The following is a 54,527-nucleotide window of genomic DNA, read 5'->3' as shown; positions in this document are numbered from 1 at the left end:
CACATATTACATATATTTCAAATATTTTTTTTTGAAGCCAAATATCGGACAAGAATCAATCAATATTGCAAATTATTTAAGTGCAAATTACGTCTTGACAACCTTAGGAATGTCTTATTTCTCTGTTGGCACGAAAGGACACACCTCCGACCAGTAACAACAACCGAGTAGATATAGCTATCTTCTCTTCTGGATGTTTTTAAAGATTATTAATAAATATCTTCCAAGAAATGATGGAAAAATAAGAAAAACTTTTTTAAATAAATATCTTGACCAAAGTCGCAGACTAAAGCTCTTACACTTTTTATTTGTGTAACAAAACTAATTTTAAATTTACATTTTTTTTAGCCTCGTTCCAATGCTTAAGTCGTAGGGAGTGTCAGATCCAGCTCCAAGTCCTGATTCGCTTCCACATCCAGTTGCAATTCCAGCCGCCACTGTCAAAGCGCTAAACTGGGCCTTAAACATGTCCGTAATGGCACGTTCCTGGAATGCGGCTACCGCCGCAACGGCTGAGGGTGAATCTTGAATGGGGGCCGCTGCGGCTGAGGCGGAGCCGGAGGCTGACGCGGTTGTCGATGATACCGAGGATGGGCACATTGGCATACTGGCAATAGCGACAACCTTATATGCGTCCCCGTTGAGTTCCTTGGCCGAGTACTCCGGCTGGCAGGTGCTGGCCGATGATGAGGATGTGGGAGTTTCGATGCGTCGCGCATATCTAGATTTTCGCCGGTGGTTATATTTACTCGTGCTCAAAGAATACGATGTGCAGCCAAGCGGGCCCGTAACTGTCCGAACAGCTGCTGTTGCTACTTGTTGGTGGTGTGGCTGGCGTGAGGGAACGGAATATCGGCCAAGTATAAGGGATCCGAAGTGGCCGACTCTCGATTAAACGGTGCTCTCTGCGGTCCCTGGTGATAGATTCAAGACCGAACAGTTCTCGCGATTTTGTTAGTACTTGAACCAGAGCCAGGCAGAGGCAAGCTGTTGCCACTGCCCATCAATGCATTAATTTTCGCCTGCACCGACGATAACGAAGTATATTCCAAAAGAATTTCGGCGGCAGTGCTGCAGGTGTCACCGTCATCGCTGGATGAACATTGTTCTTTGGATGCCAAATACAAGCGGGTGATGATGACTCTTTTTTCTTCGTCGCTATCACTGCTCCGCTGCACTTTCGCTGTGGCCATTCACGAAACCTGGGTCAGATTGTTTCTGTTGACTAGCAGCAGCGGCTGCTGCTTGCTGCAGTATAATATTTTCAATATCTTGCAGTGTACGCAGTTTCTCTGGCGATGAATGTACTTCGGGTTTACTGAGCAGTTGTTCTCTTGCCTATAGCAGTTTTTTGGGCTAACTTCGGCGGCATCAGTTTTTGTTTCTTAACCCTGAATCGCATTCGGCAGACAAGGGCAATCGCAGCAAGGGCCATAACATCATGAGTGGGAGAATCGGGCTTGCTGCCAGGAGTAAGGCCTAGTCTCTGCAAGCTCCGTAGATAAAGAGTTCAGCACTGCTCCACTGACGATAAAGACTTCTCACTTGGACCAACATGCCTTCGATTTTCAATCGATTGTTTTCCAATTCGCGTTGTACGGTAACTTCATAGGGTCGAGGTCGAGGTCGAGTGTTTTGTATTGTCATCATCAGGTCTGTCTGCCCTTTCATCTGGCCTACTTAGACTATCCTGAAATTGACTGCAAAGTAATGTCAAATTGCTCTAGGCCCTTTTTTATATCAAACAATACGTTCTTCTGCTCGCGCAAAAAGAAGCCCTTCGAGCTTGAAGCGCATTGAGCTATTGTGCGTTTGCTTAACTTGCATTTGTCTTTAGTCGATGAGTTCGGAATTCGAGTTGTGTGCATCTGTTCCATCTCTCCGGATGTGGTCGTGATCATATCGAACACTCTGTTCGATATCGCTTTGTGTTCGATTATTGTTGTTATCGTGTGATAAGCCAATTGATAGTGATGATGTTGACAATAATGGTGTTGCTTTTGGCTCATTGCTAACGGAAGATTTTCGCAAACCAGAAAACTCCAATATATGTAGCCTACGTTCTCGCTCCTGATCGACCTCCAATGACAAATGGGGCTGATGTAGAAACTGTGCATAAAGCAATTGTGTTGCTAAAAACTGTCTTTGCTGCTGCTGCTGCTGCTGTTGCTGCTGTTGCTGGCGTTGTGTGCTCTTGTGCTGGGAGAGCACTTTATTGTGTATATGCGCGCCAGTAATGCATCACGATTACAGCTTGTATCCAATTGCTCCCGATTCCATTTGCGCTGAGGGTCCTCCAGCTTTGGCCAGTGCTGGAGCATGTCGTGCTGCTGCCGCAATAGAATTTCCGACATTATTGTGGATGTTGTAGTCGGCACCACCGCATTGCTTGTGGGTGTATTAAATATGTGCTCCATCACATCCGAGTTGACCTTGGTAACTGCCTCATTCGTGGTCTGTTGATGATCAAAGAATTGTGCATTCGGGACAGTTGTTGTTGTCGATGATGATGATGACGATTGCGAGATCGTTTCCATTATATTGCCAACGGGAATGGAAAAGTCCTTCGGCTCCTTATTCTCTTCGGCGCTTTCATTTCCATTTAGGTGCATTTGTCTATAACTATTTGACTCTCTTCTAGGGGATAGCGCTTCTGAAGTATCATCTAATCTGCCGCTTTTACTGTTGCTCTTGGTATTCTTGCAATTTTATTATCCATAGCAATGCAGGTATTCGAATTATCCGGAGGTCATAGCCTTTCTCGCGCTGCTGTCGATGCCGTTAAATGATTTTAAATACGTTTTACATTCACTTCAGAGTTTAATAACTCCACCCATGGTCGAGACATTTAAATTTTGTTTGATACTCCACTCTATTTCAAATATATTTAATGTTTTTATTTCGATTAGAAGACAATCGGAAAAAGATGCTTTAAACAATATCAAAGTTTTATACGTTTCTAGAGTTCACAAACTAAACTTGTAAAAATAGTAAGCGTTTTGCCGTATTCTAATACCATTAAGCATTCAGTGCCCTAAAAATGGGTACATTGAAAGAGCTGGAAATGTTTTGAAAACTATACTGTATGTAGCTCAGTAAAATGTAATAATATATCCTAGCTGACCCGTTCACAACTCGAATCATAAATACAGAGTATGTGCTGCCATATTCTATTTTGATTCTTTGGGTTTTGGCACAACAAATAAAAATAAATCTATGGGAGAGCCAAATTTGTATTTGTATAGATTCCACTTTGACCTGCTATGATGAATTTTTATTCTTGACCTACACCACCCTCTGCCACAATTGAGATTTACTGAAGTAATTTCCTTGACTGAGTTGTTAGTAAATCTATATTCTTCTCGTGTGGATTTTTTTTTAAATAAAGCCCTCTCACGAGCACAGAAACATTAGCTTTTACTACACACTGTTTACAAGATTATAAAGAGTCGATAAGTTTTAGTGTACTCGTGTATTCGCAACTTAGGTAGTGTTTATATTTTGGTGGGATTATTTGACAGGCTTATACTGCACATTGTCAACAGGGTATGGCGCACTCGGTTGCCACTGACGGCAAGGCAACGTCGTTCTTAGACTCCGGCTCTCGTCATTGAGGCAACAGACAGGCGCACTAACCATAACAACGATAACCCTGTTGGCCTGCCTGTTGCAGATTTGAATAAGAGAATATGCACACATTTGATATGTGTATGTACACATGCGAGTATCTCCATCAAATTTAACAATTTATGTATTTCAATAGCATTTCATATTATGCCTGGTCCAAAATTTCACCGATTATCACACGCTTAACGGGTTTCTCTCTTGCTTTTGTTTTTATTTTCATATAGGTAGGCACATCCACAAATGCTCCAATTCGACTGAAATAAATTTAATTGTTTTGATTGGCATTATAATACAGACAGTTCTCTTGCCGCCGAGTGAGTGGGTTCGCAAGTATCCCCTTGTTGTCTGTTTGTATTGCTGAGTTGATTTATGGCTGATGCTTTTAACGCAATTTAGATGTATATAAGTATGGCATTTTATATAGATACATTTTCTCTTAATATGGCCGAGCATTATTTTCAAACTATTTTCACCAATATACAAAATGATACAGCTGTCCAAATTGAAAATTCAATTTGAATTTTGTATTATTAATGATTTTGGCACATTATCGCACTCCATTTTATATAGAAATTTTATTAATGGGATATACATCAAATGCAGGTTAAGCACAGTTATTTGTATGAATTGTAGTCGTAGTAGTCCCAAATATGAGTTGTGGAAGGGCACACTCCTTAACCATATACAAATTTCACAGATTTAAACGGAATAAAGCGAGTTTCGGACATCAGGTATATGAGTTTTCAGATTTCTTTGATTTCACTAAACTGTCTGCCCAGCAATTTGACGAATTACTTCCGACTTTGGGGGCTTTTAAGCTAACAATTTACAGTGGTATTCGACTCTATCGCGTTTTTCATCGTCTCTCTCTCCCCGAGAGAGGCCGGCGTGGGCCAATGCAGAGAACGATTGCGCGGTGAGAAAAAACCCATCAAATGTTCTCTTGGCAAAATTTCCAAATGCAACTTATTAGTTCGTTGGGACTAGTAAAACGCAATACGTCGGCTAGTTGAACAGTTGATTTTCTTAACAATAATATAATAATTCGGCTATAGACCCTATTATAAACGACATTAATTAACACTATATTTAAAAACAATCAACATACGGGTATGTATGCCGTCAATAAATTTTTTTTAACAATAAAGAATATTCTTGTCGTCACCCTGTATCCAACAAGATGTCAAATTTAAACGTCGGGTGGCCTTCTTGATCAAAAAGTATTTAAGATATAGGTCCTTCAAATGATGCTCTGGAACTAGCCCAAAAATCGATATTTATCGAGCATACATTCTAGTTCTTAATGTTTTGGAGATCATCGTCTAAATCATATATTACCTTAATAGGTTGACATGTCCTTTTTTATAAATTGGTTAATAATTGTACGATTTGTGTTTGCTCATTTGGAATGGACACAGAGTACGAAACTTGAAATAATTCACATTTTGAGCGGCTTCAGCATGAATAAGTAAACAGATGTTAGTATCAAATTGGGAGTTATTTGGCAAACTATCGCAATGAAGTATTATCGATAAGCTTCATCAGAGTACAAAATTGGTGTTCGCTACTGTGAGCTGTTGCGCAGCTGTTGCCAGTGGCGCCCTCTATTAAAAGGATTTTTTGTGCTTAAAGAAAAAAAATTTCCCACTAATATTATTAATTTTATATGTAAGTAAATATTTAAACATATTCATAACAAGAGTAGCGACTTTTTATACTAAAATTAAAACAATTAATTTTTTTTTTAGTTTAGCTTACAACAGGACGGACATGATTAGAATGATTTTGTTAGTTCTTATCAGGCATCTAATTACATATCCTATGCATACTCCAACATTATTAGCAAAAAGTTTTCCGATTTAAATAGGGAATAGGCTTACGAATTTGATGATGAATTAGAAGATGTGAATTTGACACAGAATTTAAATAAAATAGGATTAGGCCAATATAGTGGGGAAATTTTACAATCGCTTCGTTTTATTCCGACTTCTCTTTCAATATTAGTTGCAGGGCAAAGCCCCTTAGGGGATGGTTTCTAATGCGCAGACGCGTACTTTGAAGTGGGCCAATAGGAATGTGTACATTTCTGTGATATATATATATATATATATCTATATATATGTGTGTGTTGTATACGTTAGTATGTGTACCCAAGTGGGTTGTGGGTAAATTAAATATGGCGTCTTGAAAGGGCCCACCCAATGAAACATTGGTCTAGCGGTATAGAAGTCTTAATGAACAAGTGTGAAAACATTCGAAAGGAGATCACAAAATACAACAAAATAATATTGGTATACTTATCGTCAGTAAAAAAATCTAGCTAGAATAGGTCGGGCGATCAAATAGTATCGCTGTTGCTAAGCTCAAATAATGACTTATTGTTCTAGCTAAGATATATTCAGCATCAAACTATTTATATAAAAATTCAATTTTCGAACTAAAGTTTCTAAGTCAGTTGCATAAACATATATATTACATACACATAGTATTAGCTATTAAAAACGTTGAAGAACGTTTAAATATGATAATGCCTTAAAAAGGAGATTGAAAATCAAAGCTTATCCAACCAAAAATACCTGTTTACAGACAATTAAACAAGTTTTCTCTGAATTTGAAATGTCGGAATCGTCAAGGAAAGAGCGAAACTTTTCTATAATTTTTCTACGCATGTTACCTTGAATATCGATTGTTCGTTGTGGAATCCTGTACGCCGCAATCCTGTTTGGAATTAGACGTCACAATCGATGGATGGGAATTTAAAACGTGGTGAGATGTCGCATGTACGGAAGGCAACAGACTCGGTGAGAATCGAAATGGGAAGTCGCTGCAATTTAAATAAATAATGTATTAATTGTTGCAACCATTGCGTTTTTAGGCATTTCATAATCACCTCGGTAGCGTTGTATTAATTGGTAATGAGGAGGGATAGGGTGTTCTAAAACTAGATGCTGAGTAAACCGACGGCGTGTGCCTGAAAAGAATTAACGTTAAATATAACAATAATTATCAAATTCAAAACCAAGACAAAAACATATTAAAACAGCTGCACAGTTAGATTTGATAGGTTGTTGTTCAGAAGAAGAGACATTAAACTAAACAACTATAAATCTGCTTGAGGTCTGAAGCGTTTTTATCTAGTGGAGCTTCCAATCTTGGACTCAGGTTGATACCATGCATTACTCCCCCCAACTGCTCTGCCCCCATAGACAGCTGCAGCCAATTGCATTCATAACAAAAATATTTTAATGCCCTATTTTAAATGTTATGTGCAATATGCCAACTTAATGTAGTTTCTGTATCAAGAGAAAACGTCACAATTTGTTGGTTATTCCCTTAGGAACCGTTTTTAAACGTAATCTTTGTTTTCATGTGTTCAACCAATCGGAATCTACGTTGTTAGTTTGAATGCTGATCATCTCTATATATAAAACTGTTTTTCCTAACTTATTTACCGACAGATTGGCCCAAAACCGAAAGGAAGTTCTCCGTAGTTAACTCATGTGATGAAAGTGCATGCCAAGATTGGGTTTTGGAAATTTATACAAGTGTGGCAAAATCATGAAAAATTTATGTATACATCTTTTTTGCTTACCATACGATCCGCATGAAGCTCAGTTTAAATAATCTCGGCTTAAGTTCAAACTTTTGAAAAATCTATCCCTCCTTGGGGGAAGGAATGCAGAATTCAGGCTTCCGATTTGCTTAATTTCAATATTGTTCATAAGAACTTAAAGAACACGTGCTTCAGTGGTGTTTCTTTCACCAGCATGAGTGGTAAATTGGTGAAAAATGAAACTATGAAAGTTTTTTTGTTTTCCCCTGCTATCGCCTTTAAAACAATTTTCTGAGATCTTTAGGAAAATTTGTTTGATACGAAATTCACCGTTCCCTAATGGAAAATAATTGTCAAAGGTTTAATGAACGTAAATTCATTTGTCGGCCTCAAGATTCTCACCAGATTCTTGCAAGACCGGAGAACATATTTATTTATATTTAACTATAAATATAAACAATACCAGCTACCTAAAATCGAACTAGACACCCATCCCTACATAATTTCGGTCTCAACATACCTTACCATATTTGCAATACATTCGGTATAATGGGCAGTTGAAATTGTTTTTAATTGTTAATAACTAGCGTCGTTTCCGACAAAAAAAAAAAAAACAATATCAATCGATATCACGTTTTTGAGAAAGTCTCTACCGTTTGAAGATTGTATACATGCATCTTGACAATGTCTTCCTCAGGTTACATAAAAAAAACATTCGAATATTCTAAACGCAATAAGATCTAATTGGGAAAATTTTTTCAAGATCGGTTAAGAGATACAGAAGTTATTAGCGAAGGCGGCAATCCAGGCACAAAGGCTCAAGATTTTCTGTATATATACTCTTTATATATATGTATACTAATGTTTGTATATCGAAAAGTAAGGAGTTACTGCATCATCCATAGAAATTTCAGGGAAAGGAATTTAATTTAGTTTGCATTCAGTAATAAAATTTGAATAGTTTTAATTAATCAACTTACCATGAAGCTACTTGAGACATATCAGGACTTAGCATCGGATAAGGATATTGGGTGGCAGCAAATGGATATAAGGCAGGACGAGTAAGACCTAAAAAGAATATATACAAATACTATAATTAAAAGCATCATTTAAATATAAGAAGTGAGAACATTACAACCGAAATTCATACCACAAGTTTTTCAATTTGGCTGTTACGCAAGTGTTTGTATAAGAAAATAGAAAAAAAAAGATTTATATAAAATACAATTTTCGGCATGTTAGCTAAAACGTCTATAACAAACCCCATAGATTAAAGAAACAGAAGCAATTATATGTATATTTTATATATCTATATATTAAACTGTTTGTCCTGACTGACTGATTGGTGATCACACACAGCCCAATCCGCAAAAGCTAGGGAGCTAAAATGTTCACTGTAGTTAGCTTATGTGATGAAGGTGCACGTTAAATCCGGGTTTCGATAAATTCCACTCGCAAGTATGGAAAAATCGCGAAAAACTATAAGAGCTACAGACATGAAATTGATGTAGGTGCTCCTAGTTCCCGCGCAGATCGAGTTTGTTACCGATAATCGATAACTTACTTCGTTTCAAGCAATCGATAAACATCGATATCGACATCCTGTTTTTTTTTTAGCAAATTGGGTAAATAATAAGAGCTAGAGCCACCAAACATGATATTTTGGTTCTAGAATGTTATAGATATTTCAAGTATCTTTCATTTCATACCTATCGCCACCTCCCCGCTACCACCCAAGAACATAAAGATCGGTTAAAAAAAACCAAAGTTATATGTAACTGCGCAATTGAATGGGGCAGCAGCTTTAAGAATTTCTGCATACATGTACACACACACATTCATGCGCGTCTGCTTCGCATTCTAACAGCATGGTAATTGCATCTTTTTTTTGTAATGTTATTTAAGTTACTTTTTTTATCATAAGTACTTAATTGTTGGTGTGGCTGCTAAGTAGAGGCAAAGACAAGACAAACACTAAGATGAGTAACGCCATACAACAAAATGCTACTATGCAGCTTGATTTTTTGAAAATTGAGAACGAAATCGAAATCAATAGCATTGCGCTCTCACAGCCGAGAGAACGAAAAAGCTTAAAATAGAATTTGCTCTCACCTTCGGCTCTATGAGGGCCGTGCAAGCAATTATGTTTGTATGCGTGTGAATATACATACATAACAGCATATTTGAATGTGTTGTTATCCACTGCTTTGGCAAGTCTCTGGCTGGAAAAGAAACAATTTTCTTAGTTTTTTAAAGCAGATCACGACCTAGCCAAAATTTCTGTTGATATATGAATGCATTTTGTGTATTTTATTTTATTATTTTTGTTGTTCGAATTATAAAGAACAAAGTAACCAGGGAACACCGCGAGGAGACTATTATAATTATAATGGGGTCATAACTAAATATGACCTTCGGGTATTTTCTGCGGAGCCAACCTTAGTACACAAAATGCATTCATATATCGACACAAATTTGGGATAGGTCATGATCTGCGCTAGAAAACTAACAAAATTAATTTCGTGCCAGCTAAAGCCAGAGCAGTGAATAACAACACAAACATACATACTTTAAAGATCTTATGCATGTATAATTCACGCATACAACGAAAGGTGCACGCACGCTATTGGCTGAGACAAGAACTTTTCTCGAGCATACACTGTCCAAAAAGAAAAGTGAAATCAATCTATGTGTGCTATTTTCTTAACATAGTTATTGCGCAAGAAGCGCCTTGTGTAAAAATTATATAAGTTCTTAAACTTTCCTGTTAAATTAATCGTTAATATCTAGGGTAATAGATCATTTAAATAAAGCATGGATTTCATGGATAAATCACAAGCACTTCGCGTCGATCGTAAGTTCTAAACTTTTTCGCTCAATGTACTTCGAAAACGAAGCGACGCAAAGCAGCATCGACCAGCTTTGCTGAAGGCAGGCTGGCGACTAACTTCGTAGCTCGTGTCAGCATCAGCAAGCCACGACTTCGGCATTCGTTCGCCTGGTCTTTGGAGAACGAACAACCAGTCGGCAGGCATGCCATACGAAGCCTCAAAGGCCAGATGAAAGGCCAGGCCAGAAATTTTGCGTCGCATTCAAATGTATGGACGTTACTCATCTTAGTGTTTATATTGTCTTTGGTAGAGGCATAGCAGGTGGTGCGGTCTGTCGCGAGTTCGAGCCCTACCGGGGAAAGTATTATTATTTTTTTTTTTTTTGCTGGTGTGGCTGTTGAGTAGAGTCGACAGCAAGTAATGCGGTCAGTTGCCAGTTCGAGCCCTGCCAAGGGAACTTTTTTTATTAATTTATTTGGTGTTGGAATAAGAGGGTTCAGGGTATGCCCTAGTCGGGAGCTCCCGACTAGAACCTCTTACTTGTTTGAAAATCAATTCTTGTGAAGTTTCGCGCTCAAATTCTTTTTCGCAACATCAAAGATTGCTTGGGGAAAAGTGCGATTCTAATATTTTTTGATGAAGTTTTAAGTTTTTTCAGAATTGCTTCAAACTTATTTTCAAAGCTCTACATAAGAACTTAAAGAATATATTTTTCAGCGATTTGGGAAATTACAACCGCAATAGTGGTAAATTGGCGGAAAATGTTTATATAAAAGGTGTTTGTTGACCGTCTGATCAGTGTCAAATGTATTTTTAAAGCTTTTTGGGATATCTTATTTTATACGTGCCACGGGCAAGGCCGGGCTATACCCGCTAGTATGTATATAATATTTAGCAGCACACACCAGCTTTCTGTAACTAATCGATCAATGAAATGGTTTTAAATATTTAATTACTTTTGAAAAAACATATAAAATGGTTAAAAAGTATATTCACCACACAAAAAATATATATATTATTCATTGGGGGATTAACTAAAGAGCTGAATAAAGGCAATGTCTGCTTGAAAGTTTATATCCCAAGTCGAACTCGAGTTTGCGCTCTTGTGGGAATGTTTTCAATATGAGAGATATTGTGCAGCTGAGATGAGAGTTGGAATAGTAAGCCCCCGTGATGTACCCGGCTTTATTAAGCCGGGTTTTTTGTTTATGTACGAAATTCTAAAAAGAACTTACCGCAGTATTGAGCTTATTTTCTCGCACATAATAATGCCAGTTGGCATGACGATTACTGAGTATGTGTATTGGTATGGAGAAAAGAGAACCCTTAATATGAAGCTTACAAGGGCGAACAAGAATTAAACTGTCGTCAATACCTTCGTATTCTGGCTCAATTGGTTTTTATTTTCGAAAACGTGTTGTAAAGATTTCGATTTTAACGTTTAAAATTGAAATTTGAATTTGCTGAGAGGATCAGTGGGACCAAACAAAGTAATACATTTATATAAAAGCGAGAGACATACGTATATCGATAAAATTAGTTATTTAAGATATAACTAGACGGCCACACAGAATAACGAAGAAAAGAAAGGGAATGGTCGTGAAAAGGAGAGATGTGTCGATGATCGAGAAAAAACAAAATTTAAACCATTTAAAAGAATTACTTTAAAATTTAAACTGTACTTTGAAAATACTTTAGGAACACATAATCATTATACATATGTTACTTGTAAGAAGCTATCAGCTACCAATAAGCTTTGATTTCGCAAAGGAAATTATGCATTGCTGAATCAACCTATTTATGCAACCTATTGGTCTTTCTTATATGAATCGGTTGATATGAATTCTGTTATTAATTTTGTTTAATAACACAGGATGAATAACTCCCTCTTAGATATGTGACTTCACAAGTCAAATCCTTTGACTATTGCTTTAAAGCCACCCTGGTTCACTCCCAGATTTTTAAAGCTAAAAAATATAAAATCTAAATATTTTTAAAAGTTTAATAAGCCTGGTTCGAGTTCCGACCTGGCTAAATATTCCATAGCTAAGTCGAGCATCTGTCTTCTAAATTCTCCATGCTATGACAATTATTTAACTCGTCGCTAAGGGCAATTTGCCCAAAATCCGAGACAGTTTTACAATTTTGTAGACTTAAAGAGTAAGTCTTCGAGTTTGCCATATTTTTTTCTATCGGGATGGATGAAGCAATAACTCTGATTCTGATATGCTCTTTGCTTACTTTTTCCAATCAACATACTCTTCCATCTATACCAATAATAATTCTTACCCTTATGCAATTCCTCTCTCCTTTTAGCTATAAATTTTTTGAAATCTTCTGACTCTCCTGGGCTTGACATTATTCCGAGTTGTCTACTCAAGGAGTGTAATTCTTCCCTTCTTCGTGCATTGCTAAAGCTTTTTAATCTACCCCTTAAATCTTCTGTCTTTTCATCACATTGGAAAGAATCTTCTATCATTTCTCTCCACCGGAAAGGTGGAGAGTGTGATTTACAAAATTACAGGCACGTTGCAAAACTGTCCGCTATTACTAATTTAGATTAATTGAAAAAATAACCACTTCAAATTTTCAGCATTTCTGCAAATCAGTTGTCTCAACATTCTAAGTTATTGGCCTATTTTGCTAGCAAATCTTCTGCTAGCGTGTCAATAACCAAATTTAATTTCTCCACCCCTCGTAAAATATCATCATTCAAAATAAATGTTTCACATGATATGTTCCCAATCAATTGTGAACCCAAATTTTGGCCTCCACACATGATTGTTCACGAGTTCAAGCCTAAAAAGCGTTACCAGCCTATCACCCTTCCAGTCCCTAAAATATAGGATACCATTTCTGCCTCAAAAAACTAACCTTCTTCTGACCAAATCTTTATTCATTATCAGAATGTTAGAGATCTTATTTCAAAGATTAAAAATCTTTTCACGGCCAGCACTTCCGTCGATCCTCAACCATATCTGATTTTGAGGTTTTATCGAATAACATTATTTTGTATAGAAATGATCGGCCGACTCGAGGTGGTGGGGTGTTAATTGCCGTTAAAATCACTCTCCTGTCAGAATTCTTCTGTTTTAGTTCGCCTACTAATGCTGAGATTGTCTCAGTTAAGGTGTCTTTTCCTACACGGAATAACTATATAACATGCTCTAATGTCCCTCCTTCTTCTGATATTCAAGTTTATATGAATCATATTACTTGTATTAAAGAAGTTTCTTCACACGTGCGTGATAATGACCTATTAATGGTGTTGGGTGATTTTAATTTGCCGAACATCTCTTGGTCATTGTTCACTGCTGAAAATGCTTTCCTTCCGAAAATGCAAACTGGTCATTTACACTGACTTCAGTAAGGCGTTTGACTCTGTGCCTCATGACATTTTACTTTTTAAACTTGACCGAATAGGTTTCCCTGCGTCTCTTTTACATTGGATTGATTCTTATTTAAAAGGTAGGACCCAAAGAATAATGCTGAGACAGAGGTAGTCTGGTGTTCCTCAAGGTAGTCATCTTGGACCTTTACTCTTTACTCTTTTTATAAATGATCTCCCCTCTGTTATATCACATGCCCGTGTACTCATGTATGCGGACGATGTCAAACTTTTTCTATCATACACTAATCCCCTACATCATTCTCGTCTACAAGACGATTTGAACGCTATGCAACTTTGGTGTTCGGCCAATTAATTGCATCTAAATTGTTTTAAAGTGTATGTTTATGACATTTAATCGTACTACACCTTATCTTGTCGGTTATACAATCGACAATATCCCTTTGCAACGTATACTAACAGTTAAGGATCTAGGCGTTATTTTTGATTCTAAATTCTGTTTAAATCTTCACATAGATACCATCGTAAATGAGGCAAAAGGTGTACTTGGATTCATTAAACGATGGTCTAAAGAGTTTAACGATCCTTGTATAACAAAACTTCTGTACATCTCTCTTGTTTGCCCTATCCTTGAATACTGCTCTTGCATCTGGTCTCCGCAGTATAACAATAGCCACGATCGTATTGAATCTGTTCAGAAGCAATTTCTGCTTTTTGCGTCCTACTCCAGCAGGCTGCTTCTTGTCAACCTTCCGTCGTTAACCAACCTTAGGACAATTTTCGGTGTTATCCTTCTACATAATTATTGGCAACATAGATTCTTCTTTTCTGCTAGGGCGTCTTCAATTCTCTGTTCCGGCTAGACCAACCAGGAATTATCGCCCCTTATTTCTATCTACGTGCACAAGAATCTACGCTATGCACAATCTACCGAGCTTTCTCTACCTCTAATGAAATCGATGCTTTTTGCATACCTTCGGAAAGTCACTGACCATTCCCAGCTATCAGGCTGTACATTTTCCCCGGTGATTCCCATTACTATTTCCCATCACTTTTCTTTTTGTCCTATCTACTTAACACTCTGAATACTCTGTATATCTAGCATACATTTCTTTACTTTATTAACAACCTTCTAAATTTGTTTTTTTTTTAATATTAATTGTATTTTCTAAATTAATATAGCAAATCAAGATTATTTTTAATTTAGGATGTAGGCTCTAATAGCGTCACTGACAAAATTAGCTGTGAAAAGGGGCACAGCTGGACTGGCAAATAAAGCACCTCCATAGGTCGGTGATGCTATTAGAAAATTGTTTATTCCAACTAGACTTTCAGCATTTAATTTTCATTAGGTAGGTTAATCTATTTAATAATAAAGAAGAAGACACTAGTTTTGTTGACCATTAATTAAACAAATAAATAAATAAAAATAAAAAGTTCTTATAAATAGAAATAAGGCTTAGAGAAATGTTCCAAATGGTGTAAAATACATCGCAGATACATTTTCATAAGAGTCTTTGTGATCGGGTGTTACCCGTAACTTCGCCTATTCAACCTTTCAACTAGCTTTATTATCCAAAAACCGTGAATTTTGCGAACATTAACATAATTTTGAGCCAAGAGCAATTAATTGTATATGCATAATGTGTGAGCCCTGCTCAAAGTTGTACCAGTCGATATGGATAAGCTAGCAGGCAGACATTTTGCAAACAGCCCTCATCCTGTGGGTTGAGGTGAAAAATCATTCTACTTTACATGTGTTTAAAATATTTGTGAACATTTGTTTATCTCTGCAAATTTGTTGCATCAGTTTTATGAGATTCAATAGATGCCCACGATAATATGCAGGTTCACATGGTCGGGAAGAGCAGCACGCCCCTTTCGTTCTTTGAGAGACCGTGAAGTAGACGCGTAAATATGGGATTATTTAGTGATTTGTATTTCTATTCTTATGTTGTATTCATTTTAATTGAAAATTTGTTGTCGCATCTATTTCATGGACCGTTGAAGTTGTCTTTGTTGTTGTTGTTCCCCGTAACAATAAACTTCTCATCGTTGTTGTCATTTTCAAGTTTTATTGTACTAACCCAAGATGTATCAAAAAACGGGCACATAAGGAAAGGGTGTAGGGTGCGGTGAAGGGCTGTCATTGCCACAGCAATCACCCGCGGGCGAGTGCGTGTGCCGCATCAAACGCGAGGGGGAGAAGACAAGGGACACACGGTACGGATCTACCGAAAAGGGATGTCATTATTATGTGGTCGTGCAACATGTTTTTATTCATTAGGCGTTTTTTTATTTTAGATTTCAAGTTGAATGAGTCTGGCCGTATTAGTGATACCGATATCTTTTACTCACTGATGTCCAACCCTTAATTGATACACTTTACATTTGTGAGCAGCACCGAATATTCACGCCCATGAAACTATTTAAACCTCTTGCACAAAAACAATTATATTTAATTCAGGCTTCATTGTATTAACTCATACTTAACTGTATTTGTTTTCATATGGTATTTTTTTTATCAAATTAATAAACTAACAAGCACGTTAATAATAGACGTGATATAATAGTTCTGGCGCTTAATTAGAGACATTTTTCGGCTGCATTAAGAACATTGAATTGAAACTTTTAACGTTTACTTTACTTTAAACTTTTACAAAAAATAAAGAAAGGAAAATCAGTAAAGGGTATTTAATAGTCTGTAAGTAGAGATGTAACTTAATCCGCACCAATTCGCCAGCGTCACACTGTCAACCCCGTTTGTCACTGCAAATGTCGTATTAAAGCTTATTGCTTTAAAATGAGGAAACCCAGACCCATACCCGTTCCCGTTCCCATTCCCCTTACTCATTCTCGGTGCAGTTCCTTTTGTCAATGCGGCCATTTGTACTGTGAGTAATACTTAAGCTGCGCATATCATTACCGGGGCATCTAAAGAGACATGTGCCGATGACGATTCCGATTTCAATCCCGATCCCGATGAACGAAACGAGCTGTGGGCTCAGGGTCACCAGGGTTGATTACAACCCGCCACTATGCGCGTAGTCCTTTTTTTAGAGTGCCGTCCAGGCAGGGGCGGTCACAACATTCGAGTATTGAATAGAAAAAACGCCCCCTTTTCAACACACACTAATAGTCCAGCAATTAGGCGTTTATATTGTAACACAAAAAGATTATGTCAAAATACAGTTTACGCTATTTGTATTCCTTTTGAAATATAGTATGCAAGCTAACTTGTTACCGAATGCTGCCGTGCTTCCCCTATAAGAAGCCCATCATTAACTATTAAGTGAAATGAAAATGAAGAAGAAATGAAATGAAGTAATAGAAGATATCCCGGATAGACCCGTTGATCTAGCCGCCCGTCTGTCACTATAAATGCACACGACGGTCTCAATTATTGGAAAAACGAGTGCTTCCAAAGTTAAAATACAGTCTTGACCTATTGCAGATCAAGTATTTTTCACTCACTCGAAAGTTGGCTTTCGCAAACCCAAAATTTCGAAGGCAATTACAACGTAATTATTGTAGTGGTTCTTATCTTTACTCTTAACATCTCTATCCTTTCCATTCAGTGTGTAAGTACAGATTGATGCCGATCGGACAGAAGATAATAAAACTTCCCCTTAAGCTAGGGTCCCACTTTTCAAGCTAAGGAAGTGAATTTTGACAATAAGTTCGAAAGAGATCATTAATTTGTACACCCTGAACTCATTGAAAATGGGTAAAGGCTATAATGCTGTTTTGCAATAGTATGTAACCGGCAGAAGTAAGGTTCTTCGACCCCATAAAGTATATATATTACTGTTCATTATCAATAGCCGAGCGGATCTAGCCATGCGTGTATAAACGCGTCGATCGTAAAACCTATAAGACCTAGATACTTAAAATTGAATTGAGCGTAAGTACTCTCAGTACCCAGTAATCGATAGCTTTGCCTGGTTTCCAAGCAATCAATAACAACGATATCGAAATTCTGCTATTAGAGCAGATCTCTTAGGTTTTATGAACCACCAAGTTTGACATGTAGCTTATAGAATATTATATACAAATCAAGTATCTACACCCTCCAGCCGCAGCTTTAGTGCTGTTGGCTTCTTGAGAATACAAAAAATAGTATAGCTGTGATGCTAAAGCAAACATTAGCAGCTGTATTTAGTGTTGGTAGAGGAAGGCTCAGGGTATCTGCTAGTCGGGCACTCTCGACTAGAGCACTCTTACTTGTTATAAATGCATAATAACTAAAAATCAGATCTAAAGAAAACTTTTTTTTTTTGTACATTTGCCCCTCTGCTTATATTGATCAATTTTTCCATGTCCCGATAAGCATCCGTTGCCCAAATCAATGAATAGTCTGCTGTAGAGTATATATAGAAATATATCCCATCACTGGGACTATAATACCCAGAGATATCAAATTGGACAGGTATATGTACCTTAAAACTTAACTCACCTTACTCAGGTTGATTTGTTTTTCACAGAACGAACCAACCAATTGATTTCTATCCAGTTATTTTGCTTATATATCGTATTTCTAACCTTTTTCACCCTTGATTAGAGTATTGTAATTTATAGTACAAAAAACAAATAGAAAGTCCAAACATATTAAAAATTAAAGCTTTTGATTTTTTTAGATGTTATGCAGCTGCAAAAAATTAAGATCAGATTTGACTTATTTGTATAAGAAACCAATATGTGTAAACTAATTGCAATAAAAATTGTGCTTAAGAACTCGAAAATAAACATACAGATTATAAAAAAAAAAAAAATAATAAATTATTTATTTATTATTATTTATAGAAAGCGGTTTTCATTATTTGGTAGCTACCCCCTCAGAAATTGATCAGGACCGAGCGAGACTGTCAAGCAGGCAGGCAGCTAGCTGAGATTTCATTGTGTTATTCAATTATTAGTATGGCACCATTGTTAAGGATCATAATGCCATGTAATCCGCAAGCAGCTCTTAAGTGCATGCCTTTTATTTACGCTGTTGGTTCCCATTAGATCCGACCAGCCGACCATTACCATTAGCAGAGCCCTTAAACGGCCAACCACCGCGAAACCCTGTTCGAACACAGAAGCAAACATACAGAGGATGAAACGATAAGGGAAATTTGGCAGAAAGAATGGATGCTGTAATCGAGCATACATACGAAAAAATCGCATCATGTGCAATTATTATTTCATAATTTGTTTGAATTTCGCTTTTGAGGTGAAGGGTGAGAAAGTCAATAGCTTGCGGTTGGGTTACTCGGCTGTTGCTCGGTTGTTTGTTACCGGACCGTGCGCGCCCGAAAACTGTGATCCACTTATTGTTATACCCTTTGTTCAATGAAAGTTGATAGGCTAAGGGCATATTGAACTTATGCAAATTTATGTAACAGGTTGAAGGAGGGACCCAAAGCCCAAAAAAATTAAATAGATTCTAGAATAGGAGAAGAATTCAATTCGATAAATGACTGTAAGACGACCTTGGCTACAAAAGCCATCCAATTTTAATTTGGATTACATATATTCGTATATATAAATCCTTTCAATTATGAAAGCCTCCAAATACTCCTCAAAAAATAAAAAAAACACAAACTATTAGCGGAATACACTTAAGTTTTGATACATATTTACACATGGAAATGCCATCTTTACGGCAGTTAAGAATACTTAACAGGGTATTTTCTAGACAGCTTGGACGCTTTTGTATTTCTTGTTTACACATTTAGGGTGCTTATCGCATTCAACCATGACTGATATACATAATATAAATACATAACAATGAGTAACATGTTAGGACGTTACTTTCAACAGCAAAAAATGTTTAAGACAATTGGCTTGTCAATATACAGAGTGTTCTCCCAGAGAGTCGCATTCAAACTATGTTTTCAGGGGATTTCAATATGCTCGCTATTTGTGGTGTCAAAAATTATTACTTTCGATCTTTCATCAGTACTCGACTTACAAAGTCTTGTATAAGAGTTTATTTTCGCTAAACAAATTTAAGTTATGTCTATTTCGAAAATATATTTCTTAGTTCAAGTTTCTAGTTTAAAACATTAAAAGAAACTTTTTTAATCTTCTTCTGTTTTTATACCCTTGCAGAGAGTAATTTAATTTTGTCGTGAAATGTGTAACGCGTAGAAGGGGACATCTCCGACCCCATAAAGTATATATATTCTTGATCAACAGCCGAGTCCATACAGCCATGTCCGTCTGTCTGTTTCTATGCGCACTTGTCTTGATACTTGCAGTATTAAAACCAGCTCGATTGGACCACTATTATATCATATAACTGCCATAAGAACGATCAGTCGAAAATTGTATAAGAAAATAGTAATTTATCAAGATATCTTGACCAAACTCGGCATTTATTAGTTTTACTATGCTCCTCATATACATGAAAAATCCTTTTAAGATCGGACCACTATATCGTATAGCCGCCATATGAACGATTTTGTTATTCAAGATATTTTGATTAAGCACGGCATTTAAGGATTTCACTAAGTTCCCTTCAAATTTGCAAAATCTTATGTTAATCGGACTACTACAACATATATCTGCCATAGAAATGATCGGTCTAAAACTAGATTATTGATTAAAAACCTTATTTGTTTATCAAGATATTTTGACCAAACTCAGCATTAACCATTTTCCCTGTGATTCTTAGATACGGGCAAAGCACTATGAGCATTATGAAAAGGTTGGGTCTCTAAGGGAATTAGATGTTCGGCGTGGCGAAGATAAACTTTCTTTCTCGTTTTGCTTTACTTTGATTTGCTCTACACAATTGGAAATTATATTTAAAAATGTGTTCTTTTATCATTCGAAAACTTTTTGGTGGCTGAAGTAACGTGATATTAATATCCAAAGCTCTTTATGAAAACTGATTTGAGATGTGTTTCACACGCAGGATCCAAGCTTCTTCGATGAAAATGCAGTTCAATGATTTTTTTGAGCGAAGTTAAAAGTTTGGCCCGATTTCAAACTTATTTTAAAAGCCCTGCATAAGAACTTGATAAATAAGTATTTGGAAATTTCCCCCGCTACAGTGATAAGCAGGCGGAATAAGTTTAATTTAGGTTTTTTGTTAGCCATCCGGTCGCCTTCAAACTCATTCTCAAAGATCTTTGTGAATATTCATCTAAGACGTGTTTTCGTCAAATGTGCCCCTTGGATAAGAAATGCGGGTCAGAGATAGTCGGAGCAATGCCTTGTCCGATCGGCCTTAAACTTATTTTTACTATATAACCAGAAACAAGGACTATCTTCGGCACGCCGAAAATTAAATACCCTTGCAGACCCAACGTTTTCATAATGCTCATAGTGCTTTAAAATAGTTAATGCCGAGTATGTTTAAGATATTCTGAAGAACAAAAGGTTTTTCAGCTATTTGATATAGTTTTCCAAAGAAAATAAGATTTCGCATATATCGCAAGATATCTTGATAAAGAAAAACGTTTTTCATACAAGAACCTACTTTTCGACCGATCGTTCCTTCGCAGCTTTATGATACAGTGGTTCCGACATATGTACTGCGTGCAGCAGAAAGAAGGACTTCTGTAAAGTTTCATGACGATAGCTTTAAAAGTTACAGACTAGTTCGCATAGAATGAATGTCCGTCCGTCCGTATGATTGAACGCAAGGATCTCAGAACCTATAAGAACCTACTTACATGTGAGTGCTCCTAGTGCCTGCGTCGATCGAGTTTGTTTCCCAAAATCGATAACTTACTCCCTTTCCAAGCAATCGATAAATATCGATATCGAAATCCTGTTTATAGTCACCAAACATATGTTGTTTCTAGAATATTATATATACATATATCAAGTATCTTTCATTTTATACCTATCACCACCTCCCCGCTAACACCCTAGAGCTATAAATCAAGTTAATAACCCAACTTTTATTGCCAACCAATCTAAGCCACAATTTAAATGCAATTGACTTTTTCAGAATACACAAATATTCAATGGTACAATAAGATTTACTGTAGAAAATTTCATAAAGAGCGGTTAAACCAAAGTATGTAACTGTGCAATTGGATTGGACAGCTAGCGAATACTTCAAGAATTTCTGTATACATGTACACACATACATTCATGCGCGTTTGCTTCGCATTCTAACAGCATGGTTATCAAGGTTAAGGGTTCCTCTTCAAGGTAACCTCTTACTTGTTATACCCTGAACCCATTAAAAATGGGTTAAGAGTATATTGTATTTGTGCAAAATGCAAATGTATATAGCAGGCAGAAAAAAGCATATCGGACCCAATAAGGTATATATATTCTTGATCAGCATCAATAGCCGAGTCAATCTAGCCTTGACCGTCTGTCCGTGTGTATGAATGCAAAGATCTCAGAAATTTTAAGAATTTTTAGATGTAGGTCCTCCTAGTGCCTGCGTAGATCGAGTTTGTTTCCGATAATTGATAACTTACTCCGTTTCCAAGCAGTCGATAAAAATAGATATCAAAATCGTGTCTTTTTAGACAAATTGGGTAGATAATAAGAGCTAGAGTCCCCAAACTTAATATTATACATATTTGCATTTGGCGTTGGAAGAAGAGGGTTCAGGGTATCCCCTAGTCGGGACCCCCCGACTAGAACCTCTTACTTGTTTTATTCGTAAATTGCGGATCCATCCGTCTACAGCGGGACATGGCTAGATCAATCTCAGTGGTTTCAGGGTATTAAAACATGGTACACAAGTTGCACCTTTATTGCAATCAATTTGCGTCACAATTAAAAATGTCCTACACCTGACTGATGTTCTAACCACAGAAGAGGATTTTAATATGACCCTTGCAACAATTTATATTATATTTACCGCTTGTTGGATACTTTCCGCAATCCCCTCAAAATTAAAATTAAAACTCATTTAACTATTGATAGAAATGGCCCTACGACAGTGTACTAATAACATGTTTAAGTGTATTAATAACATGTTTAAGTCCTTAAATCTTCGTAAAAATCGAATACAATTATAAACAAAATAAATACATTTTTATATACCTATTTAAGAAAATACTTCAAACAATGATTGCAATTTTCCAGACAATTGCCAAATGATTATCATATTCATGTCATTTTGGGTTCATGACTTCGACTACATTTGCATTTTAATAGGCGAAAAGCGTTCAATTGGATTATTGGCAGAGACTTCAAACTTAAATGATTTTTCTCTTGAAAAGCAAGGATACTTTTAATACCCTGGACCCTTGAGCATAAACGAATCTCGATTCAGAATTTGAGCATTCTTAAATACTCTTTTTCCGCTGAATTAAAACCTGATCATAGTACTCTATCATATTACTTCTTTAGGAACAATCGTTTGGAAATAATGTTATCGTATACAAAATCACATTCATTTGTCGGGAAGAGTATTTAATCTCCTTGTTTTTTTGCTTAAGAATATCTTGTGTGTTTTTGTCCATAGAGGGCGAGTCCTCGTCACGAATATATTTATTTAATTCAATCTGAGGGACCATCTTGTGAGAAAGTAGCTGCTTACCTATTGCTTTAGGATCCAGCTGATAAGGAGGTATTCCACAATGTGCAGGCGGTGGCGTTGAAAGTGGGTCTCCGTTGTGACAGAAGAAAGGAGGTAGTCCAATTTTATTTGCCTGGAAATAAATAAAAATTTAATCAGATGATATTTCATGTATTCAAAGCGCTGTATAAATATTTATTCATCCAATGTTTTATATAAATTACAAATACAAAAAATACGAAGAACGAGAAGAACGTAAATACCGAATTATATAATCATCTAAGAACAAAATTTAATAATAGTGACCTGATGTTGATGCTGTTTCTGAGACTTGTGGGGGGTATATTTAGCAAAGGTATAGCATTAAAACTGAGGGACTAGTTGGCATAGAGTCAGACAGACGGCCATGACTTTATTAGCTCGGCTGTTGATCTAATCTAGAATATATATATATATATACCTTTTGGTATTGGACATGTTTCCCTTTATGAGTTGATCTAATCTAGAATATATATATATATATACCTTTTGGTATTGGACATATTTCCCTTTATGAGTTACATATTTTATTAAAAATTACAATAGCCTCTTCAAGAGTATATAAAGGCGCTAGACGGAATTTCCAGTTAGGATATAACCTTGATCCATTGCCAACAGCATTATGAACATTTCAGGACTTTAACACATCTAAATTTGGACGAAAAAAAAACCTTAGCGAAAAGCCAAATCTCTTAGGAAATAATCCGAATTTATACAATTTGAAAATCCATTGGTTATTTTCAAAGCACGTGGGTTTATAAAGGAGGATCGTACCACTTCTGTTATTATGGGAGCTGACTCAGATACAATAAACATTCCTCATCATATCAGAATCTCTAACAGGAACGATTCAGCTCGTACTCATACAGTTTTTGCATTGCAGATTTACTTTTTATCCAAAGACGAAAGGTCGTTGGACTTTCGATGGCCTTCGTGTGCCTAACCTCCCAACATGAGCAATGCTGCAGCAGCAAGCAAATAAAGACTGAGTGTGATTTCAACAAGGAGGCGGACAATTGGTAAACAGTCGGGTGCCCATTACATCACAACATCTACTCGGTTCCTCGGTTCTCGACAAAGTCAACTATCTCCAAAAAAAAAATACAACATATTTGTGTGCAACAACTGTCTGCTAACTTCACACAATTATTATTATTATTTTTGATGCAGGCATGAAAATGTACTCATAGCTTTTTGAATAAAACCAAAATCTAAACAAGTACAGGGTTCTAGTCGAAAGCTCCCGACTAGGGGATACCCTAAACCCTCTTCTTCTAACATCAAATGCATATATATATTCTATTTTATAAGCTATATGTCAAGTTTGGTGACTCTAGCTCTTATTAATTACCAAAATTGCCCAAGAAACAGGATATCGATATCGATTTTTATCGATTGCTTGGAAACGGAGTAAGTTATCGATATGTGCAGGCACAAGGAGCACCTACATCTAAGATTTCATGTCTCTAGTTCTTATAGGTTCTGAGATCCTTGCGTTCATACATACGGACGGACGGACAGACAGACAGACGGACATGGCTAGATCCACTCGGCTATTGATGCTGATCAATAATATATACACTTTATGGTGTCGGAGATGCTTCCTTCTGCCTGTTACATACATTTGGGTTTAGCACAAATACAATATACCCTTATACCCATTTTTAACGGGTTCAGGGAATAAAAAGAAAGAAAAGATATATTTTAATTTAAAAAGAGGACCTTTTCCTTCGAATTATATATTCCAATTGTTTTCTGGCACTTTATTTATTTAAACCATATTAGACAAGTTTAGTTTAGTACTCTTGTTGGGCATTCAAATGTGGCTATATGCCAAATCACACGGCTCTGGCCTTAAAATTTGTGTGTGTGAAGGGAATAAGCAGAGAAAGTGAAATATTTCTATATTTTATATTGTCGATATTTTATAGCTTTTCAGATATGCTTAAAAAATCAATTCACTAAAACAACTTTAATATATATTTGGCAAATGGCAAATCGTTACAAAAACTGATAAACTTGTTTTGCGTATGGAATGAGAGAATATATGTACATATGTTTTAAATTTCAAATTTCATTTTTCTGAGATCGACGAGCTCATCAATATATCAACATTTGGACAAATGCAGTCAGATTTAATATTTGAACGTTTTTAAAACAGTTAAGGAACCATATGAAGAGTTAAAAACTAATAGGTATTCTACTTTTCTGTCACACTCGACCATACATTGACAACGATCAAAAATGATTACTTATACATATATATACATAAGAAAACTAAATTATTTTATAGTCTGTAGCTTTGCGTTCTTAAAACGTTTTATATGTTATTCAATGCTCCATAATTATAAGACATATGCCAACACAAAAAACCATTGCTTCCCCCCGCACACTACCTCTGTGTACGTTAAACATACTCGTGTGTTCGTATACATACACACATAAATACATACCTATATACATGTATGCATGCATATTTGTAAGTTTGCTTCGTATTATCACTGATGTTGTTGTCGCCGTCGTACTTGTTGTTGCTTGATGAATAAAACTACAATAACATCATGCAAACAACAGCAACAACAACAACAACAACAACAACAATAATAATAATAACAAGCAGCAGCGGCTACAAAGCAAGCGAGTCAGCGAAACCGAAAATATGCCTTTGATGTAGCCGCCGCTAAACGAATATAAAAAGTGCCGCCAACGCCGCTTTTCCACTGTTTCAAGCGGTCCCCCCCTGCTCGACGGTACCTCCCTCCCTGTCCATTCCGCTCCCGCTGCTGCCCACCGTCACCGCCCATGGAGCTGCCGATAAACGCATGTGTGTGTTGATTCAACGACTGTTTGCCGTTTCTTTTTTTTTTTTTCATTTGCAATGTGGTTGTGTTGCCCTATAATCTGTATCCGTTAAAATTGGATAAAATAGGGTGTATTATTAGAGTGTGTACCCATCATATACTTAACTTTTTGGATATCTCCCGGCAAGCTAGAGCCTTTTACAGCTGCGCACATTTGAATATCATCCTTCAAACTTCTTGAGGATCAAATAACAACAACAAAAGTTATTCAACAATAAATTTAAGCACCTGCCAAACTATATTGCTGAGGATTTTGTAGTATGAATCAGAGTAATACCGTACGAAAACAAACATTCTATGTAGCGTATTTTTAACCGCCACAAACTCGCAGTTGATGTTGTTGTCAAAAACACCTTATTTTTAAATCGATATTTATTGATTTGAAATGAACTAGATCTGTGCGTCTAACTAGAGGATCCAAATAAGTTATATGTCTGCCAGATTAAAGCGACGGGCAGACAGACGGAAAACGTATCTTGTAATTAAGACGAGGTTTCGGCCCACGAGGTTTCCCACATTTTGCGGAAAAATGTCGAAAACCCGTTTGTATAAAACTTTTTTGTTTGGCATCCGATCGGTCTGAATTTGAGCGGTGCTTCGCACTTTTTGGAAAATCCATTCATCCTCGGTGGAAATGTGGGTCAAAGATTTGGTGGGCGACGTTTCGCGGCTTAATTCATTTTTAATTAACTACAGTATGTCAATAAAGTGTTTTGACTAACGAAAAAAAACTAATTTTTTGGGTTTAGTTGAAAATAAATGTACCTAAAAGTGAGAATTTTTTTTCAATTCTAATTTATTTCGATTCTATATTTTTCCTAGAACTTAATGGCAAAAAGAATTGTTAAATAACATTACCCAAACATTTTATAAAATTAAAAAACTAAAAACATTCAAATTTTATGCTGTCAATAAAGTGTTTTTACACGAAACTTTATTACTAAATAACAATGTTAAAAAAACAGGAATATTTTTTTTTAATACTTTGTGTGGCTGCCATTAGCGTCACATACAGCCTGCAATCGCCGTTTCATTGAAACAATAAGGTTTTGTATGTATGTTTCTGGAATCTTCTGCCATTCTTCCAGTACAGCAGCTTTTAAATCAGTTTTTGATTTTGGACTCCGCTTTGCGACTTTTTTTTTCAAATATGACCACACATTTTCTATTGGATTCATATCTGGACTTTGTGGTGGAGTGTCTAACACCTTTCCACAGTTGTACAACAGCCAAACTCTTACCATATGAGCTTTATGCTTCGGGTCATTGTCCTGGTAAAATTTAAAAATTGGCTTATTGTCCTCATAGAATCCAAATTTCTGTGCACTACTGACGAGATGTGTCTGTAAAATGCTCAGATATTGTCTAGCATCCATGGTATTCTCAATGAAGGTCAAATCTCCTACACCCTTGCTCGAAATACACCCCCACACCATCACTGATAGTTTTCCGAATTTAACGGTTGGAATAATATTGCGGTTTTCCAACGCTGTTAGTGGCTTTCTCCAGACTCTGGATGGCCCATCGTTGTAGAATAGCATCATCTTGCTTTCGTCACAGAATATGACGTTACTCCAAAAATCGTTCGAACTATTTACATGGACTTGAGCGAACGATAGCCGCTTCAAAATATTCGCCGCCGATAGTAGAGGTTTTTTCCTGGCAACTCGTGATGTGTAGTCATTGGAATTCAGTAATTTTCGGACAGTTTCATGTGACACATCAACACCACTTTCTTCCTTGAACTCCTGAGCAATATCCCTAAGCGAAATTTGTGGATTTTTCTCAATTTTTCTCAGAATTTTTCGCTTATCTCTGTCAGAAATTTTGCAGGGTCGACCACATACTGGCTTTGCCTCTAGCCTATCTTCCTTATTGGCTCTGTTTAATATGTTGTATATCGTTGCTTTTGATAAATTAAACATATCAGCCAGTTCCGAGACTTGACGTCCCATCTGATGGTTATAATACACCAGCTGAGCGACTTCAAAAGTTGTTCTTTTTCCTGGCATTTTATTTTTCATAAAATTAAAGCAAAACGTTATAAATTGCAATAGAAAATGACAAGAAAAGTCGAAGACACAAGAGAAGCCAAAACGCATGGGCCCAAATCTAACGGGATCACCCAAAAGAGAACGGCAAAACAATTTACCGTAGCTGTAAAAACACTTTATTGACAGCATAAAATGTGAATGTTTTTAGTTTTTTAATTTTATAAAATGTTTGGGTAATGTTATTTAACAATTCTTTTTGCCATTAAGTTCTAGGAGAAATATAGAATCGAAATAAATTATAATTGAAAAAAAATTCTCACTTTTAGGTACATTTATTTTCAACTAAACCCAAAAAATTAGTTTTTTTTTGTTAGTAAAAACACTTTATTGACATACTGTATATAACAAATTTTTTGAGACGTGTTTCACATTTTTTGCAGTATCAAAGCATCATCGCTAAAAAGTGCAGTTTAAAGATTTTTTTGGTGACGTTTTATTTTTTTCGATTTGCTTCAAAATTATTTTCAAATCACTACAAACAAACTTAATGAAAACGTGTTTCAATGATTTGGGGAATTCCACCCGCAACAATGATAAAGTGATCTGTATGAAAGTTGTTTGATTACCGTCCGATCAGTTTCAAAATCATTTTCAAAGCTTTTTGAGAACATTTATTTTATACGTGAAACGGGCAAGGCTGACTAGTCTCATATATAAACATTCTGCTTGTTACACTGGCACAAAATCACTTACACTAATTCATCGTAAGCTATATGCCCATTTTCGATAGAAACAATGTATAGAATGTAACTTGAGCCACAGAATTGCATTAAGATACATGCAACAGACATTACCATGACATTCTTGAGCTATTTCAAATAATCGAACACAGAACATTTCTAGGAGCACAGTTCCATTACTAATAAAATATATCGAAGTCATGCTAAGCTATGTAGCAACGGGAATAGATGGTATCTCCAATCGTAATCAACTTCAACGGTAAAATCAAAATAATCTACGTTCTCGTATTGGATACGTCGATCATGTTATAATAAGCCATAGATAAGTCGTTATGTTTCCCGTTACCATTCTCTCATAAATAAAACCGAAATCAATATAAATATAAATGATTTTCATAAAAAAAATTAATTGCCTTTCTTAAAAAGTTTTATTCTTTAAAGTATTGACATAAGCATCCAACTTAAGTTATAATTACTGGAGCTGTAGACCATCAAGCTAACCTTTGAATAGCAATGGGAGACATATAAGCAACATTACTTGTAGGTCAATCCACTAGGAACAATACTGGATAGCACTTTTTAAAACAAAAATCGAAGACAGAAAATGGGACTCATCAGAGAAAATGAATTTATTTAGATGATGCTATAAGAATGAAATTGGACGCCATTGTCTAAAAGTGAACTGCAGCGGAAGATTTGGGGGTTGTTTTTATTCTCTCATTAAAAAGGCACATCAGCATTGAGCTCTCAGCATTTTGGGGGGTTGCTTGTTGCTCCTGTTTAGGATTTGTAGTTGTGGTAGTCGGCGCGCTTTTTAGATTGCTTCCTGAATTCGGAACACCGCACGCATACTACTGAAAGGGTCTGTGTGTGTGTGAGTCTGTGTGTGTGTGTGTGTGTGTGTCTGTGTGTGTCTGTGTGTGTGCGTTGATTATATTTACATACGCTAGTCAGAAAGAGAGAGAAAGAACGAAAGTCCGTTTGTATGTACAACGAAAAAGCTTGAAAGTTCTACCACCAAAGTACAGCGAACCGATAGCTGCCGACCCAAGAGGGTGGAGCAAAATGCGTTCCATACTTTGGGGGTGTTGCACTGCGCTCTAGACGTTGATTAAAGTGATTTCAATTGAAATATTTTTAATGCAGTAAAAAATATGTACAAGAATTGTATAAAAAAAGCAATCGGTACGGGATGTTTTCCTTTTCTTTTTTTTTTAAAGAACTTTGAATTCCTTTTAACTTTTATGTAATCTCTTTACGAGCAAAATCGTCTTAGTTTAATACATGGATTATTTGTGCATAAGTATTTGATACATTGGTAAATATTATTTCTTAAGCACAAGTTTATATATTTAAATTATATGTATTCGGAAGTATTCGAACTGCAAGTGACGAGAAGGGGTCCACAAGTTTATCTTGAACATACTGAATAGCAGACACTTTGGCTATAGCCCATATCAAGCATGTAACAGCCAAAAAAACATCTCCCATATCACGAAGAATATACATACATACATACATACGAACACATTTCCCTGTTTCCAATGTGGCGATAACTATCGCTTTTGAGACATGGAAGAACATCTCGAAAATTAGATTATTTCAATATATAGGAACATACAGCTGGAAATGACTTTTTAAAATAAGCTGTTAGCCCTTGGAACATACATACATTTTGGTCCCATATTTAGCACCAGAAAAAATTAAAGGTTCGGAGTACCGGCTGTGTGCAATGTACGTCATGCAGTTCAAACTTTTCTATCCTAGTTATTGTCCAGGCAAACCACAAAAGAGTCACGAAATGACCAACTCGAAATATGTTCACGATCCTATACCTATATCTCCCACAGCTCTAATTAGATTTCACTATCGATATAAGCTCTTATTTTTATTATTATGAATAGTGTATTCCGCAGTCGGGTGCAACGAGCCCAAAGTGCTTATCGATTTTACGCAGATGCTTAATGAAATGCAGTCCCGCGAACGGCTGTTGTTCCTCTTGCCTCCGTCCTACGTTTTAAAAAAAAAAATTTTAATACCTTCTGCGTTTAAAGCATGAAAGTTAAACATTTATAGAAAATGGGAGTTTAGGGCAAATGCGAGTTTTCGAAGCAAAAATAAAAAAGGTCTCCAAACCTCATAAAAACACACGCAAGCAGCAAGATCGACAAAGCTTGTCCTAACCAATAATATGTGAAAATAATGTACATATGTTGTACAGTAAACACCAAAATAAAACAAGTAAGAGGTTCTATTCGGGAGCTCCCGACTAGGGGATACCCTGAACCCTCTTCTTCCAACATCGAATGCATATATATTCTATGTTAGAAGCTATATGTCAAGTTTGGGACTCTAGCTCTTATTATTTACCAAAATTGACCAAAAAACAGGATATCGATATCGATTTTTATCGATTGCTTGGAAACGGAGTAAGTTAGCTAGGAGCATCTACATCTAAAATTTCAGTTCTCTATCTTTTATAGGTTCTGAGATCCTTGCGTTCATACATACGGACGGACGGTCAGACAGACGGACATGGCTAGATAGACTCGGCTATTGATGCTGATCAAGAATATATATACTTTATGGGGTCGGAGGTGCTTCCTTCCGTCAGTTACATACATTTGGATTTTGCACACATACAATATACCCTTATATCCATTTTTAATGTGTACAGGATATAAAGAAACAAGTAAGAGGTTGTAGCCAGAAGCTCGTGACTAGGGAATACCATGAACCCACTTATTCCAACACCAAATAAATTTAAAACAAGTAAGAGTTTCTAGTCGGGAGCCCCCGACTAGGGGATACCCTGAACCCACTTCCTTCAACATCAAATGCATATATATATATTTTATTTTAGAAGCTATATGTCAAGTTTGGAGACTCTAGCTCTTATTATTTACCAAAATTGCCCAAAAAAACAGGATATCGATATCGATTTTTATCGATTGCTTGGAAACTGAGTAAGTTATCGATTATCGGAAGTAAACTCTAATAATTTCAAGTCTCTAGCTCTTAAAGGTTCTGAGATCCTTGCGTTCATACATACGGACGGGCCGACGGACGGACGGACAGACAGATGGACATGGCTAGATCGACTCGGCTATTAATGCTGATCAAGAATATATATACTTTATGGGGTCGGAGATGCTTCCTTCTGCCTGTTACATACATTTTGATTTCGCACAAATACAATATACCCTTATACCCATTTTAAATGGGTTCAGAGTTTCAAAACAAAAAGTTCGGTTGGCAGGGTTCGAACTCGCAAACCGTACCACTTGCTATGCCTCTATTCAACAGCCTCACCAATAATTAAGTACTTATGAGAGAGAAAAAAATAACTTAAATAGCTAAACTATACTAAAATAGAATGCGAAGCAGACGCACATGAATTAGTGTGTGTACATGTATACAGAAATTCTTGAAGTATGCGCTAGCTGTCCAATCCAATTGCGCAGTTACATACTTTGGTTTAACCGCTCTCAATGAAATTTTCTACAGTAAATCTTATCATATCAATCATAGAATATTTGTATATGCTGAAAGAGTCAATTGCATTTAAATTGTGGTTTTAATTGGTTGGCAATACAAGTTGGGTTATTCATTTGATTTATAGCTCTTGGGTGGTAGCGGGGAGGCGGCGATAGGTATTAAATGAACATATCCTATCATGATTGGTGACTCTAGCTCTTATTATTTACCCAATTTGCTCAAAAAACAGGATGTCAATATTTAACCAATTTTTATCGATTGCTTGGAAACGGAGTAAGTTATCGATTATTGGAAATAAACTCGATCTGCGCATGCACTAGGAGAACCTACATCTAAAATTTCAAATCTAGCTCATAGGTGTAGCACGGACAGACAGACGGACATGGCTAGTTCGACTTGATGCTGATCTAGAATATATAAACTTTATGGGGTCAGAGATGCTTCCTTCTGTCTGTTACATACATTTGCATTTTGCATACAATTAGCCTTTTTACCCATTTTTAATGGGTTTAGGGTATGAAAAGAAAAAGTTATAACTATAATAATAAGTAAATACAACTATTTATATAAATTGTATATATTGAAATAGTCTACGTCTAAAAAAATAAGAAAATAAACGTATAATAGTTTTTTGTAAATTATGTATAAAACATACGCAAACCTTCTAGAATTTCACTTAGGGCTGCCTTCCTCGGCATGTTTGGCATGAATATTACAGATCCATATTATAAAACTCAGTTTTAAAGGTGAGATCAATATAACTCGATAGAACCCCGTTTTAATATTTAAAGCAAGCAAAACGTCGTTAATTTGATGTTCCTTAGCGACTTATGACACTGATATTAAATAGATAAAACTTTTCGAAAGCAGACAGATCAACTGAGATAATAATCTATATTCAGATGTTATCTGTTATGCATTCAAATCAAAGATAGGTTCGCATGTCATCCATATTCTATATTCTTCTGACCATTTAAAACGCCATCTTCTTAACAACAAGTTGTCATGTCTGGCGCGGCTGAAAGGCATTTTGTGTGAACCAGTGACTGCTAAAAATGTCCCTTTGTATGAGGATGTTTGCTCAAGGTATTGTACTTAACCTTCCTTTGTTGTCATTGTCTGAAATGGGGCCTTGACAGAACGTCTGACAAAACTAATGTTTGATAAACTCCTCGCCCAACCCGTCAGCTAAAATTACTCAAGCGTGCTGTGGTAAAAGGAGCATTAGGCAAGTTGGCCCTCTGAGTCCATGTATTTTTCTGGGCTCTGTGTATTACTTTTTCCATTCTGCTTGGCGATTCGGTTTACTTAACAATACGGCGTGCAAATATGCCAGAAATTAAATTGACACTAGCTTCAATTGGCATTGGCCCATCAGCTTGTTCAGTTAACTTAATATATCCGTTCCCAATCCGAGCGCTTCGTTTGCTTTTGTCAATAGTCCTGCAAACACTGTTTTTTCCGTATTTAGTAAATTGAATTATTTGTTGTTCGGTTTTGGTTGCTGTTAAGGAAATGCTCAGCAAGTTTAGTATTTTCCGCCATTTGCGGGGTGCAAGTTTTTTGCTGCCAATTTAAGACATTAATTTCCCATCTCATTATCTACACCTATCTTTTATTCTACGTGTCAAGGTATAATTGATATGGATATTTTAAAATGAGAATCGAATAAAGATCTAAAATATGGAATTATCGTTTTCGCGTAGTAAAAATCTTGAAGCCGAAAAATAAACATTGGTTCTTACAACCCTTGACCCGCATTTTCCAACCAAACGGGTTTGATTGTGTAAAATCATGAAATATGAGTTGAATGCCAATCAGATGGTAAGCAAAAATGGTAGTTTCGAACAATCGTTTTGCACTGTGGCAGTTTAAATTTCTAAAATCTCAGAAGCACTTACTCGAGATTCAATGTAGAGCTTTGAAATTCATTTTGAACTTGTTCAACTATATAACCTTTGACCGAAATTTTCCGAATTTCACAAACAAAATGCGGTTCAACGATTTTATGGGCGTAGTTTTATGTTTTTGTCCAATTGGCTACAAGCTTTTTATATCCTGAACCCACTAATAATGGGTAAAAGGGGTATATTCTATTTGTGCAAAATCCAAATGTATGTAACAGGCAAAAGGAATGCTTCCTTCCTCCGACCCGATAAAGTATATATATTCTTGATCAGCACCAATAGCCGAGTCGACCTAGCCATGTCCGTCTGTCTGTCTGTTAGTATGTATAAGCGCAAGGATCTCAGAACCTATAAGAGCTAGAGACTTCAAATTTTAGATGCACGAACGCGCTTCAAGATTGTCAAGAGTAACATGGGCGGATTGACATGGGCCGTTGATTCCTACTTTTGGTTTCTTATGCGATGGACTGTCACGGGGAAGACCGGGGAATACCCGCTAGTATTCTTTACGTAGATATGCTTAAGAGTCGGTGATTACATTTTATCTCATCATAAAAAATCGATATAACATACACGAAACCAGAATTCACATGTTGTCCCCCGAAATTTTAAACGATTTTTAGAGAAAGTCTTTATCATTTACACAGTGGGGATACATTTATGACCATAAATTTCACAAGGATCAGGCTATAAACATCTATTTTTGTATTGGTATCTACTAAAGGAAATTTAATGTAACTCAACGCAGGATTTAGGGTATTGCCTATTGTCGGGCATTACCTTTTGTAATACGAATGTTTGATTATTTGCGCTTGATGACTATTTTGATGGTTCTGTGCAAGACGATATCAACTATCAACAAGTTCCCACAGAAATATTGTATCAAACTTTTATCCGAAGAATATTGAGGAAACCCAGATACACCTCGCGTTAGCAGAACCGAGCTAGCAATTCCATTCAACTTTGCCATCGTGTCATCTATACCAAGAATTCAGTTTCTATGATAATAAGCTGCTACTGTTTGACACTGTTCGCTTTAATAATGTTTTCTTTAATAACTTTGCTTCTGAACCGATCTGAACCGATACACTCCAGCAGTAGATCTTTTTGCGCTGTGGAAAATACGTATGTGCTCAAAAAGACTGAGTCGTTTAAATTGTGCCTTAAATTTGTGGGTAGTTCCAAATGAATATTTATTGGATTTATAGATATAGGGTGCAGGCGGAGCTGCTGATAGCTATAAAATATAAGTTATTTATCGTAAATACTAACTAGAAGCTATATGTTCAGTTTGGTGACTGTGACTCTTAAAACCTATGAGATTAACTCAAAAAACAGGATTTATATATCGATTATCGATATAGTGAAAACGGGGCAAAAACAAACTCGTAATGCGCGGACCTATATTCAATTCAATTTCAAGTATTTTGCTCACAAGGTTCTGCGATCGACGCGTTGATGCTGGTGCTGCATGGGTCGGAGATGCTCCACTCTACCGGCTACGTAGATTTGCACACAATTATTATACCCTTTTTACCAATTTCAATAAATTGGGTGTGTACGTAAAAGGAAGATAAATCGTCATAGTATGAAAAACCTCCCCTAATAGCCTATCGAAAAAAACTTAAAAGTAATTACCATTTCGTTGCACTAAATTTAGGGCGCTACACGTCTATTTGATAGTACGAGGTATATTTTCAACCCTTGACATTTTATTCGGTTAGTACGTGCTGATAAAGCGATCCGCCCTAAAAAACAGCTCTCCCTTGGCTTCCACGCATTTTCTTACGCCTGTAATTATCGAGAGTGGCGCTGAAAAGTGTTATTTAATAAATGTTAACAATTTCGACAAGCCTCAAATTAAATTCACAAGTAGATTTCTGTCGTCCATACATTTACACTAAGTGTATGAATTGTCGTCCATTTAGCACACAGAATATATTTTTTTTTCAACAGCCGGAAAAGTAAAAAAATTATTATCGATAAGGATAAGCCACTAAAAATAAAGTGACCCTTAACCTTCTTTTATGCATGCACAAAACACGAAAGCAACAAGAATACAGTGTATTGTATTTTATTGAACCTGTCAGATTATACTTATTAAGAAAATTGATTTGCTTTCTCCCCAGCCCCGTCTCACGCATTTATGTTTGGATTCATGTGTAAGTTACGAGAGCGTTTCTTAATGCTCTTACAGCGAAAAGTCTTCCTCTTTTTACCTACGTAAACACCGAAAATCTGTGTGGATTTGATAAAGGATGTATAGGAATCAAATTGGTGAGTGAAAAATGTTTGGATTAATTTAATGTAAAATGAAATTGTACATTATTACGATCTGGTAAAGTTGTACTCCGTGAACTTTTTTTAAATTTATTTATATTTAAATTATTCGATTTTCAAGAGTCATAAAATGTTGAATAAAGATTCTTCGGTCAACACAATTGAGCATTTTCTTACATCATAAATATTATATATATATATATATATATATATATATATATATATATATATATATATATATATATATATATATATATATATATATATATATATATATATATTATATATAAATATATATATATTATACAAACGCTATTCGCGATTTTTTCATACTTGCGGGTGGAATTTCTCGAAACCCTAATTTAACGTGCACCTTCATCAGATAAGGTAACTACAGTGAGAGCTTCCTAGCTCTTACGTTTTGAGCTGTACGTTGATCACCAATCAGTCAGTCAGTCAGGACAAACAATTTTAAATATAGAGATATATAATAATCATTATGTTCTCGAAAATTTAGTTCTAGTATGCAGTACTTTGAAAGCCCTAAACCCATTGAAAATGGGTAAAAAGGGTGTTATCGTCTTGTGCAAATGTATGTAATAGGCAGAACGAAGCATCTCCGGCCTCATAAAGTATATACATAAGTATATTGTGCTGATCAGTATCAATTGCCGAGTCTATCTAGCCATATACGTCAGCCTATCCGTCTGTCACGTCGATCTCAGAATAAGAGCAAGAGACTCGATTTTGAACGTAGGTGTATCCTGGCCACAATAGGTTCACAAAATATGTATTTAAAGATAACTTACCATAGTTACCGGCAGTCCACCGGGCGCACCATTAGCATATGAGTACGGTGACACGAGATATCCCATATTGAATGTTGGTGTATGTGGCTCGAGTTTATCTAAAATAAGATAAGATGAAGTGATTAAATAATTGTACGACTAATAATAGCGTCAGAGATGCCGTTAAAACCAAGACTCGAATTAGATATAAATAGATTTCAAAAAATGTGATATTAAATCGATAAAAATGTATTGTCTTCCTTACATAAGTAATATTTTGATATGCATGTCCAAAAATTAAACAACTTTTAAATGTGTCCCAAGTTAAGCCTCAAAAAGTTAAATATATACATGATTTTGGGAAGACGGGAAAACGGGGCTTCAAAATAGTGAAATATTCCTATCTGTGCAACCAAACTTGATATATTTATCTTGCAATATTAATCGATAACGACTACTTATCGATATTTCAAAATAGAGAAAGCTGTCAAAAATTATTAACTAAGTCTGCATATGAAAATTAATATTTAAATAAAAAGGTCTTCGCGGATTTTCGTCATAAGACTTTATTTTGGTTATTTATAAAACACTAGGCTGATACGCCGTAGTGAGTGAGATAATTTAAGCGCGAAGTCCCTGGGCCGATGTGCCTCAGTGAAAGCCGCATTAAAAACTAATTTCTTAATACACAGAATATTTCAGTTAAACTAAGCCAAAACTCGCATCACGCCACAATGTCATGGTCGGCAAGCCGACTCAGCAAAATCTTAGGCAAAAACGGTAACTCTTGCAGCAAAACAAAAGTGTCCGGTTACCGCCGCTGACCATTGCAGCTATAGCGCGCTGATACAAAGTATGCAGTGTCGCAATTGCGAGGGCTGTTCCTTAACTTATGAAGCACGCGATAGCGAGGGTTGATTATAAACTTATGAAATATCCTATATTAAGTGTTATGTGTTAACTACTCCCCCTTCAAGTATAAGGCCGTCCTCGGCCGACCCAATCCCGGCGACGACTTCTCGTAACTGCTTCGCAGACTTCTTTGCGTCGATGATCCGCCAAAGAGTGAGGCCAATGCAAATTAAAGCACAGCATATGGCTCCAATGATGAATGCCACACGATAAGCTTGATCAGTTCCGGCGTCTTTCTTGAATTGCTGTATCACCTCCAAATTAAGTTCACTCAAACGATGAAGGTAAGGGAGGCTGACGACATCTTGGCAGGCAGTGATGTTCAGCGAGGGAGAATTGGCAATACCCGGGACTCTATTGCGTACGTTGTTGTGATTGTAAAACAGAGTCCCGTTAATTGCGACTCGGTCTCCGAATGTGATGAGATGCGTGCCTTGTACCTAGATCTCAGTGCCGTTCTCCACCTGAATCCTTGCGGACCCGTCGTTAATGGTGATGATTCCGTCATCTACATGGGTGATTATTTCCAGGTTGCTCGGCTGGATCTCGCAGTGTGCCGTGCCACCTGCATGGAGCTCTTTGGCACATGAATTCTCTAATGCCAGACGACAAAATGTGGCTCCAGGTGAAGCGATGCAACTCTGCAGTATGTGGGTTTCCCCATCGCATTCGGCTATGACGTTGTCAAACAATCGCAATATGAAGTTCTTAGGTTGTCCTTGTGGACCACCCTCCCTCTAATGAGGAACTCGGTCCCCAGGTCTGCTTCCACGACCTTCAAAAGATGGGTCGAATTTCTCCTCAGCTATGATTTTTATGATTTATTTTAGTCACTACACTAGCCACGTTTGCGGGTCCAACGCCGAAGTCACGCACTTGTTATTCGTAGTCGCTCCCTTCGCCGCAGTCTCCGCTGCCCGAAAAGCTCCAGCGGCTTCGGTGTAAAAATATATGTAAATCACACTGCGCTTGAGCGCACCTTTGTAAATCACGACATTATGATCGCTAATTCACTGTAACTGCAGCTTATTGCTTCTTGTTGTAGTGTTCACTGCGCAACTACATTGGTTAACTCACTGTCACTATTATTATTTTTAGTGATTAGCTTATTATTATTATTATTTTATTTTTGTTAACAGAAAAACCGGGATTAAATAATTTGGACAAACCCTTGCTTAAACTTCGAATGTCTCTGAGATTGTTCTGATCACACAGATTCTTTACAAGTCCAATATGAACTTTAGAACTTATTTTTGTTAATAAATACAAAGTATGAAAAAGTTAAAAATTAAGGAAGCATTTCAGACCCCACAAAATATATGTTTTATTTGGAATAAGACGGTGATATAGTCGTCTCCGTCCATTTGTCTGCTTCTTATCGATGCTGGGAACTATTCAAAATTTTTTATTATACCCTGAACCCATTAAAAATGCGTGTAAGGGTATGTTGTATTTGTGCAAAATCCAAATGTATGTAACAGGCAGAAAGAAGCATCTCCGACCCCATAAAGTATATATATTCTTGATCAGCATCTTTGATGTAGGTGCTCCTAGTGCCTGCGCAGATCGAGTTTGTTTCCTATCATCGATAACTTACTCCGTTTCCAAGCAATCGATAAATCGATATCGATATCATGTTTTTTGGGCAATTTTGGTAAATAATAAGAGCTAGAGTCACCAAACTTGACATATGTTGTACAGTAATCACCAAAATAAAACAAGTAAGAGGTTCTAGTCGTGAGCTCCCGACTAGGGGATACCGTGAATCCTCTTCTTCCAACATCAAATGCATATATAAATTCTAATTTAAAAGCTATATGTCAACTTTGGTGACTCTAGCTCTTATTATTTACCAAAATTGCCCAAAAAACAGGAGTAAGTTATCGATTATCGGAAACAAACTCGATCTGCGCGGGCCCTAGGAGCACCTACATCTAAAATTTCAAGTCTCTAGCTCTTATAGGTTCTGAGATCCTTGCGTTCATACATACGGACGGACGGACAGACAGACGGACATGGCTAGATCGACTCGTCTATTGGTGCTGATCAAGAATATATACACTTTATGGGGTCGGAGATGCTTCCTTCTGACTGTTACATACATTTGGGTTTTGCACAAATACAACATACCCTTATACCCATTTTAAATGGGTTCAGGGTATAATATATATGTATTTAGAAATATTAACTTTTGCTGAGAAAGTCAAAAAATCATTTTTTTTTTCTAACGTGAAAACAATTTCTTGACTTACTGTATATTTGATACGATCTTTGAGATTTTGATCATTGCATTACTCATAGTCGGAAGTTAATAATTTTGCGAATTTTGCGATTATGTATACTTTATAGTAGGTACACATGTATATGTGCAAATATCTTTTAGAGGGCATCAATTAACCTATTATATTTCCATGTATGTATATGTATATTTATAAATGTACTTATGTAGCTGCTATTTTGTGAGTGGATACGTGAATGGATATGTATGTATGTGTGCGGTGCACAGAGCCAAGCGAATAGAAGTGTATGTATAAAGATACGAGATGATGTTAACATCGAAGAAGAATACCCGAGTCGTATCATTAAATATTTCACAGCTTGTTAGAAAATCAAGCACAAGAAAGACTCGCTGAAATACCCTAAAATGGTGATAAAAACGAGAAGTACACAACAACAAAACAAAAAAAATACATCTTAAATCAAAATGTGGAGGAGAAGGAAGCCACAAGCACGGAATGAGAATTAGGTAAGCCAACCCGCAGTCCATCAGACCGGCAGCAGCGGCAGTCGCAGAGCACAAGCAGCAAAGAAGGTACGAAAAGTAATGGGTAACAAAATAATCCACGCGTTCTCGAGACAACAAGCGTCTGCCAACTAGCGAGAACTCCAAAACATATCAACAGCACACTAACAATTTCAACACGGGCAGCGCCGTCAGCATCGGCTTCGGCAGCACGAACGGAACGAGACCGTCGATTCTACGAAAACTCATTAATTTCCAAGGATACACAATACTACCACAGACGTATTTGGGTATATGTATGTATGTTTGTTTGTTTGTATGTATGTATGTATGTATGTATGTATACGCACACACGAACAAAAACATTATTGCTTGTATGCATGCAAGCAGAAGAAGGGATATGTATACTTTTTACAAACGCACATATGCCTACATACATATGTTTCTGTACGTTTGTTGCATGTATGCATACATGCTTACACACATTTATATTTTTTATACTTAAGAAATCAAACTGATCGCCGCACAGTGGGAAATCTACCTTAATATTGTTTCAATTTACAACTATTGACTTATTGTTTTTCACCTCAAAGTTATGAACATTCCGGTAAATTGTTTTATATTGGGGTTATGCATTAAAGGCCATTTTTTAAATTAAATCTTTGTTTTAAATGCACTCGGTACTGAGATACAGGCCAAAAATCTTACACTGCTATCGCATATATTAAGGATACGGGTTAAGATTTTTTATGTACATATACATATTTGTACATGGATATATGAATGTTCGTAGAACATACGTATGTACATGTATTTATAGAACACCAACGTTTTATTAGAGCGCCCGCAGGGGAGACGCCCTTTAAGATACCCCTTTAAATCTGGGATCGCCTAAGCCCATGGCTGATTATGCCTCGTAGTCTTTTTTAAAGCTTGAAATGAACATTGTTTCCGCAGAATCTCCTTCAATGGTCAAAGATGTAAAGGTAAAAAGCTCGTTAACTGTTTTGTTATGGGCTTTAAAGCGGAGACAGAGACGACAACGCGTTGTTAACAAGTTATGTTTAGCACAACGCAGGCACGTCGTATTCGAAGACTACTAAAAATACATATGTATATACATACGTGTATATGTAAGTATGTATGTGCATATGAATTTACATATTTACTTTTTATCGCCATTTACTACCTAAACATAAGTATGTCGAATGCACATACATATATATATATCCATACATATACACAGGATCATTATAAAAAATTTGTTAGTTAGGTAAAGGCACGGATATAAGCCGGTTCGGAACGGAAATCCTAATATTTTTCCCATTACATCCTTAAAGCTAACCCAACCGGACGCATTTATTTCCAGCTAATCCGAACGCTAACTTTCAAGGGCATACATATGCATATACACATATAATTACAAATATTTTAAATATTATGGGAATGTATTGCTCCAGGCGATATTTTTAGCGTTAAGAAATAATTGTAATCATAAAATCGTCTATCAGACTTGCTATACTCTTTCAAGTTAACCTTAGTAAGATTTATAATGTTACTGCTTCAGCTGTGAGGTCAGCCTCAAGTTCAAATAAGATCGGACCCTATAAATTATAAATTCTAAAGATTATTCTACATCAGATCGATGAGCTACGTTCTGTTGGATCCGTCGATATACAAACCTTAAAAGCTAGAGCCGCGTGCTTGAGTCGCAAATCAATTACATTATTTTGATCAATATATTCTACCATTTCCATATTATCAATAAATATCGCAAGGAGACTTGATTTTCGAAGCATAAATCACAGATTAAGAGTATTTAACTTTTTGAAAGTGTTCCCGCTACCCGCTTTCCCAAAAGGAACGGTGTGTTTTTCCGTGGGTCTTTTTGTGACGTGTGAATTGGAATCTCGGTGCTTGGTTCACGGTATTTTGCTGGCCAAACACTGCCTTGGTGCAGGTTCATACAAAAAGCTAAAAAACGGCATTTAAACTTAAAAAATCTTTAAAAACATGCAACAATATACAAAATTATGAGCGTACGCCTAAAAATGTAATTCTCGGGAAAAACAAAATATGCGATATATTTGACTTTTAAGAACGAAGATATTCTTCATGGCTTAAAAACAGGATATCGATTCTTATCGATTGCTTGGAAACGGAGTATGTTATCGATTAACTGAAACAAACTCGATCTGCGCGGGCACTAGGAGCACCTACATCATTTCAAGTCTCTAGCTCGGAGTTGCTTCTTTCAGCCTGTTACATACATTTGGATTTTGCACAAATACAATTTACCCTTATACCCATTTTTAATGGGTTCAGGGTATAAAAAGACAGAGAGAGTATAGTAAACGCGTGACTGGTACGCTATGCCCTACTCATACCTGGGCATGATCAGTGAAGTCCCAAAGGGTACATATACTGCAAGTATAGATTTGATAGCGGGAAGAGAGTTGAGTAGAGAACACTTGGTACAGGCTGTTCTATTGCAAAAAGTGAGATGTGGACGTAGTAGGAAGGACGGGGCGATAGTTTGTGGTAGGTCTAGAAGGCTTGAACACGAATTATAATTAGTATATGATTTTGAAAAGATGATCAACTGCAAACAAATTGAATTCCGATCGTTTGTATGAAGATATGCGTATATGTATGTAACAGTGTGTGTGTTTATGTGTGCCTGCCCACACACAAATAAACTTTCAGAAATACAGAAACATACACTCAAGCAAGTACATACATAAAATCATATACCCGAAACACACTCGCTTTATTTGTTTACTCGATCGTTTTAAGAGAACTTCCACACAGTTACGCACGCTTACACACATGTGAACATACATATATACACGTACATATGTGCATGTACTCACACAGTCAGGGTACATAAACCGCTGACGGCCGAAAGAAAGCAAAATATAGCCAACAGAAAACTGAAAACAAAAAACAAGAAATGAAGTAGCGACGAGCCGATCTGCATCACCTTGTTAGCACTATGGAACGGATGCTAAAGTTACAGTCGGCGGCAACGGCGACGGCGGCTGCAGCAGCCGGTTATTTACATATCTGCCCCACGCCAACTACGGCTTTGCCTTCAAATGTGAGCACATGTTTTTTGCCGTCTTTTTTAGTTTGTTTATAAAAAACAGCACGCAACGCATACGCATACATGCATACTTACGTACACAAGCGCAGAGGCATATGTATGTATGCACTGCCGTGCATATACATATGTACATTCATATATACATGCATGCACGAGAATTTTGAATCGAGTGTCCGTCCAACGAGGATATGCCCTGCACTTGGCTGCGAGTTTACATAGTTGGTTACATACACTACACGCATCTACTTTATTATTATTATTATTTTCTATAACTGGCCAACATGATGTAACTTGTAAGGTAATAAGTAGTTAAAATTTCTTTTTTTATTAATTAAGAATTTTTATCTTTTAAGGTTATATACGTAAAATTTCAGTTGAAGATAAAAGTTTTACTTACTAAATACTGGACTGTGATCCGGCCTCGTCACTGTCTTGCTGCCCTTTTCCTAGGTGAAGAAAAGATTGTTATATATTGATTATATTAATAGTTATGGACAATGGTTTCTTTCGTGACACGAGCACGCAAGACTTATTTACAATATATTGTGTGATCAAATAAATGTGTAAATTCGTGTTGAAGGAGATATCTTCGACCCCATAGAATAAATACAAACATTATTGATCAGTATCAAGATATATCCAGGCAGTACATATGTTCACTATTCTCCACATATCTAATCCGCATGCAAAATGTCCGTAAGGGTATTTAATCTTCGGCGTGCCAATTCTAAACTTTTGCATTGTTATAATGGACTTTACAGTAGTCGCTGCCCCCAAAAAACAGTTTAAGGAATCAAGAGTACCCGAATAGAGAACACCCTGCACCATTACCAGATGCACTTTTTTTAACCCATTCAATTGGCAATGCGAGCAACTTTCTAAAAAAATAAGTTTTCCTCACTTGTTTTCGCCTCTAGCTTAGGGCCGTACACACACCACACATACGCACACACACACACACACACACACACTAATACGACACGCATATGAATGAATGAATGAATGTGTGCGTGTGTAAACAGAAGTTCTTGAGCTATGCGCCGGCTACCACGTGCCTTGGCCACGTTGTCTCTAATCTTGCAAGTTACCGATCCTGATAGGATTTTCAGCGGTGCATTAAGATCTGCCGAAAAATATATACATATATTCATCACATTCATCAGCCTTTAATTTGTAACATAAAATGTATGTTGTTCTAATTGGAATTTTTTTTTATTATTGCATATTACGTAGAGAGGGAGCAGCATTTAAAAAATGAAATTGGCGACTTTAGCGCCGGAAACTTAAGAGTTATGCTCCGACTAGGAATATATGAACTTAATGGTGTTGAAGATACATACTTCCTTCTGGTTTTAACTTACATTTCTACATAACCATTAACTTTAAATTTTATAAAAGATATTAAGGCGTCGACAAAGTATTTTTTGATCGATCATTAGAAGAGCTCATTAGTAGTCTTTATTTTTGATATTGGTCACTACACCGTTATGTTTAAAAAACGAAAAAGAAGGGCTATCTTCGGCACGCCAAAGATCTAATACCCTTGCAGACCCAACCTTTTCATAATGCTCATAGTGCTTTGCCCCTATCTAAGAAGTACCGGGAAAATAGTATATACCGAGTTTGGTCAAGATATCTTGATAATCAAAGTGTTTTTTCATACGACTTAATTTTCGACCGATCGTTCCTATGGCAGCTATATGATAGAGTGGTCCGATCCTAATAAGATTTTGCATATATATGACGAGCATAGTAAAACTAATAAATGCCGAGTTTGGTCAAGATATCTTGAAAAACAAAATGTTTTTTCATCCAAAAACTTAATTTTCGACCGATCATTCCTATGGCATCTATATGATATAGTGGTCCGATCTTAATAGGATTTTGCATATATATGAGGAGTAAAGTAAAACTAATAAATGCCGAGTTTGGTCAAGATATCTTGAAAAACAAAATCTTTTTTCATCCAAAAACTTAATTTTCGACTGATCATTCCTATGGCAGCTATATGATAAAGTGGTTCGATCTTAATAGGATTTTGCATATATATGAGGAGTAAAGTAAACCAAAAAGTGCCGAGTTTGGTCAAGAAATCTTGAAAAACAAAATGTTTTCAAACAAAAACTTAATTTTCGACCGATCGTTCCTATGGCAGATATATGATATAGTGGTCCGATCTTAATAGGATTTTGCATATATATGAGGAGTAAAGTAAAACTAATAAATGCCGAGTTTGGTCAAGATATCTTGAAAAACAAATGTTTTTTCATAGAAAAACTTATTTTTCGACCGATCGTTCCTATGGCAGCTATATGATATAGTGGGCCGATCCAGCTGCGTGCAACAGAAAGAGGGAGTTCTGTAAAGTTTCATTAAGATAGCTTTAAAACTGAGGGATTAGTTCGCATAGAAACAGACAGACGGATTTGGCTATATCGACTCGGCTGTTGATGCTGATTAAGAATATATATACTTTCTGGGGTCGGAGATGTCTCCTTCTATGCGTTACACATTTCACAACAAAATTATAATACCCTCGGCAAGGGTATAAATATAGGATCGACCGACAACTAGTCTGTGGGTAATCTTAATTATCTTAATTAACCTTTTCATAATGCTTATAGTGCTTTGCCGTATCTAAGAAGCACAGAGCAAATAGTTAATGACGAGTTTGGGAAAGATTTCATGATAAACAAAACAGGTTTTTCATAAAAACGTAGTTTTCGACCCATCGTTCCTATGGCAGATATATGATATAGTAGTCCGATGTAAATAAGGTTTTGCAAAAATGAAGGAGCATAGTGAAATCTTTAAATTCCGTGTTTAATCAAAATATCTTGAATGACAAAAAAGTTTTCCATACAACTTAATTTTCGACCGATAGTTCCTATGGCAGCTATATGATATAGTGGTCTGATCTTAATAGGATTTTGCATATGTATAAGGAGCAGAGTAAAACTAATAAATTCTAATTTGGTAAAATGTTTTTTCATACAAAAACTGAATTTTCGACCGATCGTTCCTATGGCAACTATATGATATAGTGGTCGGTCCCAGCTGGTATTGACATATGTGCTGCGTGCAATAAAAATAGTAACTTCTGCAAAGTTTCAGTAGGATAGCTTTAAAACTAAGAGACTAGTTCGCATAGAAACAGACAGACGGACATGGCTATATCGACTCGGCTATTGATGCTGATCAAGAATATATATACTATGGAGTCGGAGATGTCTCCTTCTTCTTACACATTTCACGACAAAATTATAATACCCTATGCAAGGGTATAAAAAAATATATAAATTCCAATCAGTCGCGATTATAGCTGTGGTAAAGATTACGGAATCCCAAATAGCAGAGTTAGTTTTAGACCGTATATATTAAAGGCACATATAGTTTGTAAATTCAGTTAAAAGAAGACAATTTCAAAGCAGTCACCTTTAATTGAGGAGATCAAAGTTTGAGTTTTATAAGGGCATTCATATCATACCTCACTCTCTGTTAAATCAATGAGGCTTGATTTTTCTTCGACTAAAAAGGTTCTCGGATGATATTTTCTCATCCTCACGATCGCCTTCATCCTTAAATATTTTTACTTCGTCCGTGCTGCCTAAATCATCACCGGATGATCCATGACGCGTATGTGTATGCGGCATGGTTTAACTCTTCAGGATGTTGGCACTACTTGGGTGTTACCAAAATTATTTAAATATCGCCTCGCGTGTTCTTAACTACCACTCCATTTAACCTTATGTGGGTATCCTGTTCGAAAGATTTGCCGTCCATGTCGCTCCAAGCGAATCAACCAGATTAGAATAGCTCCTTTATAACGCTAAATGCCGAAACGCAAACATCAAAGGTCCTTTTTACAATATTAAATCTGTAAGTTAAGCGTAAAACATGAATTTACTTTATGTTCATATAAGGTAAAAAATAAGATATTTTAGTCTTTGATAAACTTTATGATGGTTTTGACCAATTTTAAAATGATATAGACAGAAATATTGAAAAAATCTTAGATGATAGAGTATTCCATAATAAAGCTTTTATTTTTGGAAGAGGTTTATCTTACTCATAAAAGTTTTTAATTTGTTATCTATAAGTGAAATTATGCGATATATTATTTTATTATTGTTTATATATTATTATTCATATATTTGGCAGGCCGAAGATTTAAGCACATATCTGCAAGCCGTCTACAAGGGCATTAACTTTCGGCTTGTCGAAAATACCTACATTCTTACGTATTATCCGAAGATAATATACGAGAAAGTTTCCCATTAAATGTAAAATGTACTTAACAGCGGAGGTGGAAAGTCTACATTATATTATGTAGACATTATATTTGGAGGGAGCTATCAAAGGATAGGAATGAGACTTTTTTAATCATTTATATCCCCCATTTAAAATGTAAGTCTACCTCTACTATCTTAAACTCAGTGCCAAGAGTAATAATTTACATAAATATTTGTTAAAAAGTTCAGTCTATCGAGCGGTGAGAATCGTGAAGTCGAAAAATAAATGTTCTTTCACTGAACCTTTCTCTATTTCTCAATTTGATCGGATCGTAAGAACACTTTTCCTCCATTTCCGATCGTGAAAAAATTTATTTGAAATTTTCGTGTTCTTAAGATTGAAGCAGAAAAATTAACATTCGTTAATTCAACTTGTCTATTGAACTTTCACAAAGATCTTTCAAAGTTCTTTTACGCTAAGCTTAATGATAATGGGACTAAACATAAACTTAAACATAAAACCCCCTAGAATATCCTTGAATCGCCTTTTCAATATTTTTATAAGATCCTTGTATATGACCTTGAATCCGAAATGTCAACCACAAACCTTTCACTACATTTCCACCAACGGATGGATTTTGCGAAAAGTGTAATACACCTGTCAAATAATTCAAGCAAAAATATATGTAAATGGGTTTGAAGCTTATCGGTTTTCACGTTTTTCACTCAATTCTATTCAATCTTCAAACAAGAAATAACAAGAAATCTTCTATTCGACGCAGATCTAATACCCTTGTGGAAATTTGGCTTACGGGTATACTGGTATGTTGGCAAAAGAGCGAAGCTTTTACAAACTGGGTTTTGTGAAAATATCGTGTTTCTTATCTGCATAAGATGTATTTTTATGATAAGACTTTCATAGGGTCGACTTATAAACTAACAATGCACTCAAATACATTTCCAACGATCTACATAAAAATCATTTAAGGCGTTCCACACATTTTGTGCAAAATCTAAATTCTTTCGGTGGAAAGTGCATTTTTAAGTTTTTTTTTTTTTTTTTTTGGATAATTTTAAGTTTTTGTCCAATTTGCATCAATTTTATTTCGAAAAATGTACATAAGTATATAATGAATACGTGTTTACCAATGTGGGACATTCCCCTCGCAATAGTGGTAAATTGGCGGAAAACATTTGTGGGAACGTTGTTTATTTACGGTCCACTCAGTTTCAAATTCATTTCAAAGCTTTTTGAGAACAAAGGTTTTATAAAATGCGTGCTTTGGGCAATGCCGGTTTGTACCCGCTAGTTATATATAAAAGACGAGTTTGGCATAATATCTAAAGTAAAAAGGCAGATTAAGATACAGAGGTCCGATCCGGAATACAGATCTATTCTTAGTTTCAAAGTAAGAAGTTCTAGTCAGGAGCTCCCGACTAGGGAATACCCTAAGCCTTCTTATTCCAACACCAAATGAATTTAAAAAAAAAGTTCCCTTTGCAGGTGTCGACCTCTACTCAACAGCTACACCAGCAAAATAAAATAAAATACTTTCGCCGGTAGGGCTCGAACTCGCGACAGACCGCACCACTTGCTATGCCTCTTCTCAGCAGCCACACCAACAATTTAAGTACTTATGATAAAAAAAGGAACTTAAATAACATTACAGAAAAAATCGCAATTACCATGCTGTTAGAATGCGAAGCAGACGCGCTTGATGTGTGTGTGTACATGTATGCAGAAATTCTAAACGATGCTGCTCTATTCAATTGCCGCAGTTGCATATAACTTTGGTTTTTTCTTAACCGTACTTTATGAAATTTTCTAAGATATAGTTTATTGTACCATATAATATTTATGTATACTGAAAAAGCCAATTGCGTTTTAAATTGGTGCTTAAATTGTTTGGCAATAAAAGTTGGGCTATTACTTGATTTATAGCTCTGGGGAAGTAGCTGGGAGGTGGCGATAGGTATAAAATGTAAGATACTTGACAAATATATAATATTCCAGAAGCAACATATCATGTTTGGTGACTTTAGCTCTTATTGTTTACCCAATTTTCTTAAAAAACAGGATGTCGATATCATTTGTTATCGAGTTGCTTAGAAACGAAGTTAAGTTATCGACTATCGGAAACAAGCTCGATTCTGCGCAGGCACTAGGAGGTCCTACATCTAATTTCAAGTCTGTAGCTCTTTAAGGTTCTGATATCCTTGTGTTCATATTGTACATACGGGCAGACGGGACTGACCAGACGCACAGACGACATGGCTTAGATCGACTCAGCTGTTGATGCTGATCAGAAATACTCAAAAAGTCAAAAATCGTTTGGAAAAATATATTGTTTGGTTCTGACTCGGCTGATTTTAGGAGATGTTTTTGAAGTCCAGACTCGAACCGTTGGGAATGCTGGTCAGGGCAATGGCCTGAGTTAAAGAATCCATTATCGAAGTGCTCTGTCACTTTTATAGCGGAATAGATGGGACATACATAAATCCTTTGCCAAATCCCACGATATATAACCAAATTCTTCAAGACACTAAATATATCCTATTAATTGCCCCATGGAAACTACTCTTAATGTAGAGGTGATCTTAGGCGAAAAAAGCAGCTAGGTATGTACTTTATTATGCTCACCAATTAAATTTAATGAAAACACTGTTGTTGAATTTAAGTTTGACATCTACTTATGATTCTGCATACGTCCTAGTATCACCTAATAGATTGAAAAATCTTTAACTTGTATCTTCTAATTATAACGCATAGAAAGAAATATCTTCGACAGCTAAAGCATATATGTTCATGATCCACATTAGCATGCAAGGTAGTCTCTCATTAATAGGGCTATGGTAATGAATCTTTTCCTAGGTGCGTCTTTCTTTGCAGGCAGTCTATATAATCGATCGAAATGAAAATTATCTCGAGCAAACTCGTAATTTTTGGTTTCACTACTACACTTGAGACCAATCTATCATAAGCTGACCACATTGATATTTCTTTCAGTTGCATGTGTATCAATTTCACCAGTCTATTCTGATCGCTACCAAGCGAAGACTGCAAATATTGTGGCATTTCGAACATTGGTATTTACAACATTGAAATTGTTTTCGGCTTTCTTCGACCCTTTTAGAAAGTTGGCTTTCGGCTTGCAACTTCCCAGTTGGTTAGACGCTTAAGATGTCTTGAAAAACCAAAATGCTGTTCGTACAAGAGCTATATTTAGACCGATCTTTACTTCGGCAGATTTAGCATAGCGAAGGTCGAAGATCAGATAGCTGACCCCATAGCAGAGAGGAGCGAGAGAGAGAGAGGAGAGAGAGAGAGAGAGAGAGAGAGAGAGAAGAGAGAGAGAGAGAGAGAGAGAGATAGAGAGAGAGAGAGAGAGAGAGAGAGAGAGAGAGGGGAGGGGAGAAAGAGTGAGAGAAATCAAAATCCCAGTGCCTACTAAAATGGAGTTAAATGAGAAAGAAAGGCTATCTTCGGCACTCCGAAGACTATACCCTTGCAGACCCAACCTTTTCATAATGCTTGTACTGCTTTGCCCGTATTTAAGCGGACAGAAACAGGCACTTCTGCAAGGTTTCATAAAGATACCTTTAAGACCGAGAGACTAGTTCGCATAAAAACAGACAGATGGAAATATCTATATCGACTCGGCTGTTAATACTGATGAAGAATATATATACTTGAAGGGGGTCGCAAATGTCTTCTCTTGCGTTACACATTTCACGACAAAATTATAATACCCTCTACAAGGATATACAAATAGGCATAGAAAGTTGTGTAAAAATCATCATAACAGACACGCAGATCCCAAAATATACATATGTATATTGATTAGGACGACAGCTCAGTCGATCCCAATACATTTGTTCCGGGTTGTAAAAACAAAGACATCAAATTTAAAATATGTTTTTATATTTTTCTCAAGGCACCTTTAATAGTTTTATAACTAACTAAAACGAGATAGAAAGGCTCTTCGGCCCGCCGATGATTTTAATACCCTTGCAGACCCAACCTTTTTATAATGCTTATAGTACTTTGCCCATATCTTAGAAGCACAGCGAAAATAGTTAAGGCCGAGTTTGGGCAAGATATCTTGATAAGCAAAACGGTTTTTAATCAAAAACCTAGTTTTCGACAGATGGCAGATATATGATACAGTGGTCCGATCAGCTGCTTTTGACAATTGTGCTGCGTGCAACAGAAAGAGGGACTTCTGCAAAGTTTCATTAAGATAGCTTTAAAAGAGACTAGTTCGCATAGAAAGAGACAGACGAACATGGCTAGATCGACTCGGCTATTGATGCTGATCAAGAATATATCACTTTATTGGGTCGGAGATACTTCCTTCTGCCAGTTACATACATTTGGATTTTGCACAAATACAATATTCCCTTATACCCATTTTTAATGGGTTCAGGGTATAAAAAACCGGAACAGTAATCGCACTTTTTTCACAGCTGTACATATGTATGAGTATTATGCCATTCCCGCTTTCTTAAAGGGATATGCGTGAATACAAAAACCAGCTTCTCAGTATATGTATTAATGGGTCACAATAAACATATCAACCTTCTAGCAGGTAGTGCGATTATCGAAAACTCGTGTATATTATAAGGTATGTATGTTGATAAGTCGATATGTCATATTGTTTCCTATTAATAAAAGGTCTCAGTCACCCGACCTATCGACCAACCGACCGACCGATCGAGATCGAGAAGAGGTCTTCCTAGAACAAGAGTTTTGTGAGTGCCCTGCCCTGCTCTACCCGACCCGCCGCCACTCTCTCTTTCGAAGAGACGAAATTCACATGCAGAAAGCAGCCAATGGAATACGAAACAAACATGTGAAAAGACATACATAAGCACATATTTACACACACACACACATGCATGCATACTTGAGCATTTCAAAACGTCCGAGAGTATCTCTGTGTGTTTGTGACTCTGCGTAGGGCTATGTGAAGTTCGAGCGGGCATCATAATGTACATACATACATATATACAAGATTTGTATGTACCTGGTGAGGTGCGGGCCTCGCAACAGATTGTGATTGTCAGCGTGTGTGCGTACGTGTGTGTATGTGTGTGTACTCGCAGCGGGAATAGGGCTAACTATTAGTTCAAGGTAACAAGCGAACCAAAAACCACGACGACGACGACGTCGACGACGAAAACAATAACAGTGGCGGCATTAAAACTAATGACACAACGAGTTTCTATTTAGAGACGCGATTGTAGGATATCACAGGTAGAAAAAAACGAGCGTAACAAAACAAAAGAAGAGGAATACGAAAAATGTTTCGTATTTTCAGCAAATAAACCTTTTATGTATATACACGCATATAAACAAACAAATCTCTATATATATACATGTGTGTGTGGGTCTGTGTGTGTGTTCAAGTATTTGTTTTTGCGTGAATTCGACGAATTTACGTTATGATTTTCGTGCCGTCAACTTGAAAACCAATCTCTAAGGGTACATATGTAAATACATGAACACATACAAATGTAATACAGTTTTACTTACATTTTCTTAGGTTGTTTATGCGTACTTTTTTAAAGAACGCAAAATATTGCATTTTCACTCGGCCGACGGTTTTAAAACAGAAAAAACTGCACTTATTCCGTATTTAAGTTCTTGGAATATTTCGCTTTGTTTTCGGTTTAACGATTCGACACTGGCCCGAGAAGATTAGAATCGGCGACAATCCTCAAAAAATTGGCACTCATTTGACACTTTGCAAATTATACATACATGTACGTGCACTCTGATAAAGATATGTATGTATGTATTCATATACATATATATATATATATACATTTAAAAGCACACGCATACGTTAATTGTAATATTTAAAGCAATATTGGATATACATTATTTATGCAAAACTTTATTGCATATATTATATTATTATTATTTTATTTTATTTGATTCATTTGCACTTATTTAATTTTTTTATTCTTGACAACTTTTATTCGTCACACGCACTTGCCGCTACCACACACACACGCACACAGAAACACACACAAATATACACAAGCGAATGCAGACGATGACGATCGCGATCGTAAAAGCAACACGTTACACATCAAAGGCAGACACATATGTGAACAGATACAGATACAGTCATATGTATGCATCAGTATTTGTTGATTTACATATACTTATACATACGCCAGTGATATATGTATCTAAATTTCGTTAAGCAGCATAAATTTGACCCGACGGCGCGATCTTTTCCATGTAGAACTTTTTCTTGAACATTATCAATTATATCTATAAAGGGTTACTGCTTACATATATTTTTCAATTGTATTTATAATGCTGTAAATTTATAATTAAAACGCTTGAAAATATCACACAACCGCTCTCCAAACCTCGCGCAAACAAAAAACTGAATAATTTACAGAGCTCCGATGCTTCCGTAACACAACTGAATACTGTTATTAACAGAAACCGCTGTAGACACATTTCAAAAGGGCACTGTTACCAATAACAGCTTAACTGTTAATGAAAACACAGCTGTAGCTTTGGAGTAAAGTATCGATAAGTTAAAAATTAAAATCGATTTTT

At 36.3% G+C, this 54,527-nt stretch overlaps 1 protein-coding gene across 1 annotated transcript; it reads right to left on the bottom strand.

Moving 5' to 3' along the window:
- Positions 1 to 2,802: 2,802 nt before the first annotated feature.
- Positions 2,803 to 47,438, bottom strand: LOC116649906 (transcription factor pangolin). The gene is given in 9 exon segments (XM_032433177.2): positions 2,803 to 2,872; positions 6,302 to 6,451; positions 6,518 to 6,598; positions 8,161 to 8,248; positions 22,866 to 22,977; positions 36,973 to 37,070; positions 44,110 to 44,158; positions 47,200 to 47,244; positions 47,246 to 47,438. Coding segments are annotated over 9 exon segments (795 nt in total). The 5' UTR covers positions 47,366 to 47,438; the 3' UTR covers positions 2,803 to 2,820.
- Between the last annotated feature and the right edge of the window lie 7,089 nt (positions 47,439 to 54,527).

The sequence above is a fragment of the Drosophila virilis genome, unplaced genomic scaffold (assembly GCF_030788295.1).
Source record: "Drosophila virilis strain 15010-1051.87 unplaced genomic scaffold, Dvir_AGI_RSII-ME tig00001466, whole genome shotgun sequence".
NCBI lineage: Eukaryota > Metazoa > Arthropoda > Insecta > Diptera > Drosophilidae > Drosophila > Drosophila virilis.
Note: the sequence above shows the minus strand (reverse complement) of the source record. Positions and strands in the feature narration are given on the sequence as shown.